General features: G+C 44.5%; 2 protein-coding genes and 1 long non-coding RNA gene across 7 annotated transcripts in view; all 3 read left to right on the top strand.

Moving 5' to 3' along the window:
* LOC123766909 (uncharacterized) overlaps window positions 1-6,615 on the top strand; it is a 61,564-nt gene extending 54,949 nt beyond the window's left edge. For all 4 annotated transcript variants that reach the window (XM_069307426.1, XM_069307427.1, XM_045756391.2 and 1 more), the window contains 3 exons: window positions 489-672; window positions 2,571-2,733; window positions 4,823-6,615. In XM_069307426.1, the coding sequence (XP_069163527.1) occupies window positions 489-672; window positions 2,571-2,733; window positions 4,823-6,232 (1,757 nt within the window). In that variant the 3' untranslated portion in view covers window positions 6,233-6,615. The remainder of the gene's footprint in view (window positions 1-488; window positions 673-2,570; window positions 2,734-4,822) is intronic.
* Window positions 6,616-39,531: 32,916 nt separating this feature from the next.
* LOC138353963 (uncharacterized) lies at window positions 39,532-48,547 on the top strand. The gene is made up of 2 exons (XR_011223321.1): window positions 39,532-39,830; window positions 45,962-48,547. It is a non-coding gene; the product is annotated as an uncharacterized lncRNA (long non-coding RNA).
* A 5,117-nt stretch (window positions 48,548-53,664) lies between these two features.
* Asciz (ASCIZ zinc finger protein) lies at window positions 53,665-66,313 on the top strand. Of its 2 annotated transcripts, none has more exons than XM_045756387.2 (7): window positions 53,665-53,778; window positions 56,605-56,764; window positions 57,576-57,719; window positions 58,426-58,634; window positions 60,314-60,412; window positions 62,482-62,718; window positions 64,086-66,313. In XM_045756387.2, the coding sequence occupies exons 2-7, from the start codon at window positions 56,627-56,629 to the stop codon at window positions 65,170-65,172; spliced, it is 1,914 nt and encodes a 637-aa protein (XP_045612343.1). In that variant the 5' UTR covers window positions 53,665-53,778; window positions 56,605-56,626; the 3' UTR covers window positions 65,173-66,313. The 2 variants fall into 2 exon arrangements, with proteins under 2 accessions (XP_045612343.1, XP_045612342.1); XM_045756386.2 differs by having other exon boundaries at window positions 53,667-53,805.
* Window positions 66,314-71,519: the final 5,206 nt, after the last annotated feature.

The following is a 71,519-nucleotide window of genomic DNA, read 5'->3' as shown; positions in this document are numbered from 1 at the left end:
TTTACTGTTGCGTTAAACAGAGGCTACAGTTAAGGAATTGCGCCCAGTAAATCCTCCCCGGCCAGGAAAGCAGAATTGCTTTCTGCTTATACCTGGTGATGGGTGGAAACAATAACTAGGCTGTCAACTAGCAGTTAACAGTGCACACAGTTTACTAGGTAGATTTCTTAAAATCAAAGTGTGCTTGGAGGTGGTTTTGTGTGTGTGTAGGTGATTGTACCTTTTGAGTTCATTCTGTGTTGAAGGGAGACTACTCCAGAATATCTTTTCCCATCTACAATACAGCTGGAGCATATGAAAATGTCCCTGCTACATTGGGGATGAGGTCATAGTGACCCTGTATGGAGCTCACTATATCCCACTGGGGAGGGGGGGGGGATGAGTTGGGTATTGCCTAAGGGAGTGACAGTATGGCTTGCTCAGTAATGAGCCTTAAATTTATACTCGAAGCTATTTTTAAGTTTTTCTAATTGGAATACTGTCAACAGAACCACTCGGAGGGCAAGAGATTGAAATGGATGAAAATAAAGTTCTTGAAGTGCTTGTTAGAGGATTAAGCATAATAAAAGGTAATTTCTGTCATAGTGTTCCCCGAAGACCACTGTTGGTGGCCCTGTCGAAGTACCTTAATGACCACTTCTGCCTCACAACTCCAGCCTTTCCTCCTCATCAGTAAGTAATGTTCTTTCAGTGTTTGCTAAGACGTATTCAGTTGTTCATTTGTTTATCAAAATATAAAGTAATTCAGGTTATAAATAGGGAAAGTAATATTGGAAGAGATAGAAAGTTTTAAGTACTTTGGAGAAATGCTACATAAAGATTAAGCATTGAATATCAAACACCTTTTTCTGGTAGGCCACTCAGTTGCTCCTTGAGCTATATCACTGGGCCTGTCAAACCTTACAAAATGCTCTCGTATTTCATTGGTTTGAGTTGGAAGTGGTAATGATTCAAAGCTAAAATAGTCCAACTTCTCTCCTCTACATGTTGGGTGTTTTTTAACCTGGAATATTGCCATTTGAATGGCAAGAAGATGGCTAGTTTGTTGTCCCACCAGTGTCTTTATTTGCAGCAGTAGTATGAGATGGCCTGGTACTCATTTCACCACTGTCCCTTCATTGTCTTCGGTTTCGGTTAGGGTCATCCTGTTTCTTTTGTCTTGACCGTTTCTTGGTCGACATCTCGTGTCTAATTCTGTCACCTGTTATCATTTGATATTAGAGGAGCCGTTGTTGATTGCATTCAGCATCAAGACCTCCTCATTGCCATTCAGGTAGTTGTGTTGTGATTTTTTTTCACCACCAGCTGGCTCATGCTGCTCCTGAGCTGTCCTGGTCTTTCTCTCCTTGCCTCGGTTTATGGTTTGCTCTTCAGTTCGTGATGTCTTTCTCAAGGCTTTGTTTTTGTTGGCTCTTGTATGATTGGGAAGCTTCAGGCATGTCTATAAAGGCAGGGGTTCTGTTCTTATTGCCCTGGTGGGCAGTTTGTTAGTATGGAGCCTTCTTTTCTGCCAAATGAGTTGGCTGGTTTCTGGAGGGTTCTTTTGGTGATGATGCTTGGGGGGTTTGGCCATGGATGCATCATTTGTTGTCCAGTCACAGCTCTTTGCCACTATCTGTGGGCCATTGGTTCTTATCTTGTTGAAGAACTTATCATATCTTGTTGGTTGACCCTGTTTGCTTGGTCTCCTGTTCCAATACTCGCCTTTTCCAAGTCATCTGCAGTGTCATTATGTCCTGGGCCAGTGACATTTGCAAATATATGGCTTCGGCAGCGGTCTTCTCTGGCATATCCTGGGCTGATATTCAGACTTGGGGATTTCGGTATTCTAACAGGAATTTGGTGGCCACGTATTTAGTTAATGCTCCCAGTCCAAATTAGTCTTTTGTTGCTTTGTCCATGCCTCTTCTTCCAAGAAGTCCTGTTCTTGTTCTCTATGAATAATTGGTTTCAGGGAGCTACCAGGGGGCTCTCCTATAAACCTAGCATTGAATGTAATGATATGCCTCTTTCTGGTAGAGCCCCAGTGGCTACCCAATTCCCTCACTCCCTTCCAGGTTCGTTTGGTTTTTTGATGAATTGCTCATCAGGTTCAGAACCGAGTAGGGAAGTCTGCTGAGCTCAGGGGCTGGGCCGCCTGGTGGTGGTGGTTGGTGCTTATGAGTTTCGTGCTAGTTTGTGTGAATCCCTTTGGTTCATGTGAATTGTTTACAGAGTTCTTTAGTGGTTTCAAGACTTCGTTTTCTATGAACCCTTCCATTGTCTGTAAGGCTTCTCTGCCTTTCTGGATGCATTCCCGGTGGCGGGACAAATTGTCACTCGGTCTCTCTGCTTCTGGGAGGGGGCCAGTTGGGCCAGATTCTGGCTCTGGTAGGGCATGTTTTTTAAACTGATATGACCCATTAACGTGGAGTGCATGCTAGGTCACCTCAGCAGCTCCATCAGCAAGATAGCTGCAGGGAGCGGCTGGGGCTCTACCAGAAAGAGGCATTTAATTTCATTCAATTCTGTTTTTTGTTTTTTTTATTGGAACTGGAGTTCTTCACTAAGATCTAAAATTAATGTTGCAGGATATGGTATCTGATGGTGAAGCTTCATCATATTCATCAAGATGATGAATATGATAATACAATAGTACCCAACGAAATAAATTTACATGACCAGTGGCAGAACCACAGCCTTCCAATGGTTGCTTATGGACTTCTTGCTGTGCCTCTTCCTGGATGGCAGTCTGTAAGTCTTAGTTATGTAACCTAAGATATTATTCATTTGTAAAGAAATTACAATAATTGAATTATTTTAATCATTTATATGATTTTTTTATAGGTCAAGCATTTCTGAATAAATGGTTAACAAATCAGTTCAGTAATCTTACTATAAAATAAGCTTTTTTTAATCAAGTAAATTATACATATCTTCTTGCACTTATTTGTGTGTTGAGCACATAGTTATTTCTTCAGTTTATTCCTTCAAATAATACATGCACTTGTTCGCCTACATTTTGCATCTGTTTAACAATTATCTTTGCAAACCATCTTTCTTGTGCTTCTACTGTAACCCCCCTTTCCCCCCACATGCCTACAGTCTCATATCCTCCTAAAGAATGTCTTTGGACTCCTTGCAAATTTTGCACCAACCATTTCGGTTATACCCATTTTTCATTAGAAATAGAAAACTACCGAATATTTCCCTTTGAGCATTCTTACATCCCCCACCATTACCCGTGCTTAACATTTTCATGGCTTGGGGGGGATGTTAGTTAGCAGAAAAGGATGTTAATAATTTCTGCTAGCAGTGATTAATTATATAATTATTTGAGGCAGGATTAGTTTGTCCGTGTTCCCAAATCCTGTAACATTTATATTCTATAATATCCTCCGGACAGCATTCATTGCTTTGGGTTTCACTCCTACCCCATGCACACTTTATGCTCTAGTTAAATTCCATCATTAGAAACATGTTACAAAAAGTGCCCGCCAGGTCAAAGGCCGGCATACAAGCAGGTGAGTATATAATCATTTTGGCAGGAAAAGCATGCTTAGGTTCTAGACAGTTGGTTGTCATCTGAAAGGGAGTGGATGATTCTCACAATTTTAGCTTACTGGCCAGCCTGCTGGCTAGTTGCTAGCCAGAGCTAGTTGGTTGGCCAGCCTGACTCACTGGTCAACTACCTAGCTGACTGACTGTCACATGTTTTCATCATGTTTGAATCTCCCTTTCCCCTCTCCCCACATACCCCTCCCTCCCTCTCTTTCCAGCCCTGTTATTGTGCATTAGCATGATGCAACACCAAAGAGTCAGTTGCATTTTTCAACCTCAGTATCCAGGTTTTAATATATGACCTTGTGAGAATGTACTATATACATATCTATATGTATATAGTACTATATACATTAGTCCCAATATACTACAAACATTAAGCACTACATTGTTGTGGTTACCTATATCCATGCCCCATTAATAATTAATGTGATTAACAAAGGCAATTGTTGGGATTAATTTAGAAGAACTTTAGTCATTATCCAACATTGAAATAAATTTTCCACAATAGCCAAGTAAGTGACTGAATTTTTTGCTTAAATTTCACATAGTCAGGGCATGCATTTTAACAATAGTACTAGAAGAAAAAATTAAATTTAATTTCTTGTGTATGCAGGAATTCTCATGTAATGTTTGTGCAGTCCAGAAGTTAAGGCTCCTAGTAAAATGGATCTTACTGCATTTATTATCGATTGGTTAGATCAAATTATTTTGCACTTTGAAGGATTGAGGGCAATTCCAATCTACCTTTTAAAAAGATTTACCAGCTAAAGATTCTCTAGCAGCGACTCTTGTGTACCTGCCGTTGTGCCATCATCCAGGACCCAGATGTTGAGCTTGCTGGTCAACCTGCTTGTGTCAACCTCTTCAGCCATGCAGAAGAGGAGACGAGCAAGAGAATCCCTTTGCTGAACACCTGCAGAATTTACTTTTATGCTTCTCCTAACAACAATGTCGACACCTTGCTGTGTCTGGCTGAAACAAAGGTTGAAGAGAATAAGAAAGCATGGTTTAACTGCTTCTAACACAATCTCTCTTAACAGGTGAAATCATATTATTTCCGACAGTTTTTGAGAAGTCATTAATGTATGCTCGTACTGCATGAGCTGCTGCTTCTCATTCATGAGGAATGCCAAAACTAGCTGGTGTGGTTGAAACATTGTAGCAGCGTCTGGATGCTTCTGACAGCTGCCCTGGTAATGGGGTGACTATTGGTCTGATTCCATCATCATTCTTCTTAATGGCTGTTTATCTATTAACTATTTTATGTATCTTTTCTCAGGTTTGTGACTGGAGTGTAGAAGAAGTGTACTTGTTGACAGAGACGGCCATTAATTGGGAACTTCAGCCTCGGAACTTACAGTCAGTCGGAAAAACCATGGCAATTGTAGCCAGCGAGGTGTTAAGATCTAATGGGTTTGAAAAAACCTCTTTGCGGTGCCAGGACCAGTGGCAGTATCTTGTAGCAACATTCAAGCATGGTGGTTACAAGCAACTTACTGAGCAAATTAATCTTCTCTATTTACTAGCACCTTGTATGCTAGATCCCCAACCATCTTACTTATATCCAACTGTCCGAGTTTCTAAAAACACTGAGCAGCAACAAGATTGTCAGACAAATAAATTCAAGCTGCCAGTTCAGGCAACAAAACCACAAAAAATACAAACCAAAGTACCCCCACAGTTGGTAAATAAGGAGCAAACCCCAAAAGTGTCTTCAAGAAAGTTAGAAATAAATGAAAAGAATGTGGCCGAGTTGGCAGATTGTAAACTGAATTTGCAAGAAACTAAAAGCAAAAGTGCTCCAGGAAATGTGGTCTCATATGTTCAGATTAATGTCTTGCAGCAGTCCGTCCCAAAGAAGCGTCATGTACAAGTCTCAACTGATGAAATAAGAGAGTGGGAGGTAGAGGAAGTTGTTAGTTCAACTATGATCGATATGAAGGAAGAATCAAATTTTGTGGATTCAACAGGAACTTCATTAGATAAAAACTCTCCAAAAAGTACAGAAGTTGAGGAACAAGTCTCTGATAGAGACCAGGACAGATTTACATCCGCCACAGAAATAAAATCTTCAAACAGCAGCCCATCAAACAAAATTACATATATTTTACAGTGTGATAGTGATTCACAAGAAGATAAAGTGAAAGTAGAGATAATAAGTATTAAAGAAGGTAAAAGAACAAAATTGATTGAATGCAGAACTGTAAAAGGAATTGTTCCATCTCGATTGCTTAAACTCTATTATCCCGCTAACTTCGTAATACCATCTGGCCTTAAACACATGTATATTCCCAGGATATTAGTTCATCCAGATATTGTAACTGCTAAAAAAAAGATGAAAGTGTCTCATTCTCGTGATAAACCTGCCTTGCCCAAGTCTAAAACAACTTTTAATCCATCAGTACTACAGGCACCCTACTTAAATATAAAGACAGAATCAGAAGAAATTCAATTTGGGGAAAGTGGTTTTGATGAACCAGATGATTCAAATATCCAATTTGACTCTAATGATGATCAAAGTGAAGAATCCAAAAGAGGTGGAATAATGAAACTATTGGAACAGTATAGCCAGCAGTGTAGAGAGGAAAAGACAAGATTGTTGAACACACTACAGGAAAGTCATCAACAGCAGACATTGGTACTGAAGCAAATCCTAAATGTCTTCCAAAATCTCCAAAACATTTTGTAATTAATCACAAATAATTCTTATTAATGTTATTGATAGAAAAGGTTATATTTCATATAGTAATATACTATAATCTACTGTTCCTGCATTAGCATTATTGCTCTTGTAAGATTTTTTATATATTTTTTTTTATCTGACATCAAAACTTGTGAATGTATAGAGCATATCAAGTGCTTTTTGATTCTGTATGTGCCAGCTTGTTGAAAGCTAAACAAAATTTAACCTTGAATATATGTGGCTTCAATTAAGGAGCTGAATTGTACTGCAAATACTGCATGTTCATTCATACAAGGCACATTCTCTACTTTTATACCTTCCTAGCAGTGTAACAATTATGTAATAGCAATACTGTATTTATTCACATCCTTAAATTCAACTTGTTTTAATTTGTTTAATTATTTTCCTTTATATATATAATTGTAATTTCCATTCTTTTACCCCTCATGGCCCCCTCTCCGCTCAGCTCGTTGTCGCCGTGTGGGGGCTTAGTGGGCAGCTGCCAGAGTGTGATGCTCCTTGGGACAGTCCTCTGTCCTTTTCTAGCCTTGTGCTCCTGCTGCCGTCCTCTCCAATTCTGCTGGGCATCTTTTCCTTTTCCTTCTGTTTCGTCTTTTCTCCCCCCTCTTCTCCTATCTGCTTGCCGTTTCCTGCCGACCTTTTGCTCGTTCTGGTTCTTCCCTTGGACTTCTTCTATTTTGACGCCCGGGTGCTTGAGGAGGCATACTCTTGCACCCGTAGAACTGTAGTACCCGACGTCGAGAGCGAGGGGAACCTTTTATTGTCAATCCCCCTTTCGTCACTGAACCCGATCTCGACAGACTGTCGGTTTCTTAAGGTGGCGTTTGTGGGGCGTATACTCACGACGCACCCCTAGGAGGCCTCGGCAAGATCGGCGATAGCTTCTTGTTGGGTGTCGTGCCTCTAATTGTGGCTCCATGGTGGGTGTGGGGGCACATTCGTGAATGAATTCTTCTTTTTGTAATGATGATAACCCCTGTTTCGGCTGCTTCTGGTTTACCTTCTCAGGCTCGTGGGGTGGGCGACCAAGCCCCCGAGTCGGTCCGTATTGGAAGACCGGGCTCTGTAGCCTCCGCTGCATTGGGCCCCGACCTTGTTCCTCCTTTGGCCTCTCTGACTCCTTCCCCTGGCTCCCCTCCCTCCTCTGTGGTTGGGTCGAGCCCCAAGCCCCCAGTGGTGACTACCTCGTCCCCTAGCGTGGCTCCTTCTCTAGTTGTAACTACTGCGCCTTTTAACCCCTCTCTCTCTGGGGGTTCTCACCGCCGTCTTCGTCACGGCCGCCCTCGCTCGATTCCTTCCAGTTCTGCTACCTATCAAGCCTTGTTTGGTCCCGTTTCGTGGGCCAAATATTTTGATCTCCTCCCTCTTGATTCTGCGCCTCCTGACGATTTCTCCCTTCATCGACATCTCATTGATTCCGTGGATGCCTCCATTACTTTTAACCCCACTCGTCTCGGTACGCGTGTCGTTGCTGCTCCTTCTCAGGATGCTGCTTCCCGCTTGGCTGCCTTATCCTGCCTTGGCGAGACCCCCGTTCGGGTCTCGAAGAACGTTCAGTTGAATGCCAGTGTTGGCACTATTTTGCTCCCGCCCCATGTTGCGACCGGTGTTCGGGACCTACGCGACTGCCACGACGATATTCGACATATCCTCGCTGCCCAGGGCCATTCTATTCCCCAGGTGGACACGTTTACTCGTCCCCCTCGTGGTAGTCGCCGTCAACCCCTCCGGGTTGTGAAGATTACCTTTGATGGTAGGACCCTTCCACCCTCTGTCATTCTTGCTGGTGCCAGGTGCTCTGTCCAGGAGTACGTTCCTTCTCCTCGGCTCTGCAACAAGTGCTGGAGGTTTGGGCATGGTGCCCTCCGCTGCTCCGGGACTGTCTCTCTCTGTCCTTTGTGTGGTGGCGAAGGTCACTCTAAGTCGGAGTGCGCTTCTCCCCAGGCTCGTTGCCTCAACTGCGGTGAGGCCCATCCTACCTTCTCCCGTGCGTGTGTCCATTACAAGCTTGAGGCAGCCGTCCTCAACTTGAAGCACCGGGAGCGTTTATCTTTTCCTGAGGCGAGGCGCCAGGTTCGCCGGCTCCCGCCTTATGCTAATATCTCTTATGCTCGCGTGTTGCGCTCTTCCTCTCCTCGTCCTTCCCGCCTTCCTCAGACTCACAACCGTTTCCAGGCCTTGGACCCTGATGCGCCCACTGCCCCCTCCTCTGTCCCTTTGGGTTCTCTCCCGAAGGATCCTCCTCCTGGTCCTCTGTCTGGGGTTCCCCTTCCTTCTACCCGGTCTGTCGTGTCTTCTGTGTCTCCTTCCTCGTCCCCCTCCGATCCTCCTTCCCATCCTCTTCCTCCATCTATCGGCTCTCCCCGCCGCCTGTCGGTGCGGGCGGATGTCCATCGCTCTCCTAACGGCCGTCGTGTGTGCTCTCGTTCGGCTTCTCCTGTTGAGACACTGGAATCCGTTGCCCGGTACGTAGTTGCTGGGACACCGGTCTCTTTAAGTCAGAAGCGTAAGCCTGGCTCCTCTCCTTCCTCTTCCCCGGCGGGTAAGAAGGCTTCGCTTTCTTCCTCAGCTCCTCCTTCTGGCTCTGTTGCTCCTTCCACTCCCGTTTCAGTGCTTGCGCCCCCTGTTCCCGCTATGGAGGTTTCTTTGGCCCCTGCTTCCCTTTCGGTTGCTGCTCTTGCTGGGGTGCGCTCCTCTCTTTCTACTCCCCCTCTTCCTGCTGCTGTCCTTGACTGCTCCTCTCCGTTGTCTCCTCCTCCTCCTCCTCCTCCTCCTCCTCCTCCTCCTCCTCCTCCTCCTCCGGACCCTGCCCGCCCACCTCTGATCTGTTCTCCCGTTTCCTTCCCTCCGTCTTTGCTCAGTTTACCCATGCCCCCTAACCCTGACTTTGCTGACCCTGATCCCGACCCTGATATTCTTTAACGTGCTCTGTTGGTCTTTCGCCTTTGTTTCTTCCTTGTTCTCTGTTTTTGTCCTTTCTCTTCTCGTCGTTGTCCATTCTTCAATGGAACGTTCGAGGTTATTACGCTAATTTCCTCGAACTCCAACTTCTGATTTTGCGGTTTTCGCCCCTTTGTGTCTGTCTCCAGGAGCCGATGCTTGGTGCTCGTCCTGGTCGTTTTCGTGGCTATTCCTTTCTCTCCCCCCCCCCAGCCATTGCTGGGGCTTCTAATTCTTCTGCTCTCTTGATTCGGGCTGATGTTCCCTTTGTTCCTTTACTTTTTCCTTCGCCTCTCCATTGTTCTGCTGCTCGTATCTTTGTGGGGAAATGGTACACAGTTTGTTCCATTTATCTCCCCCCGAGTGTCCCGCTCTCTCTTCCTGATTTGAAACACCTCCTAGACTCCTTGCCGGAGCCTGTGCTCCTGCTGGGTGACTTCAATTGTCGTCATTCTCTTTGGGGTGACGTTCTGACGAATACCCGGGGTCGCCTCCTTGAGCCGTTTCTCCTCTCTTCTTCCCTGTCTCTTCTGAATTCTGGTGAGCCCACTCATTTGGACTCTCGAACTCGTACCCTTTCTTGTCTTGATCTTTCTCTCTGCTCTTCTTCTCTTTACTTAGATTTCACATGGCAGGTTCTTGATGACCTCCATGGAAGTGATCATTTCCCCATCCTTGTTTCCTTTTTCTCTTTTCGCCCTTCCCTCTCTTTCCCTAGGTGGCAGTTTGCTAAGGCGGACTGGACCCTATTTTCCCTCAGTGCTACTCTCTCTGACCTCTCCCTTCTGCCCCTCTCTCGCGCTCTCCTCCTTTTTCATGACACTGTCTTCGACGCTGCCCTCCGCTCTATTCCTCGCTCTTCCTCTCGGGGTCCACGGAAGTGCGTTCCCTGGTGGAATGCGGACTGTGCTCGGGCTGTCCGCTGTAAGCGTGCAGCCTGGAAGAAGCACCGCCGTAGGCAGCCGACCGATTCTTTTCTTTTCTTTCGGAAAGCGAGTGCGGTGGCCCGTAGGGCCATCCGTACGGCTAAACGTGAATGTTGGGCATCTTATGTCTCGACAATTACGTCCGAAACCCCTCTGGCCCAGATCTGGAAGCGTATCCGCAAGATAGCGGGTAAGTTCGTTCCCGATGTTTCACCGGTCCTTCACCTCCATGATACTCTTGTGGCGGACCCGTTGCAGGTCGCTTCCGAACTGGGTTCCCACTTTTCTTCTGTTAGCTCTGGTCTTCATCTTCCCCAATCTTTCCTTCTTCGTAAACCTGTCCTTGAGTCTCGTCCTTTAGATTTCTGCACTCATCTTCAGCTTCCCTATAATGATCCCTTCTCTCTCTCTGAACTTCGTTCTGCCCTGGCCCTCTGCGGTTCTACGGCGGCGGGCTCCGATGGTATTCATTATGAGATGCTTCGCCATTTCCCTCCGAGCACGTCTCAGTATTTACTGAGTCTGTATAATCGGATCTGGGAGTCGTCGTCAGTCCCTGAGGACTGGCTCGATGCCGTTGTCCTCCCTGTTCGCAAACCGGGGTCTCTGGGTACTTCCCCTAAGGACTTTCGCCCTATTGCTCTCACAAGTTGTGTCTGCAAACTCTTTGAACGTATGGTTAACGTTCGTCTGATGTGGTTCCTGGAACACCATCACCTCCTCTCCCCTTCTCAATTTGGTTTCCGCAAGTGCCGCAGCACGACAGATGTCCTGGTGAACTTGGAGGTCTATATACGTACTGCTTTTGCTGCGAAGACCTCCGTTGTTGCCGTCCTTTTTGACCTAGAAAAGGCTTACGACACCACTTGGCGTTATCATATCCTATCTCAACTTCATTCTTTTGGCCTTCGTGGTCATCTCCCTCTCTTTCTCCGCAGCTTCCTCTCTCGTCGTTCCTTTCGGGTGCGCCTTGGTACCGCTCTCTCTCCCTCTTTTCAGCAATACGAAGGTGTGCCCCAGGGTAGTGTTCTGAGCACTACTCTTTTTCTGGTTGCCCTCAATGGTCTTCTTTCCTCTCTTCCTTCTGGTGTCTTCTCCGCTCTCTATGTCGATGATCTTACCCTTTGTTGTCAGGGTGATGATTCGCCTCTCCTTCAACGCCGGCTTCAACTTGCGATTGATGCCGTGTCGTCTTGGGCCACAGGTCATGGCTTCAAGTTCTCTACTTCTAAGACTTGTGCCATGACTTTTACGTGGAAACGGGTTGTTCTTCGTCCCTCTTTGTCACTTTATGGTCATCCCCTTGAATACAAAGATTCCGCGAAGCTTTTGGGGTTATTCCTTGACACTCGTTTGTCTTGGTCTCCCCATATCTCTTACCTCCGTGTTGAGTGCTCTAAGTCCCTTACCCTCCTTCGGGTCTTGTCCCATACTTCTTGGGGGGCAGATAGGCGCACTCTCCTTGCTTTACATTCCTCTCTCGTCCTGTCTAAGCTCGATTATGGTTGCCCTGCTTACTCGTCTGCTTCTCCTTCTACTCTTCGCCGTCTTGATGCTTTGCACCATGCTGGGTTGCGCCTCAGTTCTGGTGCCTTTCGTTCGACTCCCGTCCTTAGCTTGTATGTTGACACTGGCTTCCTGTCTCTCCAGGACCGCCGTGATCGCTACTGTCTTCGCTATCTTGCGCGGTCCTTGCAACATCCTTCCTCTCGTCTCTGTCGTGCTTTAACTTTTACCCCTCCTGCGGTTCCTGTTCCTCTTCACCACCTCCCTCTTTCTGTCCGGTTATCTCGCCTGCAGGATTCTCTTTCCGTTCGTATTTCTGATGTTTCTCCTCGTGTTGTTCCTTCTTTGCCCCCGTGGAGGGTCCCTCTTCCGCGGTTTTGTACATCCTTGACTCGTATCACTAAAGCTTTTACCCCTCCTACAGTTCTAAAACGCCTTTTCCTCGAGCACTTTTCTTCTCACTCCCGCTCCGTTTCTGTCTTCACCGATGGGTCTAAGTCAGCGGACGGTGTTGGCTACTCTGTTGTTTTTCCTGATCGCACTTATATGTGTCGCTTGCCTCCGGAGACTAGCATCTTTACAGCGGAACTTTATGCTATTCTCTATGCTCTTCGTCTCCTGCTTTCTCGTTGTCAGTCTTCCTTTGTGGTTGTTGTTGACTCTCGTAGTGCCCTCATGGCTCTCGGGTGCTTTAATCCAGTTCATCCGGTAGTTGTCGAGATCCAGCATTGGCTGTTTCTCGTTCACAGTAAATTTAAGTCGGTTGAGTTTTGTTGGGTTCCCAGCCATATTGGCGTGTCTTTAAATGAGCGTGCGGATGCTGCCGCTAAGGAAGCTGTCCGCTCTTGTCCCATCTCTCGTAAAGGCATTCCGTATTCCGACTTTTACCCGGTTATCCATTCCTCAGTCCTTACCCGTTGGCAGGCTTCTTGGTTGTCTGTTACTGGTAACAAGCTACGTACTCTTAAATGTTGTGTTTCCTCGTGGCCGTCCTCCTTCCACCGTAACCGGCGGTGGGAAACAGCTCTAGCGAGGTTGCGTATTGGCCATACTCGCTTAACCCATGGTCACTTGATGGAGCGCCGCCCTGCTCCTTATTGTCCTAGTTGCATTGTCCCTCTTACGGTCGTGCATGTCCTTCTTGAATGTCCTGACTTCCAGGACGAGCGTGTGTCTTGCTTTCCGACCGCCCCTCGCGGTCACCTATCCCTCGATAGAATTCTTGGTGACTCGGATACTTTTGATATCGTTCGCCTTATGCGTTTTTGTTCTCGTATTGGCATCCTTGGTGATATTTAGCGCCCTCTGATTATTTTGCGTATTTGATGGTGCTACATAGCCTTCCCGGTTTGGTGCCTTCTTTTGATAATTACTTACTTACTTACTTAATCTTCATCATCATCAAACATTAACCCACCATTTGGTCACCACTTGGTCCGGGAGACATCTCCCGTCACGCAGGGTGCAGTTGCACCTCCACAGATCTCCAGTATCAGCTCTTGATACTGGCAATGGCTCAAAAGGGCCACCACTTACGGGCTATTCATGCCCGTGCCACCTTTTCGATGGTTTAATCGTCATCTTGGACACATTCATGGGAGACATCTCCCGTCACGCTGAGTGCACTTGCACCTCCACAGATCTCCAGTATCAGCTCTTGATACTGGTGATGGCTCGAAAGGGCCACCACTTACGAGCTATTCATGCCCGTGCCATCTTTTGGGTGGCTTCATCTTCATCTTCTTCATCTGTTTAAAACACGGGAGACATCTCCCGTCACGCTGGGTGCAGTCGCACCTCCACAGATCTCCAGTATCATCTATTGATACTGGTGATGGCTCAAAAGGGCCACCACTTACCAATTCATGCCCGTGCCACCTATTGGGTGGCTTCATCTTCATCTTAACACATTCACAAGGGAGACATCTCCCATCATGCAGGGTGCATTCGCACCTCCACAGATCTCCAGTATCACCACTTGATACTGGTAATGGCTTAAAATGGCCACCACTTACGGGCTATTCATGCCCGTGCCACCTTTTGGGTGGCTTAATCTTCATCATCATCTCCGTCTTTGCTTAGTTTACCCATGCCCCCTAACCCTGACTTTGCTGACCCTGATCCCGACCCTGATATTCTTTAACGTGCTCTGTTGCTCTTTCGCCTTTGTTTCTTCCTTGTTCTCTGTTTTTGTCCTTTCTCTTCTCGTCGTTGTCCATTCTTCAATGGAACGTTCGAGGTTATTACGCTAATTTCCTCGAACTCCAACTTCTGATTTTGCGGTTTTCGCCCCTTTGTGTCTGTCTCCAGGAGCCGATGCTTGGTGCTCGTCCTGGTCGTTTTCGTGGCTATTCCTTTCTCTCCCTCCCCCCCCCCAGCTGTTGCTGGGGCTTCTAATTCTTCTGCTCTTTTGATTCGTGCTGATGTTCCCTTTGTTCCTTTACTTTTTCCTTCACCTCTCCATTGTTCTGCTGCTCGTGTCTTTGTGGGGAAATGGTACACTGTTTGTTCCATTTATCTCCCCCCGAGTGTCCCGCTTTCTCTTCCTGATTTGAAACGCCGCCTAGACTCCCTGCCGGAGCCTGTGCTCCTGCTGGGTGACTTCAATTGTCGTCATTCTCTTTGGGGTGACGTTCTGACGAATACCCGGGGTCGCCTTCTTGAGCCGTTTCTCCTCTCTTCTTCCCTGTCTCTTCTGAATTCTGGTGAGCCCACTCATTTGGACTCTCGGACTCGCACCCTTTCTTGTCTTGATCTTTCTCTCTGCTCTTCTTCTCTTTACTTAGATTTCACGTGGCAGGTTCTTGATGACCTCCATGGAAGTGATCATTTCCCCATCCTTGTTTCCTTTTTCTCTTTTTGCCCTTCCCTCTCTTTCCCTAGGTGGCAGTTTGCTAAGGCAGACTGGACCCTATTTACCCTCAGTGCTGCCCTCTCTGACCTCTCCCTTTTGCCTCTCTCTCGCGCTCTCCTCCTTTTTCATGACACTGTCTTCAACGCTGCCCTCCGCTCTATTCCTCGCTCTTCCTCTCGGGGTCCATGGAAGTGCGTTCCCTGGTGGAATGCGGACTGTGCTCGGGCTGTCCGCTGTAAGCGTGCAGCCTGGAAGAGGCACCGCCGTAGGCAGACGACCGATTCTTTTCTTTTCTTTCGGAAAGCGAGTGCGGTGGCCCGTAGGGCCATCCGTACAGCTAAACGTGAATGTTGGGCATCTTATGTCTCAACAATTACGTCCGAAACCCCCTCTGGCCCAGATCTGGAAGCGTATCCGCAAGATAGCGGGTAAGTTCGTTCCCGATGTTTCACCGGTCCTTCGCCTCCATGATACTCTTGTGGTGGACCTGTTGCAGGTCGCTTCTGAACTGGGTTCCCACTTTTCTTCTGTTAGCTCTGGTCTTCATCTTCCCCAATCTTTCCTTCTTCGTAAACCTGTCCTTGAGTCTCGTCCTTTAGATTTCTGCACTCATCTTCAGCTTCCCTATAATGATCCCTTCTCTCTCTCTGAACTTCGTTCTGCCCTGGCCCTCTGCGGTTCTACGGCGGCGGGCTCCGATGGTATTCATTATGAGATGCTTCGCCATCTCCCTCCGAGCACGTCTCGGTATTTACTGAGTCTGTATAATCGGATCTGGGAGTCGTCGTCAGTCCCTGAGGACTGGCTCGATGCCGTTGTCCTCCCTGTTCCCAAACCGGGGTCTCTGGGTATTTTCCCTAAGGACTTTCGCCCTATTGCTCTCACAAGTTGTGTCTGCAAACTCTTTGAACGTATGGTTAACGTTCGTCTGATGTGGTTCCTGGAACACCATCACCTCCTCTCCCCTTCTCAATTTGGTTTCCGCAAGTGCCGCAGCACGACAGATGTCCTGGTGAACTTGGAGGTCTATATTCGTACTGCTTTTGCTGCGAAGACCTCCGTTGTTGCCGTCCTTTTTGACCTGGAAAAGGCTTACGACACCACTTGGCGTTATCATATCCTATCTCAACTTCATTCTTTTGGCCTTCGTGGTCATCTCCCTCTCTTTCTCCGCAGCTTCCTCTCTCGTCGTTCCTTTCGGGTGCGCCTTGGTACCGCTCTCTCTCCCTCTTTTCAGCAATACGAAGGTGTGCCCCAGGGTAGTGTTCTGAGCACTACTCTTTTTTTTTCTGGTTGCCCTCAATGGTCTTCTTTCCTCTCTTCCTTCTGGTGTCTTCTCCGCTCTCTATGTCGATGATCTTACCCTTTGTTGTCAGGGTGATGATTCGCCTCTCCTTCAACGCCGGCTTCAACTTGCAATTGATGCCATGTCGTCTTGGGCCACAGATCATGGCTTCAAGTTCTCTACTTCTAAGACTTGTGCCATGACTTTTACGCGGAAACGGGTTGTTCTTCGTCCCTCTTTGTCACTTTATGGTCATCCCCTTGAATACAAAGATTCCACGAAGCTTTTGGGGTTATTCCTTGACACTCGTTTGTCTTGGTCTCCCCATATCTCTTACCTCCGTGTTGAGTGCTCTAAGGCCCTTACCCTCCTTCGGGTCTTGTCCCATACTTCTTGGGGGGCAGATAGGCGCACTCTCCTTGCTTTACATTCCTCTCTCGTCCTGTCTAAGCTCGATTATGGTTGCCCTGCTTACTCGTCTGCTTCTCCTTCTTCTCTTCGCTGTCTTGATGCTTTGCACCATACTGGGTTGCGCCTCAGTTCTGGTGCCTTTCGATCGACTCCCATCCTTAGCTTGTATGTTGACACTGGCTTCCTGTCTCTCCAGGACCGCCGTGATCGCTACTGTCTTCGCTATCTTGCGCGGTCCTTGCAACATCCTCTCGCCTCTGTCGTGCTTTAACTTTTACCCCTCCTGCGGTTCCTGTTCATCTTCACCACCTCCCTCTTTCTGTCTGGTTATCTCGCCTACAGGATTCTCTTTCCGTTCGTATTTCTGATGTTTCTCCTCGTGTTGTTCCTTCTTTGCCCCCGTGGAGGGTCCCTCTTCCGCGGTTTTGTACATCCTTGACCCGTATCACTAAAGCTTTTACCCCTCCTACGGTTCTAAAACGCCTTTTCCTCGAGCACTTTTCTTCTCACTCCCGCTCCGTTTCTGTCTTCACCGATGGGTCTAAGTCAGCGGACGGTGTTGGCTACTCTGTTGTTTTTCCTGATCACACTTATATGTGTCGCTTACCTCCGGAGACTAGCATCTTTACAGCGGAACTTTATGCTATTCTCTATGCTCTTCGTCTCCTGCTTTCTCGTTGTCAGTCTTCCTTTGTAGTTGTTGTTGACTCTCGTAGTGCCCTCATGGCTCTCGGGTCCTTTAATCCGGTTCATCCAGTAGTTGTCGAGATCCAGCATTGGCTGTTTCTTGTTCACAGTAAATTTAAGTCGGTTGAGTTTTGTTGGGTTCCCAGCCATATTGGTGTGTCTTGAAATGAGCGTGCGGATGCTGCCGCCAAGGAAGCTGTCCGCTCTTGTCCCATCTCTCGTAAAGGCATTCCGTATTCCAACTTTTACCCGGTTATCCATTCCTCAGTCCTTACCCGTTGGCAGGCTTCTTGGTTGTCTGTTACTGGTAACAAGCTACGTACTCTTAAATGTTGTGTTTCCTCGTGGCCGTCCTCCTTCCACCGTAACCGGCGGTGGGAAACAGCTCTGGCGAGGTTGCGTATTGGCCATACTCGCTTAACCCATAGTCACTTGATGGAGCGCCGCCCTGCTCCTTATTGTCCTATTTGCATTGTCCCTCTTACAGTCGTGCATGTCCTTCTTGAATGTCCTGACTTCCAGGACGAGCGTGTGTCTTGCTTTCCGACCGCCCCTCGCGGTCGCCTGTCCCTCGATAGAATTCTTGGTGACTCGGATACTTTTGATATCGTTCGCCTTATGCGTTTTTGTTCTCGTATTGGCTTCCTTGGTGATATTTAGCGCCCTCTGATTATTTTGCGTACTTGATGGTGCTACATAGCCTTCCCGGTTTGGTGCCTTCTTTTGATAATTACTTACTTGGGCAGCGCCCACTCATCTTGTGAGTGGACATACCGCCATAGCAGCATGTACATCACTACCCAAAAGGAAGAAATCCCACGGGGTTGTTCATCCTGTAAGACATCAAGCAGAAGTTGCCCAGGAAACAGCGGTGAAAGGGAATACGGTACTTATTTCATAACCAGGACCCAGAAACTGGGCAGCTGTAAGTGTCTTTGCCCACAGGTGTTGGAATGCTTCCCTGTACAGGAACCAGCTTGCATCTTGCCTGAAATGCTATGCTTGTTAGTGGTTTTGCAAGAACGTCAAAATATTCAGATGTTTATTCAGATTCAGATGTTTATTCAGGTAAGGTATATACATACAAGTGATGTTACATTAATGGATTGATATATAGATAGAGCTAGTACATACAATGCCTAAAGCCACTATTACGCAATGCGTTTCGGGCAAGAAAAACATTAATATCTAGAACTTAATACTAATTGAGCATAAAGAATAAAAGGTGTTGAGAACAAATACAAATAAAGATAAAAAAAAAGGGGGAACATGACTGAAAAAGCAGCACAAATACAATAAGTTGACAAACAGTGTTGATAAAGAAAAAAAAAAAAGAAAATAACAGACATGGGTTGACAATAGAGGAGTGAGGTAGATTACAGGGAATTTATTAGGTAGTGTTTAGTTTTTATCTTAAACTGGTTGAGAGAGGTACAGTCTTTAACATGGTTGGGAAGGTCATTCCACATTCTGGGCCCCTTGATTTGCAGAGCATTTCTAGTTTGATTAAGACGTACTCTAGGAATATCAAAACTGTATTTATTTCTGGTGTGGTGCTCATGGGTTCTGTTACAACCTTCTATGAAGCTTTTAAGATCAGGATTGGCATTATAGTTTAGCGTTTTATATATGTATAATACACATGAGAGAATGTGCAGTGACTTAATATCTAACATATTCAGAGATTTGAGTAGGGGTACCGAGTGATGTCTGGGGCCAGAGTTGGATATTGTTCTAATAGCAGCTTTGTGTTGGGTAATTAGAGGACGTAAGCGATTTTGGGTAGTAGAACCCCAAGCACAAATACCATAGTTGAGATAAGGATAGATAAGGGAGTAATAGAGAGTCACCAGGGCAGGGCGTGGTACATAATATCTGATCTTAGAAAGAATGCCCACAGTTTTTGAAACTTTTTTTGATATATTTAGAATGTGTCCCTGGAAATTCAGCTTGTGGTCAATGAGAATGCCAAGGAATTTGCCATCTAATTTGTTACAAATTTGGGTATTGTTTATTTTGAGATTTATATGACTAGAGGATTTATTGCCAAACAGAATATAGAAAGTTTTGTCAATGTTAAGGGTGAGTTTGTTGGCAGTTAGCCAAAGATGGACTTTATTTAGCTCAGTATTTACTGTGGCATTTAGAGCAAGAGGGTCAGGACTGGAGTAAATGAAGGTTGTGTCGTCAGCAAATAGAATTGGTTTGAGGTGTTGGGAGGCATTTGGAAGGTCATTAATGTAGATGAGAAAGAGGAGAGGGCCAAGTATGCTGCCCTGAGGAACACCAATGTTGATGGGTAGGGTGGGAGAAATTGTATTATTCACAGAAACATATTGGAGCCTGTCAGTAAGGTAGGACTCGAGGTATTGTAGGGAGTGTCCTCTGACTCCATAATGATGTAATTTAAGAAGAAGGTTATGGTGGTTGACAGTATCAAAAGCTTTACGCAGGTCCACAAATAACCCAACAGGGAACTCCTTTTTATCAAGAGCTGTATGAATCGAGTTAAGCATACTAATAAGTGCATCGTTAGTGCTTTTTTTGGGTCTGAAGCCATATTGGCAAGGGCTAAGTATATTGAGTTTGGCTAGATATGAGTAAAGCTGCTTATATATAAGTTTTTCAAAAAATTTTGACAAGTTTGGCAGGATTGATATAGGTCTGTAGTTGTTAACATCTGTGGGGTCACCACATTTGTGGACAGGCGTTACTCTCGCTTTTTTTAGAATATCTGGAAAGGTTTGGAGTTCAAGTGACTTGTTGAAGAGCAAAGCAATAGCAGGGGCTAAAGATCTGGAGGCTTTTTTGTAAATTAAAGTTGGTATCTCCTCAAGGGCACCAGACTTGGTTGTAAGGGAAAGGATTATCTCATTGACGTCAGTGGAGTTAATAGGCTTTAGGTACAGAGACTGTGGATAGTTACCTGTAAGATAGTCCTTAATGTCAGTACTGGAAGATGGAATATCATTTGCAAGGGATGAACCAATGGAAGAGAAGAACCTATTGAACTCAATAGCAGAATCAGAGGCTGAAAGCTGACCATCGTTATTAGACAGGAGAGTCGGTTTGTTATTTAAAGATTTCTTTGATCCCAATATTTGTGAAATTGTGCTCCAAGTTTGTTTAATGTTGCTCTTTATTTGAGTAAATTTATCTTCGTAGTATTTAGTTTTGGCTCGTCTAATTATCTTAGATAGCAATAATGAGTAATTCTTTGAGAATTCTTTGGAGACAATTCCTAACCTATACTTCTTCTCAAGGTCGTGTTTTTTGTTAATGGATTTCAGTATTCCCTTTGTAAGCCAAGGATTGTTAATGGGTAAAAAGAATAAGATGTGTTGAGTACAAATAAAAATAGAGGTAAAAGAGGGGGGGAACATTGTTGAAAAAGCAGCACAAATACAATTACAAATTATTACAGAAAATTACATTCAAACAGCGTTGATTTGAAAAACAAAAAAAAAAAAAAAAACATACATGGGTTGACAACAGAGGGGTAAGGTAGGTTACAGGGAATTTATTAGGTATAGCTTCGTTTTTAACTTAAACTGGTTGAGAGAGGTACAGTCTTTAACATGGTTGGGAAGGTCATTCCACATTCTGGGCCCCTTGATTTGTAGAGCATTTCTGGTTTGATTAAGTCGTACTCTAGGAATATCAAAACTGTATTTATTTCTGGTGTGGTGCTCATGGGTTCTGTTACAACCTTCTATGAAGCTTTTGAGATCAGGATTGGCATTATAGTTTAGCGTTTTATATATGTATAATACACATGAGAGAATGTGAAGTGACTTAATGTCTAACATATTCAGAGATTTAATAGATAGAGCTAGTACATACAATGCCTAGAGCCACTATTACGCAAAGCGTTTCGGGCAGGAAAAACATTAATGACTAAAGCTTAAAACTAATGGGTAAAAAGAATAAAATGTGTTGAGAACAAATAAAAACAGAGGTAAAAGAGGGGGGAACATGGTTGAAAAAGCAGCACAAATACAATTACAAATTATTACAGAAAATTACATTCAAACAGCGTTGTTTTGAAAAAAAAAAAAAAAACATGGGTTGACAACAGAGGGGTAAGGTAGGTTACAGGGAATTTATTAGGTAGTGCTTCGTTTTTATCTTAAACTGGTTGAGAGAGGTACAGTCTTTAACATGGTTGGGAAGATCATTCCACATTCTGGGTCCCTTGATTTGAAGAGCATTTCTAGTATGATTAAGTCGTACTCTAGGAATATCAAAACTGTATTTATTTCTGGTGTGGTGCTCATGGGTTCTGTTACAACCTTCAATGAATCTTTTGAGGTCAGGATTGGCATTACAGTTCAGCGTTTTATATATGTATAATACACATGAGAGAATGTGCAATGACTCAATATCTAACATATTCAGAGATTTGAGTAGGGGTACCGAGTGATGTCTGGGGCTAGAGTTGGATATTGTCCTAATAGCAGCTTTGTGTTGAGTAATTAGAGGACGTAAATGATTTTGGGTAGTAGAACCCCAAGCACAAATGCCATAGTTGAGATATGGATAGATGAGGGAGTAATAGAGAGTCACCAGGGCAGGGCGGGGTACATAATATCTGATCTTAGAAAGAATGCCAACAGTTTTTGAAACTTTTTTTGATATATTTAGAATGTGTCCCTGGAAATTCAGCTTGTGGTCGATGAGAACGCCAAGGAATTTGCCATCTAATTTGTTACAAATTTGGGTACTGTTTATTTTGAGATTTAAATGATTAGAGGATTTATTGCCAAACAGAATATAAAACGTTTTGTCAATGTTAAGGGTGAGTTTGTTGGCAGTTAGCCAAAGATGGACTTTCTCTAGCTCAGTATTTACTGTGGCATTTAGAGCAAGGGGGTCTGGACTGGAGTAAATGAAGGTTGTGTCGTCAGCAAATAGAATTGGTTTGAGGTGTTGGGAGGCATTTGGGAGGTCATTAATGTAGATGAGAAAGAGGAGAGGGCCAAGTATGCTGCCCTGAGGAACACCAATGTTGATGGGTAGGGTGGGAGAAATTGTATTATTCACAGAAACATACTGGAGCCTGTCAGTAAGATAAGATTTGAGGTATTGCAGGGAGTGTCCTCTGACTCCATAATGATGTAATTTAAGAAGAAGGTTCTGGTGGTTGACAGTATCAAAAGCCTTACGCAGGTCCACAAATAACACAACAGGGAACTCCTTTTTATCAAGAGCTGTGTGAATCAAGTTAATCATACTAATAAGTGCATCGTTAGTGCTTTTTTTGGGTCTGAAGCCATATTGACAAGAGCTAAGTATATTGTGTTTGGCTAGAAAAGAGTAAAGCTGCTTGTAGATTAGTTTTTCGAATATTTTTGACAAGTTAGGCAGGATTGGTATAGGTCTGTAGTTGTTAACATCTGTGTGATCACCACATTTGTGGACAGGGGTTACTCTTGTTTTTTTTAGAATGTCTGGAAAGGTTTGGAGTTCAAGTGACTTGTTGAAGAGCAATGCAATAGCGAATCCATGGCAACATTACGAATCCATGGTTCAACCAGGAATGTAAGGTAGCATTGATCTAGAATTACCACAGTTATCCAAGTAAGTGGGTTTACAGATCCAATGAAACATAGCTGAAATACGGGGGCACAAAGGGGCTCTGCCCTCACTCCGCCTGCCCCCGCCGCTGCCCTCGCTGCTCTCCCCCCCCCCCCTGGTTCCCTGTTTACTCGGTCTCGCCCGCTTACTTCCGCATTCTTCCATCCCATTCTACGTTATCGCCTCTCGCTCTTCGGCCTATGTCCTTTCTCAGACCGGGTTGTGTGCCGTCCAGCGCGCCTCGGCGACGTTATCTTCTCTTCGGCCCTCTGTCATTTCCGCCCCCCCCCCCAGCCGTGCGGGCTCGCCTGTGGGAAACGTCCCCTTGGTTCCTCCTACGTCTGCTTATCTGTTAAATTTGTTATTGTTGGACTTGCAATTTGTTTTGTATTTATTACGGCAAAATTTTTCCCGCAATTTACACTTTAAGTTTCACGTTCAATTTGTTATATTAAGGGACTATCAATTAGGATTTGTATTAATCTATTGCTTTGCCTCTGTGCCTTTAAGTTATTTTCAGCTAGGGTACGCTAGTTGCAGTGCATTCGGGTGGGGCCCCCCCCCATTTTTTCCTCCGGTTATTTCGTCCTATTACACTCGTTTCCCTCATTATATATTCTAATATTGTGCATTATATTTGACCACCCATTCTTCATCGTATCGACAGTACATTAAGTTACATTTGGATGCTATCGAGAAGTTTAGCATGGCCTCGCGCACGGTGTCATGCAAAAACTGGCCATTCGGCCTTCCTTTCGGCAAGCTCAAGCCAGTCAGTTAGCATGATGTCGGCCAGCATGTTGTTGGCCAGCAGCAGCCAGCATGCTGTTGGCCACACGGTCGCTAACAATAATAATAATAATAATAATAATAATAATTTTTATTTAGGCAAAGGTACATACATAAAGAGATTTTACAAAGTTTGTTGGCTTTATAGATAGAGCTAGTACATACAATGCCTAAAGCCACTATTACGCAAAGCGTTTCGGGCAGGAAAAAACACTACTGACTAAAGCTTAAAACTAATGGGTAAAAAGAAAAAAATGCGTTGAGTACAAATAAAAATAGAGGTAAAAGAGGGGGGGAACATTGTTGAAAAAACAGCACAAATACAATTATAAATTATTACAGAAAATTACATTAAAACAGCGTTGATTTGTAAAACAAAAAAAAAAACAAAAAACGTTCTTTGGCCATCCGGCCTTCTGGGCTAAGTAAGTAAGTAATTATCAAAAGAAGGCACCAAACCGGGAAGGCTATGTAGCACCATCAAATACGCAAAATAATCAGAGGGCGCTAAATATCACCAAGGATGCCAATACGAGAACAAAAACGCATAAGGCGAACGATATCAAAAGTATCCGAGTCACCAAGAATTCTATCGAGGGACAGGTGACCGCGAGGGGCGGTCGGAAAGCAAGACACACGCTCGTCCTGGAAGTCAGGACATTCAAGAAGGACATGCACGACCGTAAGAGGGACAATGCAACTAGGACAATAAGGAGCAGGGCGGCGCTCCATCAAGTGACCATGGGTTAAGCGAGTATGGCCAATACGCCACCTCGCCAGAGCTGTTTCCCACCGCCGGTTACGGTGGAAGGAGGACGGCCACGAGGAAACACAACATTTAAGAGTACGTAGCTTGTTACCAGTAAGAGACAACCAAGAAGCCTGCCAACGGGTAAGGACTGAGGAATGGATAACCGGGTAAAAGTCGGAATACGGAATGCATTTACGAGAGATGGGACAAGAGCGGACAGCTTCCTTAGCGGCAGCATCCGCACGCTCAATTAAAGACACGCCAATATGGCTGGGAACCCAACAAAACTCAACCGACTTAAATTTACTGTGAACGAGAAACAGCCAATGCTGGATCTCGACAACTACTGGATGAACTGGATTAAAGCACCCGAGAGCCATGAGGGCACTACGAGAGTCAACAACAACCACAAAGGAAGACTGACAACGAGAAAGCAGGAGACGAAGAGCATAGAGAATAGCATAAAGTTCCGCTGTAAAGATGCTAGTCTCCGGAGGCAAGCGACACATATAAGTGCGATCAGGAAAAACAACAGAGTAGCCAACACCGTCCGCTGACTTAGACCCATCGGTGAAGACAGAAACTGAGCGGGAGTGAGAAGAAAAGTGCTCGAGGAAAAGGCGTTTTAGAACCGTAGGAGGGGTAAAAGCTTTAGTGATACGAGTCAAGGATGTACAAAACCGCGGAAGAGGGACCCTCCACGGGGGCAAAGAAGGAACAACACGAGGAGAAACATCAGAAATACGAACGGAAAGAGAATCCTGTAGGCGAGATAACCGGACAGAAAGAGGGAGGTGGTGAAGAGGAACAGGAACCGCAGGAGGGGTAAAAGTTAAAGCACGACAGAGGCGAGAGGAAGGATGTTGCAAGGACCGCGCAAGATAGCGAAGACAGTAGCGATCACGGCGGTCCTGGAGAGACAGGAAGCCAGTGTCAACATACAAGCTAAGGACGGGAGTCGAACGAAAGGCACCAGAACTGAGGCGCAACCCAGTGTGGTGCAAAGCATCAAGACGGCGAAGAGTAGAAGGAGAAGCAGACGAGTAAGCAGGGCAACCATAATCGAGCTTAGACAGGACGAGAGAGGAATGTAAAGCAAGGAGAGTGCGCCTATCTGCCCCCCAAGAAGTATGGGACAAGACCCGAAGGAGGGTAAGGGCCTTAGAGCACTCAACACGGAGGTAAGAGATATGGGGAGACCAAGACAAACGAGTGTCAAGGAATAACCCCAAAAGCTTCGCGGAATCTTTGTATTCAAGGGGATGACCATAAAGTGACAAAGAGGGACGAAGAACAACCCGTTTCCGCGTAAAAGTCATGGCACAAGTCTTAGAAGTAGAGAACTTGAAGCCATGACCTGTGGCCCAAGACGACACGGCATCAATTGCAAGTTGAAGCCGGCGTTGAAGGAGAGGCGAATCATCACCCTGACAACAAAGGGTAAGATCATCGACATAGAGAGCGGAGAAGACACCAGAAGGAAGAGAGGAAAGAAGACCATTGAGGGCAACCAGAAAAAGAGTAGTGCTCAGAACACTACCCTGGGGCACACCTTCGTATTGCTGAAAAGAGGGAGACAGAGCGGTACCAAGGCGCACCCGAAAGGAACGACGAGAGAGGAAGCTGCGGAGAAAGAGAGGGAGATGACCACGAAGGCCAAAAGAATGAAGTTGAGATAGGATATGATAACGCCAAGTGGTGTCGTAAGCCTTTTCTAGGTCAAAAAGGACGGCAACAACGGAGGTCTTCGCAGCAAAAGCAGTACGAATATAGACCTCCAAGTTCACCAGGACATCTGTCGTGCTGCGGCACTTGCGGAAACCAAATTGAGAAGGGGAGAGGAGGTGATGGTGTTCCAGGAACCACATCAGACGAACGTTAACCATACGTTCAAAGAGTTTGCAGACACAACTTGTGAGAGCAATAGGGCGAAAGTCCTTAGGGGAAGTACCCAGAGACCCCGGTTTGCGAACAGGGAGGACAACGGCATCGAGCCAGTCCTCAGGGACTGACGACGACTCCCAGATCCGATTATACAGACTCAGTAAATACTGAGACGTGCTCGGAGGGAGATGGCGAAGCATCTCATAATGAATACCATCGGAGCCCGCCGCCGTAGAACCGCAGAGGGCCAGGGCAGAACGAAGTTCAGAGAGAGAGAAGGGATCATTATAGGGAAGCTGAAGATGAGTGCAGAAATCTAAAGGACGAGACTCAAGGACAGGTTTACGAAGAAGGAAAGATTGGGGAAGATGAAGACCAGAGCTAACAGAAGAAAAGTGGGAACCCAGTTCGGAAGCGACCCGCAACGGGTCCGCCACAAGAGTATCATGGAGGTGAAGGACCGGTGAAACATCGGGAACGAACTTACCCGCTATCTTGCGGATACGCTTCCAGATCTAGGCCAGAGGGGTTTCGGACGTAATTGTCGAGACATAAGATGCCCAACATTCACGTTTAGCCGTACGGATGGCCCTACGGGCCACCGCACTCGCTTTCCGAAAGAAAAGAAAAGAATCGGTCGTCTGCCTACGGCGGTGCTTCTTCCAGGCTGCACGCTTACAGCGGACAGCCCGAGCACAGTCCGCATTCCACCAGGGAACGCACTTCCGTGGACCCCGAGAGGAAGAGCGAGGAATAGAGCGGAGGGCAGCGTCGAAGACAGTGTCATGAAAAAGGAGGAGAGCGCGAGAGAGGGGCAGAAGGGAGAGGTCAGAGAGAGTAGCACTGAAGGAAAATAGGGTCCAGTCCGCCTTAGCAAACTGCCACCTAGGGAAAGAGAGGGAAGGGCGAAAAGAGAAAAAGGAAACAAGGATGGGGAAATGATCACTTCCATGGAGGTCATCAAGAACCTGCCACGTGAAATCTAAGTAAAGAGAAGAAGAGCAGAGAGAAAGATCAAGACAAGAAAGGGTGCGAGTTCGAGAGTCCAAATGAGTGGGCTCACCAGAATTCAGAAGAGACAGGGAAGAAGAGAGGAGAAACGGCTCAAGGAGGCGACCCCGGGTATTCGTCAGAACGTCACCCCAAAGAGAATGACGACAATTGAAGTCACCCAGCAGGAGCACAGGCTCCGGCAAGGAGTCTAGGAGGTGATTCAAATCAGGAAGAGAGAGCGGGACACTCGGGGGAGATAAATGGAACAAACTGTACCATTTCCCCACAAAGATACGAGCAGCAGAACAATGGAGAGGCGAAGGAAAAAGTAAAGGAACAAAGGGAACATCAGCCCGAATCAAGAGAGCAGAAGAATTAGAAGCCCCAGCAATGGCTGGGGGGGGGGGGGAGAGAAAGGAATAGCCACGAAAACGACCAGGACGAGCACCAAGCATTGGCTCCTGGAGACAGACACAAAGGGGCGAAAACCGCGAAACCAGAAGTTGGAGTTCGAGGAAATTGGCGTAATAACCTCGAACGTTCCATTGAAGAATGGACAACGACGAGAAGAGAAAGGACAAAAACAGAGAACAAGGAAGAAACAAAGGCGAAAGAGCAACAGAGCACGTTAAAGAATATCAGGGTCGGGATCAGGGTCAGCAAAGTCAGGGTTAGGGGGCATGGGTAAACTGAGCAAAGACGGAGGGAAGGAAACGGGAGAACAGATCAGAGGTGGGCGGGCAGGGTCCGGAGGAGGAGGAGGAGACAACGGAGAGGAGCAGTCAAGGACAGCAGCAGGAAGAGGGGGAGTAGAAAGAGAGGAGCGCACCCCAGCAAGAGCAGCAACCGAAAGGGAAGCAGGGGCCAAAGAAACCTCCATAGCAGGAACAGGGGGCGCAAGCACTGAAACGGGAGGGGAAGGAGCAACAGAGCCAGGAGGAGGGGCTGAGGAAGAAAGCGAAGCCTTCTTACCCGCCGGGGAAGAGGAAGGAGAGGAGCCAGGCTTACGCTTCTGACTTAAAGAGACCGGTGTCCCAGCAACTACGTACCGGGCAACGGATTCCAGTGTCTCAACAGGAGAAGCCGAACGAGAGCACACACGACGGCCGTTAGGAGAGCGATGGACATCCGCCCGCACCGACAGGCGGTGGGGAGAGCCGATAGATGGAGGAAGAGGATGGGAAGGAGGATCGGAGGGGGACGAGGAAGAAGACACAGAAGACACGACAGACCGGGTAGAAGGAAGGGGAACCCCAGACAGAGGACCAGGAGGAGGATCCTTCGGGAGAGAACCCAAAGGGACAGAGGAGGGGGCAGTGGGCGCATCAGGGTCCAAGGCCCGGAAACGGTTGTGAGTCTGAGGAAGGCGGGAAGGACGAGGAGAGGAAGAGCGCAACACGCGAGCATAAGAGATATTAGCATAAGGCGGGAGCCGGCGAACCTGGCGCCTCGCCTCAGGAAAAGATAAACGCTCCCGGTGCTTCAAGTTGAGGACGGCTGCCTCAAGCTTGTAATGGACACACGCACGGGAGAAGGTAGGATGGGCCTCACCGCAGTTGAGGCAACGAGCCTGGGGAGAAGCGCACTCCGACTTAGAGTGACCTTCGCCACCACACAAAGGACAGAGAGAGACAGTCCCGGAGCAGCGGAGGGCACCATGCCCAAACCTCCAGCACTTGTTGCAGAGCCGAGGAGAAGGAATGTACTCCTGGACAGAGCACCTGGCACCAGCAAGAATGACAGAGGGTGGAAGGGTCCTACCATCAAAGGTAATCTTCACAACCCGGAGGGGTTGACGGCGACTACCACGAGGGGGACGAGTAAACGTGTCCACCTGGAGAATAGAGTGGCCCTGGGCAGCGAGGATATGTCGAATATCGTCGTGGCAGTCGCGCAGGTCCCGAACACCAGTCGCAACATGGGGCGGGAGCAAAATAGTGCCAACACTGGCATTCAACTGAACGTTCTTCGAGACCCGAACGGGGGTCTCGCCAAGGCAGGATAAGGCAGCCAAGCGGGAAGCAGCATCCTGAGAAGGAGCAGCAACGACACGTGTACCGAGACGAGTGGGGTTGAAAGTAATGGAGGCATCCACGGAATCAATGAGATGTCGATGGAGGGAGAAATCGTCAGGAGGCGCAGAATCAAGAGGGAGGAGATCAAAATATTTGGCCCACGAAGCGGGACCAAACAAGGCTTGATAGGTAGCAGAACTGGAAGGAAACGAGCGAGGGCGGCCGTGACGAGGACGGCGGTGAGAACCCCCAGAGAGAGAGGGGTTAAAAGGCGCAGCTAGAACTAGAGAAGGAGCCGCGCCAGGGGACGAGGTAGTCACCACTGGGGGCTTGGGGCTCGACCCAACCACAGAGGAGGGAGGGGAGCCAGAGGAAGGAGTCAGAGAGGCCAAAGGAGGAGCAAGGTCGGGGCCCAATGCAGCGGAGGCTACAGAGCCCGGTCTTCCAATACGGACCGACTCGGGGGCTTGGTCGCCCACCCCACGAGCCTGAGAAGGTAAACCAGAAGAAGCCGAAGCAGGGGTAATCATCTTGACGAAAGAAAGAATTCACTCACGAATGTGCCCCCACACCCACCATGGAGCCACAATTAGAGGCAGGACACCCAACAAGAAGCTATCGCCGATCTTGCCGGGGCCTCCTAGGGGTGCGTCGCGAGTATACGCCCCACAAACGCCACCTTAAGAAACCGACAGTCCGTCGAGATCGGGTTCAGTGACGAAGTGGGGATTGACAATAAAAGGTTCCCCTCGCTCTCGACGTCGGGTACTGCAGTTCTACGGGTGCATGAGTATGCCTCCCCAAGCACCCGGGCGTCAAAAAAGAAGAAGTCCAAGGGAAGAACCAGAACGAGCAAAAGGTCGGTAGGAAACGGCAAGCAGATAGGAGAAGAGGGGGGAGAAAAACGAAACAGAAGGAAAAGGAAAAGATGCCCAGCAGAATTGGAGAGGACGGCAGCAGGAGCACAAGGCTAGAAAAAAAAAGGACAGAGGACTGTCCCAAGGAGCATCACACTCCGGCAGCCGCCCACTAAGCCCCCACACGGCGACAACGAGCTGAGCGGGGAGGGGGCCTTCTGGGCTATTTTACTCTTCTTGTTCCTTCGCCATTGTTGTTTCCTACTACGTAATAGTATTCTATTTAATTTTACCTCATCTATCATTAGGTTAGGGGCCCTTACCTCCAACCGCTACTCCTTCCCCTGCGCTCTGCCCGCTTGGCGCACAACGCCGGCTTCTTCTGTTCCCTTTTTTCGCAGCCACGACAAGCCGGAACCCCCCCTCCTCACCCAACTGCGGCGAGGAAGAGAACGCGAGCCGGATATTCCTCTTATCACCATTACAACGCACGCAGCGGTGCCGGGATGCAGCCGCCCAGGGCCTACGTTAATACTATTATCTTCCCTTATTTGCTGGGCTATATGGTAGTATTAATATTATTCCGTATCGTTACTGTCATTCCAGTATTATTTTATTAAAAATATAAATTGTTATTATGGTTTGGCGTTGCTTTCTTAATTTCTTCCATTCTGCGGCACTTGCCGTCATCGGTTATTTACGATATTACATTGTATTCTTCATTGTACGATTATTTACGACATTGTATTCTTATTATTATCCTTATTACAGTTACTGGATGACGGTTCCCTGCCGTCGATTTCACTTTGCTCCTGTTCTAAAAGATGTAGCCGAAGTTCACGGCGTACTAGCTGCGGCTCGCAGCCGCTCATTGACAACACAAGACTACACTCAGCGGCCACTTAAGGCAGACTCCTTGGCTTCTATCCAGCCCTATCACCCGTCTGGAGGCAGAGATGGGATGGAGACCAAGGGTAATGTTCCCCGCTCACATTCTACATCCGCTTAGGACACAAGCATGTTATAGATTTGGCTTTAAGAATTGGTTCTTATTCCATTTTATTGTTTATGTATATATTGCTTAGTTGTATATACCCGTTCTTGGTATATGTATTGTTTATATTCAAGATTTATAGTGTTTCGTATTACCCTGTTATAGTTGCTTTGTGCTTCCTTGCTGTTCTCCTACTGGCTTTCTCCCACCTTTGCTCTTAGCAAAGGTACTTCTCCCTTCCGTTTGCCGGAAGATTCTTAGAATTGTTAGCCCCCTTCATTGCTACAGTATAATTATTCGGAAAACTCTTTATTCATCCAGGATTGTTAATTAAGGAATCTCTTAATTCCTGCTGCCGGGCTCCCTCCCCCCGTTTTTCGTCTCCGTATTGATTCAGCTAGGGTTTCCCTCTCGTCTGTGCTCTTGCCTGTCACGATAACACTGCATGCCGCTTCTGCCCACCCTTACTGCCTTATATCTTTCAGCCCGGGGGAGGTGATCTACGCGACAAAAAATCGACGCACGCTCCGACTGGACCAGTGTTACGGCCCTCTCGGGACGCAACGGGGTCCTTACTCTGATGTTGTTAGAGGAAGATATATATATCCGTTCCCAAGCCAGTAGTGGCTATCAAGGGATGAGATCCGTGACGCAAGTAACTTAAAGGGAGTAGGGAAAGAAAGCTAAGAACTTAATATTATACTTATCACCATCACCAATTAAATATATAAAATCAAAAAGTGCACAGGGGGAGGGGTATTAACACTATACAAGGGGATTATGCACAACATAGTCTTCTGCTGAAGACTCTGGATCCAGAAGCTAGGTGCTGAGTTCGCGGTGCTTTCTTCGTGGCCTCACAACGTGTCCTCTGAGAATGCCGAGCCTACCCGGGCCACAGGTCAGCCAAAACACAGGTCCACTGGGGGCACCGCCGTGGAGGCCGTCAACCACACGTCCAGCTGGTCTGCTGGCAGGTTCTGAGCCAACAAGGCTGGTACGGCCACTCCACGAACGATAAAAGGGGAACGCCCTAGACAGGAGCCTCGTGTGACACCACAAATCACTCTCCTGTCTTCAGTACCCCAGTGGATGATCGTCTCCAACAGTCGGTCCCGGGTAAATCCTCTTACTGCCACTCCACTGGCAGGCTAACACACCACAGTGTTCTTCCGGGGGACGACTTCACAACAGCTGCAGCAACGTTCAAGGTATGGAGACTGGCTGCCTCGGGTAGACTGACTCAACCTTCAACACAGAGGTCCCAGGTCGACTCTGTAAACAGACACGTCATCAATAACTGGGACACTAAAACACCTCACTTACGGGCTCGGGCACAAACACCTGACGTATCCAGTCCATAGATGGCGCTGTCGTCGGAGCACCACCTCACCAGAGGTCAGTGGCGGCGGTGTAGAGTGCTCAACGGGACTGGAAACTGGTTCTCGTAGCTGGTACCCTGCGTCCTCACCAGGTGTCGTCGTCCTCTTGGAGGGGGGTTTCGGGAGCTGACCCACAGATGACGCGGTTGTCACTGCTCCGAGCTCGGACACTGGATCCGGGTTCGTAACAACCAGGTATCGCTTACATGGTCAGGAATCAACACTCTTCGGATCCTACAAGCACAGATCCTACAAGCGCTCCTGTCACCAGGCGAGATTTCTCCAGGATCCTATGCGCTGCCCTCTCGGCGCTAGGCTTGCCTCCAGATGACTACACCCCGCACCCAGCTGTCTCGGGACGGGCTCGCCACATCAGGAATAATGGCAGTCGGCAGGTGGAAGAGTAGTGCTCTCACATCCTACGTCAGCCGGGACGTTGTTGCTCTTCCACTTTGAGTGCCTCACGCGGCCAGCTGGCACTCTCCCTTCGGGGGGGGGGGGTCCGGCCGCTGGCCTGCGGTGGGGGTGCAGCGCCGGTCCCCAAGTGTCCCGCTGTCCGCAGCTAATACTTTGCCCAGTCTAGGTGCTAGTAAGCCCTACTTGTAGTCACACCCCCTTCTCCTTATTCATTAGGTCTTTTACGGCCTCTTGGCCGGGTACATTACGTGTTATGTGGTCTCTCACTTATTAGTTATTCTTTGTGTTCTGCCTGTTATATCCTAGTGTTATATAATTACTACACATTTGCACTCGGCCTTAATTCTAGTACCAGTTAACCTTTAGGTTTCTGCAGAATTAGTTTCCATGTCACTATAGGCTAAGGTCTCATACTTACTACGGGTGTACCTTTTAAGTTAAATCTAGTCCTCGGACTTGGAATTGTTACTGTTAATTCTTACTTTATATATTTACTTTATATATTTTAATATAAACTTTATATATTTACTTACTTTATATATTCGAAACTTTATATATTTACTTGTTCAATATTAAGTTTAATATAATATAAACTTTGTTTATATGTCTATAATATAAACCGTGTTTAATATAAACTTTATATATTTACTTACTTTATATATTTGAAACTTTATATATTTACATGTTCTGCAGAATTTAATCTTCAATAAATTTAAAGCCCCATACTGCCAGTATCTTTCTCCCCCTGATCAGAAAAAACATTAATGACTAAAGCTTAATACTAATGGGTATAAAGAATAAAATGTGTTGAGAACAAATAAAAATAGAGGTAAAAGAGGGGGGAACATGGCTGAAAAAGCAGCACAAATACAATTACAAATTATTACAGACAATTACATTCAAACAGCGTTATATGAATAAATCTCCCGCCACACTCTGCACACTCGAAACGGCGTTCAACTGAATGCCTTAACATGTGTCTCATCGTAAGGACAGGACGACCGAATCTCTCACCACACTCTGGACACTCGTGAGGATTTGTCATCTGAATGCACGAAAATGGTCACTGCTTCACAAGCGGGGATTTTTCTGGCGGGGGAGAAAGAAACAATTGCACAGCGCGTCCCGCGGCGTTGCGCGGGCAGTTTGGGGCCGTATAAATACGGGCGCACAATGGGGCTCTGCCTCACTCCGCCCGCCCTCGCCGCTGCCCTCGCCGCTGCCCTCGCAACCACTCCCCGGCCGCCCGACTTCGCACGAGATGGACAACACGCCAGCCGCCTCGGTACCTGACCTCTCTCTCACGGACATCCTGGGGCCCTCGACACCCCAGACTGTTCCGGCAGGGCCCTCCTGCCCTACACTTTTAAACCCAAGGTGAGGTTTTCTGTTCAATCCTAGTCAGGTCTTCCCCAGTGCGGCGTGTGCCATGCGCCATCCCCTCGCGGTACGTGTGTGCCGCCTTAGTTAGTCCTTTGGGCTCTCTGCTGTTAGTTCCCGGAGAGCTGGGGCGCCCTCCTTGGGCCTGTGCCGGGCGCCCCCGTGCCGTGCTGGTCGCGTGGCTGGCTTAGGGTCGGCGTGCCCCGGGCCGCGTCCCTAGTGGCCTGCGTTCGGTCTCCTCTCTTCTGGGGCCCCGTCCAGCCGTGCCCGTCCGTGTCCAAGGGGCCCCGCAGCGCGGCGTGCCCAGGCGCGCGCCCTGCCCGGGGCCCCGTCGGCGGCCAGGCGTGCCCTTGCCGGCGTCGCCATGTGGCCAGGCGTGGTGGGCCCTACGCACTTTGTGCTCTGCCTTGGGGCCCTTCCCTCGCCGCCATCGACCACGTGTCTGGTCGTCTGGGCGGGCTTCGGCGTCCTTCCCGCCTTTCCTTCGGGGCTCCCTGTCGCCGGCCCGCCGGGTTTCCCTGGGTGTCTCAGGGGGCCAGGCTTCGCCTTGTCCGAGGACATGTGTCGCCGTCGGCGACGGATTGTGGCCAGGTTCGGTCCTACGCCCGGGGCGAATGTTCTCGGCGGCGGCGACACGTGGCCAGGCGTGGGCGGCCCTATGGCGGGCCCCGCCTCGGGGCCCATGCATGCCTTGCCGGGTCGTCACGTGCCTGGCCGGCAGGGTGTGCTTCTGCGTCTTTCCTGTTTTTCCCTCGGGTGTTCCCTGTTGCCGGTCTGCCGGCTTCCCTGGGATGTCCCCAGGGGTCGGGTCTCCCTGAGCGGACAAGCGTCGCCCCTGGCGACGACTCGTGGCCAGGTCCAGCCCTCCGCCCGGGCCTGCTACGGGGCACGCGCCTGGTCATGCTGCCACGTGACACGGCGTTCCGTGGCGCGCACGGTTGGGCTGTGTCCCGCCCTTCCTGTTCCCTTTTGGGTGCTAATCCACGTGGCTTTGCGCCACAGCTTCCCACGTCGGGGCTCGGGCTGCCTCGCGCCCGTACGGCCGCGCCTGTGTACGGCCCCCCCCCTCCCCCTTTTCGTCTAGGCCCTGAGCATGCCGTGTGGCAGCGCGTGGTTGGTAGGCCACGGGGTCCTTGCCGTGTGTGGTGTGTTCTCTGCTAGGCACGTCGCCCTCGGACGTCTCGCCCGGCCGTGTTGCCCGGGGTGTTAGCCCCAGGCCCTTCGGTGTCCCGGAGTCCCCAGGTACGTCTTCCCCAGAGTGGCGCCGATCAAGATGTCCCCAGACGTCCGTCGGCCGGTGTAGTCCGGCATGTAGTCCCCAGACGTACGTCTGGCCGGTGTTGCCCGGTGTGTTATTTCAAGCTTTCCGCCGTCCAGGCCCTCAGGCACGTGCCCTGCTTGCCTGGGGGGTAGCCAGGAACGTTACTCCATGTCCTCCGTCTGGCCGGTGTTGCCGGCAGGTTGGTTCCCAGGCGCTCCCGCCCGGCCAGTGTAGCCTGGTGTGTTTGTCTTAAGCGCCCTGCACGTCGTTGTAGCAGGGATTCCTTCTACGTCGTAAGTTCAGCGTTCGTCCGCCTGTGTCGTCTGTTGTTCTTCTTCGTCGGAGGGAGACGCCGGCGTTGGAGCAAGGACCCGAGATCAGTTCGACGACGACGGCAGGTTTACGTCTAACGGTACGCACCACAGGCCCTGGGTTCGGCGTTGCCGCCGGCAATCCAGGATGACTTCGTTATGTCCGTTAAGTCCTCGGCGTCCAGTTCCAGGGGCCGTGCCCTGGACAGGGGGGTGGCCCCCATGTTGCCTGGGGCACGGTATCCTCCAGCAGATGGCGGCGTCGAAGCGTCGTCGGGAACGTCGTTTATTTAATGTTTCTCATTCGTTGCCTTCCTAATTAAGACACTGTAAATTAAGACTTTCTCACACTTGGTGTGAGAAAATACGGAAGGTTTCTTATTTTGTACTAGCAGACATCTCGCGGCATGCCTTGCCCTTATTCATATTTATGTTCTACATTTCAGCACTGACATGCCTCTGCTTTCAGATCACCTCGGATTCACTTTGCCACCAGCCTAACTTTTTACTCAGGCATTCGTAGCCTTGTGCATGTCGCACGTTCAAATCTTCGCGTTCGCTGTGTTACAGTATGCTTGTTTCACCTTTCCTTGTCTTACGTCATTAAGTAAAGTCAGCCAGGATGTCCTATTTGCAGAGTTATAAGTAATTTATTAAGTAAAGTCAGCCAGGAGGTGCTATTTGCAGTATTTGCGGGCCCTTATTTTGCTTTACGTTCCCTGGCCCTGCATTTTGCCTAGTTTCCTCAGTAGTTACAGTACTTTCACTTGGCTCTTGCAGTTTATTCACGTCGCTTATTTGGTTATATTTATGTTATGCATCTCCTCCGTCCTCTTAATGTAAAATGGCTATATATCCACGCCGATTGTATACCCTTTTGTACTTGCAGATACCACGTGCCATGCCTTGCCCTATTCATAATTATGTTCTACATCTCAGCGCTAACATGCCTCCTGTTTCAGGTTACCTCGGACTCTCTTTCCCAAACAGCCTCCTTAATTTACTCCGACAGTTGATGCGTTGCTCATGTCGCATGTTTAATTTTGCGTTGCTGTGTTCAGTGTGCTTGCCCACTTTTACCCTGCCTTACGTCATTAAGTAAAGACAGCCAGGATGTGCTATTTGTAGAGTTACCAAGTAATTTATTAAGTAAAGTCAGACAGGCAGTGCTAGTTGCAGAGTTACTAAGTAAATTATTAAGTAAAGTCAGCCAGGATGTGCTATTTGCAGAGTTCCTAAGAATTATTAAGTAAAGTCAGACAGGATGTGCTAGTTGCAGTATTCGCGGGCCCTTATTTTAGCTTCTCGTCTCCTGGCCCTGCATATTTGCCTAGTTTCATCGGTAGTTACAGTAGTTTATGCTTAGCTTTGCAGTTTAGTTTCCTCAGTGGTTACAGTACTTACACTTGGCTCTTGCAGTTTATTCACGTTACTTATTTGGTTATAATTATGTTATGCTTCACCTCCGTTCTCTTAATGTAAAAATGGTTATATATGCACGCCGATTGTATACCCTTATTTTGTACTGGCAGACATCTCGCGACCTGCCTTGCCCTTCCTCTTAATTACGTTCTACATTTCAGCACTAACATGCCTCCTGCTTTCAGATTACCACGGATTCCTTTTCCCAAACAGCCTACCTTAATTTACTCCGACAGTTGATGCTTAATTTGCTCATGTCGCATGTTTAATTTTGCGTTGCTGTGTTCAGTATGTTTGTTCATTTTTCCTTGCCTACGTCATTAAGTAAAGTCAGCCAGGATGTGCTATTTGCAGAGTTACTAATTAAATTATTAAGTAAAGTCAGCCAGGATGTGCTATTTGCGGAGTTACTATGTAATTATTAAGTAGAGTCAGCCAGGATGTGCTGTTTGCAGAGTTCCTAAGTAAATTATTAAGTAAAGTCAGCCAGGATGTGCTATTTGCAGAGTTACTAAGTAAATTATTAAGTAAAGTCAGCCAGGATGTGCTATTTGCAGAGTTCCTAAGTAAATTATTAAGTAAAGTCAGCCAGGATGTGCTATTTGCAGAGTTACTAAGTAAATTAAGTAAAGTCAGCCAGGATGTGCTATTTGCAGAGTTACTAATTAAATTATTAAGTAAAGTCAGCCAGGATGTGCTATTTGCAGAGTTACTATGTAATTATTAAGTAGAGTCAGCCAGGATGTGCTATTTGCAGAGTTACTAAGTAAATTATTAAGTAAAGTCAGCCAGGATGTGCTATTTGCAGAGTTACTAAGTAAATTATTAAGTAAAGTCAGCCAGGATGTGCTATTTGCAGAGTTACTAATTACTAGTCTTTTGCTGGGTTACCTTTATGCTTCTCCCCCTCCTGTCTAGGCATGTCTAGGTATGGCTAGCGGTGCGCGAGCCGCGGCTTATCGGTTGCCCCCACCCCCGGGTCCCTGTTTACTCGGTCTCGCCCGCTTACTTCCGCATTCTTCCACCCCATTCTACGTTATCGCCTCTCGCTTTTGGGCCTATGTCCTTTCTCAGACCGGGTTGTGTGCCGTCCAGCGCGCCTCGGCGACGTTATCTTCTCTTCGGCCCTCTGTCATTTCCGCCCCCCCCCTTCCCCCAGCCGTGCGGGCTCGCCTGTGCGAAACGTCCCCTTGGTTCCTCCTACGTCTGCGTGTCTGTTAATTTTGTTATTGTTGGACTCGCAATTTGATTTGTATTTATTCGAACAAATTTTTCTCCCGCAATTTACTCTTTAAGTTTCACGTTCAATTTGTTATTAAGGGACTATCAATTAGGATTTGTATTAATCTATTGCTTTGCCTCTGTGCCTTTAAGTTATTTTCAGCTAGGGTACGCTAGTTGCAGTGCATTCGGGTGGCCCCCCCCCAAAAAAAAAAAAAATTTCCACCGGTTATTTCGTCCTATTACACTCGTTTCCCTCTTTATATTCTAAATATCGCGCATTATATTTGACCACCCTTTCTTCATCGTATCGACAGTACATTGAGATACATTTGGAATGCTACCGAGTTTAGCATGGCCGCGCGCACGGTGTCATGCAAAAACTGGCCATTCGGCCTTCCTTCGGCAAGCTCATGCCAGTCAGTTAGCATGATGACGGCCAGCATGTTGTTGGCCAGCAGCAGACAGCATGTTGTTGGCCAGCAGCAGCCAGCATGCTGTTGGCCATACGGTCGCTAACGTTCTTTGGCCATCCGGCCTTCTGGGCTATTTTACTCTTCTTGTTCCTTCGCCATTGCTGTTTCCTACTACGTAATAGTATTCTATTAAACTTTACCTCATCTATCATTAGGTTAGGGGCCCTTACCTCCAACCGCTATTCCTTCCACCGCGCTCTACCCGCTTGGCGCTCAACGCCGGCTTCTTCTGATCCCTTTATTTGCAGCCACGACAAGCCGGAAACCCCCCCCCCTCCTCACCCTACTGCGGCGAGGAAGAGAACGCGAGCCGGATATTCCTCTGATCACCATTACAACGCACGCAGCGGTGCCGAGATGCAGCCGCCCAGGGCCTACGTTAATACTATTATCTTCCCTTTATTTGCTGGGCTATATGGCAGTATTAATATTATTCCGTATCGTTACTGTTATTCCAGCATTATTTTATTAAAATATAAATTGTTATTATGGTTTGGCGTTGCTTTCTTAATTTCTTCCATTCTGCGGCACTTGCCGTCAACGGTTATTTAAGATATTACATTGTTTTCTTCATTGTACGATTATTTACGACATTGTATTCTTATTATTATCCTTATTACAGTTACTGAATGGCAGCTCCCTGCCGTCGATTTCACTTTGCTCCTGTTCTAAAGATGTTGCCGAAGTTCACGGCGTACTAGCTGCGGCTCGCAGACGCTCATTGACAACACAAGACTACACTCAGCGGCCACTTAGGCAGACTCCTTGGCTTCTATCCAGCCCAATCACCCGTCTGGAGGCAGAGATGGGATAGAGACCAAGGGTAATGTTCCCCGCTCACATTCTACATCCGCTTAGGACACAAGCATGTTATAGATTTGGCTTTAAGAATTGGTTCTTATTCCATTTTATTGTTTATGTATATGTTGCTTAGTTGTTATGGTCACTGCTTGCATCACAAGCGGGGATGTTTCTGGCGGGGGAGAAAGAAACAATTGCGCAGCGCGTCCCGCGGCGTTGCGCGGGCAGTTTGGGGCCGTATAAATACGGGCGCACAACGGGGCTCCGCCTCACTCCGCCTGCCCTCGCCGCTGCCCTCGCAAAACTCACTGCTGCTCAGCGAGTCGTAAACACATAAGTTTAGCCCGCTCAACTGTTCTCACAGCATGGACCCTACAACAGTTCCTCGCGACAACGACTCGGAGCGACCCGTTAGGGGCGTCCTGCCCTTCTCAACATTTAAGGTAGTTTTGTGTTTTGTTGGCGCGCGGGACCAGTGTTTGTGTTGGCGCGTCAGACCAGTGTTTGTCTCTTTGTTGGCGCGCGCGCCCTGAAGCACGCCTGTTGGTTCAGCGTTGGTGACCAAATGCAGGTGCAGTGGTCCTAGAGGGGAAGGTGACCCTCGGTGTTATGGGGCACTGGGTTTTCTCCAGTAGGTGGCTGTTATTTGAACCACACTCGGGAGGAGGCCTGTCCACCCCTACCCTCTCCTTCCCCATCTGCTCAGCCCTGTCCTTAAGCTCCCCACCCAGTCGACGTGAGGTATGCTGTTGGGCGACTTCTGTTATGCCGTTATTTATTATTTACGTTCTTTATATGTCCTTCCTTACAGTCTGACTGTTAGTCAGGGTGTGTTTCCTCACGCTACAATATTTACTGTAATTTTACCTTTGCTTTCGCCCCTAGCTATAATTTTCATGGATTTGTATTTTCATAAGTTCCTTAATTTATTAATGAATTTAATGGTGGCAAGCTGCATGTTTCTTTTGCAGGCTTTTCATTCAGGTCTGTTTTAACTTTTGCTTATTGCCTATAAGTTATTAGGTAAAGTCAGCTAGGTTAGGCTAGCTGCCGAGTCACAGGCCTCTGGCCACCAGCTTTAAGTTTAATGGACTAGTTTTTCCATAAGTTTCCTTAACTTATTAACGAATTTATTGCAGTGTCAAGCTCCCTGTTTCTTTTGCAGGTTGTACATTTAGTTTTATTTAACTTTAGCTTATTGCCTTTAAGTTATTAGGGAAAGTCAGCTAGGTTAGGCTAGCTGCTGTGTCACAGGCCTCTGGCCCCTAGCTTTGTTTTCATGGACCTGTTTTCCCACAAGTTTCCTTAATTTACTACTGAAATTTATGCAGTGTTAAGCTGCATGTTTCTTTAGCTGGATTTAAATTTAGGTTTGTTTTAACTTCTGGTCATTGCCTTTAAGTTAGTAGGTAAAGTTAGCTAGGTTAGGCAAGCTGCTGTGTCACAGGCCTCTGGCCCCTAGCTTTGTTTTCGTGGACTTGTTTTCCCACAAGTTTCCTTAATTTACTACTGAAATTTATGCAGTGTTAAGCTGCATGTTTCTTTAGCTGGATTTAAATTTAGGTTTGTTTTAACTTCTGGTCATTGCCTTTAAGTTAGTAGGTAAAGTTAGCTAGGTTAGGCTAGCTGCAGTGTCTCAGGCCTCTGGCCCCTAGCTTCGTTTTCTGGATTTGTTTCCATAAGTTTCCTCATTTTATTATTGAATTTTATGCAGTGTCAAGCTGCGTGTTTCTTTAGCTGGTTTTAATTTAGGTTGTTTTAACTTTTGGTCATTGCCTATAAGTTATTAGGTAAAGTTAGCTAGGTTATGCTAGCTGCTGTGTCTCAGGCCTCCGGCCTCTAGCTTTAAATTTTCTTGGACTTGTGTTTTCCATAAGTTTCCTTAATTTATTATTGAATTTAATGCAGTGTCAAGCTGCATGTTTTCTTTTGCAGGTTTTACACTTAGGTTTGTGTAACTTTGCTTGCCTATAAGTTATTAGGTAAAGTCGGCTAGGTTAGGCTAGCTGCAGTGTCTCAGGCCTCTGGCTCCTAGCTTTGTTTCATGGACTTGTTTTTCCATAACTTTCCTTTATTAATGAATTTTATGCAGTGTCAAGCTGCATGTTTTCTTTAGCTGGTTTTACATTTGTTTGTTTAACTTTTGCTATTGCCTTTAAGTTATTATGTAAAGTCAGCTAGGTTATGCTAGCTGCTGTGTCACAGGCCTCCGGCCTCTAGCTTTAAGTTTTTATGGACTTGTTTTCCATAAGTTCCTTAATTTATTACTGAATTTTATGCAGTGTCAAGCTGCTAGTTTCTTTGCTGGTTTTACATTCGTTTGTTTAACCTCTGCTTTGCCTTTAAGTTATTATGTAAAGTCAGCTAGGATGTGATAGTTGTCGGGATCGGGCCCTTGCCTCTTGCTTTAAGTTTCTTCTGGCCCTGCATTTATGTGTAGTTTCCTCAGCAAATGTCCTGCATTTTACATTGCCCTTGCTGCATGTTTTTACTTTACTGGTTTACAATTGTTTAACTTATGCTTCACCTTTAAGTAAAGTCAGCTAGGATGTCCTAGATGCTGTCTTCGGGCCTCATGCCTCTCCCTTTAAGTTTATCTCGGACTCGTATTGATTAGTTCCATCAGCAATTTATTACTAATTATGCATTGCCTAAGTGCATGTCATTTTACTTACTGTTTTACCTTTATACTTGTTTCCTTGACTTTGTCAAAGTTATTAAGTACTGACGCTAGACAGTACCAGTTTCGTTTACCAGTACCAGTAAACGTTTTTACAGTCGTTTTGTCTGCCCGGTGTAGCCCAGAAGAATCTGCAGCCTCCCGGCTGCTGGCTTATCCAGACATGTGTGGCCTCTCAGGACGCTGGTTATCAGACGTATTGTCTGCTCGGTGTAGTCCGGAATATACTGCGGCCTCCCAGGCCGCTGGTTATCAGACGTTTTGTCTGCTCAGTGTAGCCCGGAAGATACTGCTGCTTCCCAGGCCGCTGGTTTATTCAGACGTTTAGTCTGCCCAACGTAGCCAGGAAGGTTGACAGCCGCTGCCGTCTTAGCTGACTGCGTTCAGGGGCTGCTCCCCAGCCGACGTCCTTCCTGCGATGAGTTAAGCCGACGTCCTTCCTGCGATGAGTTAAGCCGACGTCCTTCCTGCGATGAGTTAAGCCGACGTCCTTCCTGCGATGAGTTAAGCCGACGTCCTTCCTGCGATGAGTTAAGCCGACGATGTTCTACAGGTATTATATTTATATTGGTCATATAAATACACGGCCTTTCTGGCCGCGGGTTTATCCAGACGTGTTGTCTGCCGGTGTAGCCCGGAATCTACTGCGGCCCCCCAGGCCGCTGGTTTCTCCAGACGTTTTGTCTGCCCAATGTAGCCACGAAGGTTGTCATAGCCGCTGCCGTCTTCTCTGTCTGCGCTCGGGGGTTCATGTCCAGCCGACGTTCTTCCTGTGGTGAGTTAAGCTGGCGATGTTATTCAGGTATCTTATTTACATTGGCCATATAAATATGTGGTCTTTCAGGCCGCTGGTTTATCCAGACGTGTTGTCTGCCTGGTAGCCCGGAAGTCACAGTGGGCCCCCCCCCCCCCCCCAGGCCGCTGGTTTATCCAGACGTTTCATCTGCCGGTGTAGCCCGGAACGTTTCCACAGCCACCGACTGTGGAAACTTACAAGTGTTAATCCCGTTTCTCTAACGAATTATAGTCCAGCTTTATTTTGAGCATACTTTGTTTTGCAATTTATAATTATTTATGTTATAATTGTATTAATTGTAATTATGTTATAATAGCACAGTTTGCCTAGTTTCCTCAGTAGTTACAGTACTTTCGTTTGGCTCTTGCAGTTATTCACGTCGCTTATTTGGTTATATTTATGTTATGCATCTCCTCCGTTCCCTTAATGTAATATGGCTATATATCCACGCCGATTGTATACCCTTATTTTGTACTTGCAGATACCACGTGCCATGCCTTGCCCTATTCATAATTATGTTCTACATCTCGGCGCTAACATGCCTCCTGTTTCAGGTTACCTCGGACTTTCTTTCCCAATCAGCCTCCTTAATTTACTCCGACAGTTGATGCGTTGCTCATGTCGCATGTTTATTTTTGCGTTGCTGTGTCCAGTATGCTTGCCCACTTTTACCCTGCCTTACGTCATCAAGTAAAGACAGCCAGGATGTGCTATTTGCAGAGTTACCAAGTAATTTATTAAGTAAAGTCAGACAGGCAGTGCAAGTTGCAGAGTTACTAAGTAAATTATTAAGTAAAGTCAGCCAGGATGTGCTATTTGCAGAGTTCCTAAGAATTATTAAGTAAAGTCAGACAGGATGTGCTATTTGCAGTATTCGCGGGCCCTTATTTTAGCTTCACGTCTCCTGGCCCTGCATTTTTGCCTAGTTTCATCGGTAGTTACAGTAGTTTATGCTTAGCTTTGCAGTTTAGTTTCCTCAGTGGTTACAGTATTTACGCTTGGCTCTTGCAGTTTATTCACGTTACTTATCAGGTTATATTTGTTATGCTTTCCCTCCGTTCTCTTAATGTAAAAATGGTTATATATGCACGCCGATTGTATACCCTTATTTTGTACCTGCAGATATCACGTGCCATGCCTTGCCCTATTCAGGTGACCTGGACAGGGGGGTGGCCCCCACGTTGCCTGGGGCACGGTACACTCCAGCAGATGGCGGCGTCGAAGCGTCGTCGGGAACGTCGTATATTTAATGATATCCCGTTCTTTGCCTTCCTAAGACAATGTAAATTAAGATTTTATACGCTTATATGGAAGGTTTCTTATTTTGTACTGGCAGACATCTCGCGACATGCCTTGCCCTTCCTCTTAATTACGTTCTACATTTCAGCACTAACATGCCTCCTGCTTTCAGATTACCACGGATTCCTTTTCCCAAACAGCCTACCTTAATTTACTCCGACAGTTGATGCTTTGCTCATGTCGCATGTTTAATTTTGCGTTGCTGTGTTCAGTATGTTTGTTCATTTTCCTTGCCTTACGTCATTACGTAAAGTCAGCCAGGATGTGCTATTTGCAGAGTTACTAATTAAATTATTAAGTAAAGTCAGCCAGGATGTGCTATTTGCAGAGTTACTAATTAAATTATTAAGTAAAGTCAGCCAGGATGTGCTATTCGCAGAGTTCCTAAGTAAATTATTAAGTAAAGTCAGCCAGGATGTGCTATTTGCAGAGTTACTAAGTAAATTATTAAGTAAAGTCAGCCAGGATGTGCTATTTGCAGAGTTACTAAGTAAATTATTAAGAAGTCAGCCAGGATGTGCTATTTGCAGAGTTACTAAGTAAATTATTAAGTCAGCCAGGATGTGCTATTTGCAGAGTTACTAATTACTAGTCTTTTGCTGGGCTACCTTTATGCTTCTCCCCTTCCTGTCTAGGTATGTTTAGGTATGGCTAGCGGTGCGCGAGCCGCGGCTTATCGGTTCCTCCTACGTCTGCGTGTCTGTTAATTTTGTTATTGTTGGACTCGCAATTTGATTTGTATTTATTACGGAAAAATTTTTCTCCCGCAATTTACTCTTTGTTTAAGTTTCACGTTCAATTTGTTATTAAGGGACTATCAATTAGGATTTGTATTAATCTATTGCTTTGCCTCTGTGCCTTTAAGTTATTTTCAGCTAAGGTACGCTAGTTGCAGTGCATTCGGGTGGCCCCCCCCCCCCCCACAATTTTTTTTTTTTTCTCCTCCGGTTATTTCGTCCTATTACACTCGTTTCCCTCATTATATATTCTATTCTGAATTTTGTGCATTATATCTGACCTCCCATTCTTCATCGTATCGACAGTACATTAAGTTACATTTGGATGCTACCGAGAAGTTTAGCATGGCCTCGCGCACGGTGTCATGCAAAAAACTGGCCATTCGGCCTTCCTTTCGGCAAGCTCAAGCCAGTCAGTTAGCATGACGTCGGCCAGCTTGTGGTTGGCCAGCGCAGCCAGCATGCTGTTGGCCATACGGTCGCTAACGTTCTTTGGCCATCCGGCCTTCTGGGCTATTTTACTCTTCTTGTTCCTTCGCCATTGTTGTTTCCTACTACGTAATAGTATTCTATTTAATTTTACCTCGTCTATCATTAGGTTAGGGGCCCCTTACCTCCAACCGCTATTCCTTCCACTGCGCTCTGCCCGCTTGGTGCTCAATGCCGGTTTCTTCTGTTCCCTTTATTCGCAGCCACGACAAGCCGGAACCCCCCCCCTTCACACCCTACTGCGGCGAGGAAGAGAACGCGAGCCGGATATTCCTCTGATCACCATCAACGCACGCAGCGGTGCCGGGATGCAGCCGCCCAGGGCCTACATTAATACTATTATCTTCTCTTTATTTGCTGGGCTATATGGCAGTATTAATATTACTCCGTACCGTTACTGTCATTCCAGTATTATTTTATTAAAATATAAATTGTTATTATGGTTTGGCGTTGCTTTCTTAATTTCTTCCATTCTGCGGCACTTGCCGTCATCTGTTATTTACGATATTACATTGTATTCTTCATTGTACGATTATTTACGACATTGTATTCTTATTATTATCCTTATTACAGTTACTGAATGGCAGCTCCCTGCCGTCGATTTCACTTTGCTCCTGTTCTAAAGATGTTGCCGAAGTTCACGGCGTACTAGCTGCGGCTCGCAGACGCTCATTGACAACACAAGACTACACTCAGCGGCCACTCAAGGCAGACTCCTTGGCTTCTATCCAGCCCAATCACCCGTCTGGAGGCAGAGATGGGATAGAGACCAAGGGTAATGTTCCCCGCTCACATTCTACATCCGATTAGGACACAAGCAGGTTATAGATTTGGCTTTAAGAATTGGTTCTTATTCCATTTTATTGTTTATGTATATGTTGCTTAGTTGTTATACCCTTTCTTGGTATATGTATTGTTTATATTCAAGATTTATAGTGTTTCGTCTTACCCTGTTATAGTTGCTTTGTGCCTCCTTGCTGTTCTACCGGTTTTCTCCCACCTTTGCTCTTAGCAAAGGTACTTCCCCCTTCCGTTTGCTGGAAGATTCTTAGATTTGTTAGCCCCCTTCATTGCTACAGTATAATTATTCGGATGCTCTTTATTCATCCAGGATTGTTAATTAAGGTTTCTCTTAATTCCTGCTGCCGGGCTCCCTCCCCCGTTTTTCGTCTCTGTATTGATTCAGCTAGGGTTTCCCTCTCGTCTGTGCTCTTGCCTGTCACGATAACACTGCACGCCGCTTCTGCCCACCCTTACTGCCTTATATCTTTCAGCCCGGGGGAGGTGAGCTACGCGACAAAAAATCGACGCACGCTCCGACTGGACCAGGTATCGCTTACATGGTCAGGAATCAACACTCTTCGGATCCTACAAGCGCTCCTGTCACCAGGCGAGATTTCTCCAGGATCCTACGCGCTGCCCTCTCGGCGCTAGGCTTGACTTCAGATGACTACGCTCCGCACCCAGCTGTCTCGGGACGGGCTCGCCACATCAGAAATAATGGCAAACGGCAGGCGGAAGAGTAGTGCTCACATCCTACGTCAGACGGGACGTTGTTGCTCTGCTACATTGAGTGCCTCACGCGGCCAGCTGGCACTCGCCCTTCGGGGGGGGTCCGGCCGCTGGCCTGCGGTGGGGGTGCAGCGCCGGTCCCCAAGTGTCCCGCTGTCCGCAGCTAATACTTTGCCCAGTCTAGGTGCTAGTAAGCCCTACTTGTAGTCACACCCCCTTCTCCTTATCCATTAGGTCTTTTACGGCCTCTTGGCCGGGTACATTACGTGTTATGTGGTCTCTCACTTATTAGTTATTCTTTGTGTCCTGCCTGTTATATCCTAGTGTTATATAATTACTACACATTTGCACTCGGCCTTAATTCTAGTACCAGTTAACCTTTAGGTTTCTGCAGAATTAGTTTCCATGTCACTATAGGCTAAGGTCTCATACTTACTACGGGTGTACCTTTTAAGTTAAATCTAGTCCTTGGAATTGTTACTGTTAATTCTTACTTTATATATTTACTTTATATATTTACTTTATATATTTTAATATAAACGTTATATATTCCTTAAATTATATTTGAAACTTTGTATATTTACATGTTCAATATTAAGTTTTATATAATATCAACTTTGTTAAGTCTATAATATAAACCGTGTTTAATATAAACTTTATATAATTACTTACTTTATGTGAACTTTATATATTTACATGTTCTGCAGAATTTAATCTTCAATAAACTGTAACGCCCCATACTGCCAGTATCTTTCTCCCCCTGGTCAGAAAATGGTCACTGCTTGCATCACAAGCGGGGATGTTTCTGGCGGGGGAGAAAGAAACAATTGTGCAGCGCGTCCCGCGGCGTTGCGCGGGCAGTTTGGGGCCGTATAAATACGGGCGCACAACGGGGCTCCGCCTCACTCCGCCTGCCCTCGCCGCTGCCCTCGCAAAACCCCACCCTCCCCCCCTTTTGCAAGCGGCTGCTTTTGTACCCCCGTCATGCTTTGCACAGTTGTCCCGATTGTCTCCCCACTGCATGTGGGAAGGGGGGTGCAGCGCCGGTCCCCAAGTGTCCCGCTGTCCGCAGCTAATACTTTGCCCAGTCTAGGTGCTAGTAAGCCCTACTTGTAGTCACACCCCCTTCTCCTTATCCATTAGGTCTTTTACGGCCTCTTGGCCGGGTACATTACGTGTTATGTGGTCTCTCACTTATTAGTTATTCTTTGTGTCCTGCCTGTTATATCCTAGTGTTATATAATTACTACACATTTGCACTCGGCCTTAATTCTAGTACCAGTTAACCTTTAGGTTTCTGCAGAATTAGTTTCCATGTCACTATAGGCTAAGGTCTCATACTTACTACGGGTGTACCTTTTAAGTTAAATCTAGTCCTTGGAATTGTTACTGTTAATTCTTACTTTATATATTTACTTTATATATTTACTTTATATATTTTAATATAAACGTTATATATTCCTTAAATTATATTTGAAACTTTGTATATTTACATGTTCAATATTAAGTTTTATATAATATCAACTTTGTTAAGTCTATAATATAAACCGTGTTTAATATAAACTTTATATAATTACTTACTTTATGTGAACTTTATATATTTACATGTTCTGCAGAATTTAATCTTCAATAAACTGTAACGCCCCATACTGCCAGTATCTTTCTCCCCCTGGTCAGAAAATACCCGTTCTTGGTATATGTATTGTTTATATTCAAGATTTATAGTGTTTCGTATTACCCTGTTATAGTTGCTTTGTGCTTCCTTGCTGTTCTCCTACTGGTTTTCTCCCACCTTTGCTCTTAGCAAAGGTACTTCCCCCTTCCGTTTGCTGGAAGATTCTTAGAATCGTTAGCCCCCTTCATTGCTACAGTATAATTACTCGGATGCTCTTTATTCATCCAGGATTGTTAATTAAGGTTTCTCTTAATTCCTGCTGCCGGGCTCCCTCCCCCGTTTTTCGTCTCTGTATTGATTCAGCTAGGGTTTCCCCCTCGTCTGTGCTCTTGCCTGTCACGATAACACTGCACGCCGCTTCTGCCCACCCTTACTGCCTTATATCTTTCAGCCCGGGGGAGGTGAGCTACGCGACAAAAAATCGTCGCACGCTCCGACTGGACCAGGTATTGCTACATGGTCAGGAATCAACACTCTTCGGATCCTACAAGCACAGATCCTACAAGCGCTCCTGTCACCAGGCGGGATTTCTCCAGGATCCTATGCGCTGCCCTCTCGGCGCTAGGCTTAACTTCAGATGACTACGCCCCGCACCCAGCTGTCTCGGGACGGGCTCGCCACATCAGAAATAATGGCAGACGGCAGGCGGAAGAGTAGTGCTCACATCCTACGTCAGACGGGACGTTTGTTGCTCTGCTACTTTGAGTGCCTCACGCGGCCAGCTGGCACTCGCCCTTCGGGGGGGGGGGGTGGGGGGGGGGGTCCGGCCGCTGGCCTGCGGTGGGGGTGCAGCGCCGGTCCCCAAGTGTCCCGCTGTCCGCAGCTAATACTTTGCCCAGTCTAGGTGCTAGTAAGCCCTACTTGTAGTCACACCCCCTTCTCCTTATCCATTAGGTCTTTTACGGCCTCTTGGCCGGGTACATTACGTGTTATGTGGTCTCTCACTTATTAGTTATTCTTTGTGTCCTGCCTGTTATATCCTAGTGTTATATAATTACTACACATTTGCACTCGGCCTTAATTCTAGTACCAGTTAACCTTTAGGTTTCTGCAGAATTAGTTTCCATGTCACTATAGGCTAAGGTCTCATACTTACTACGGGTGTACCTTAAGTTAAATCTAGTCCTCGGACTTGGAATTGTTACTGTTAATTCTTACTTTATATATTTACTTTATATATTTTGATATAAACGTTATATATTTACTTTATATATTTACATGTTCAATATTAAGTTTAATATAATATCAACTTTGTTATAAGTCTATAATATAAACCGTGTTTAATATAGACTTTATATAATTACTTACTTTATATTTGAACTTTATATATTTACATGTTCTGCAGAATTTAATCCTCAATAAACTTTAACGCCCCATACTGCCAGTATCTTTCTCCCCCTGGTCAGAAAATGTGTCTTCATATGACGAAGCAGACTGAACCTCTTCCCACACTGTGGGACACTCGTGAGGTTTGACATCTACACTTGTGGGGTTTGTCAGCCGAATGTAATAAAACATGAGTGGTCATACTTCGAAAATGCCTGAACCTCTTCCCACACTCTAGGCACTTATAAGGATTCTTCCCCGAATGCACTAACATGTGAGTCTTTATATTTTCCGCTGTCTTTTCTATCTGTCTGTCTGTCTTTTTCTATTTTCTGCCCGAAACGCTTTGCGTAATAGTGGCTTTAGGCATTGTATGTACTAGCTCCTATCTATAAAGCCAACAAACTTTGTAAAATCTCTTTATGTATGTACCTTTGCCTAAATAAAAATTATTATTATTATTATTATTTTCACGCTGACTGAATCTCCTCCCACACTCAGGACACTCGTGAGGTTTGTCACCCGAATGCACCATGTGAGTCTTCATACCTCCAAGCTGACTGAAGCTCTTCCCACACTCTGGAGACTTATGAGCTTTCACCTTCATCGCGACAAGTGCAGAATATGTGAAGAATTTCGTGATGGTGATGCTCCATTAAGATAGGCGCAGTGTGTGTGAAGGTTATACCTTAATGCTGATGTGTGGAAAACACAACACCAGCGTTTTGTAGTGTAACTGGTGAGGCAGAGGCGAGTAGATCATGGCTCTAATCGTTGCTGCCTAATGTTTACCCACCCGGCAGTGCTGGGTGCAGGAGAGCCTGATCTAGAGGGTTGCACTTTCCTTAAGAGGTCTCCCGTCTCTTACCGGTTTAATGCACCGGATCAGGGTGGGGTCTGACCTCTTAAAGCAAAGTACTGATGATATATGGAGGGTGCTGTGTCCGCGGCTTGCATTTAAGTACCCCACTCGGTGCGCGCTATATAGTCGGTTAGTCTCCAACTCATGGTAATGCATTTTTTTCTTCGCAGAATTTCACCGCTTTTCTGAGAAAATCAGTGATTATTTATTTCTGGTGTGGTGCTCATAGGTTCTGTTACAACCTTCAATGAATCTTTTGAGGTCAGGATTGGCATTAAAGTTCAGCGTTTTATATATGTATAATACACATGCGAGAATGTGCAGTGACTTAATATCTAACATATTAAGAGATTTGAGTAGGGGTACCGAGTGATGTCTGGGGCCAGAGTTGGATATTGTCCTAATAGCAGCTTTGTGTTGAGTAATTAGAGGACATAAATGATTTTGGGTAGTAGAAATGCTTACAAAACAAGTCACAACCAAAAGGCTTAACAATCCCTGGCTTACAAAGGGAATACTTAAATCTATTAATAAAAAACATGACCTTGAGAAGAAGTATAGGTTAGGAATTGTCTCCAAAGAATTCTCAAAGAATTACTCATTATTGCTGTCTAAGATAATTAGACGAGCCAAAACTAAATACTACGAAGATAAATTTACCCAAATAAAGAGCAACATTAAACAAACTTGGAGAACAATTTCTCAAATATTGGGATCAAAGAAGTCTTTAAATAACAAACCGACTCTCCTGTCTAATAACGATGGTCAGCTTTCAGCCTCTGATTCTGCTACTGAGTTCAATAGGTTCTTCTCTTCCATTGGTTCATCCCTTGCAAATGATATTCCATCTTCCAGTACAGACATTAATGACTATCTCTCAGGCAACTATCCACAGTCTCTGTACCTAAAGCCTATTAATTCCACTGACGTCAATGAGATAATCCTTTCCCTTAAAACCAAGTCTGGTGCCCTTGAGGAGATACCAACTTTAATTTACAAAAAAGCCTCCAGATCTTTAGCCCCTGCTATTGCTTTGCTCTTCAACAAGTCACTTGAACTCCAAACCTTCCCAGATATTCTAAAAAAAGCGAGAGTGACGCCTGTCCACAAATGTGGTAATCTCACAGATGTTAACAACTACAGACCTATATCTATCCTGCCAAACTTGTCAAAAATTTTTGAAAAACTAATCTATAAGCAGCTTTACTCATATCTAGCCAAACTCAATATACTTAGCCCTTGCCAATATGGCTTCAGACCCAAAAAAAGCACTAACGATGCACTTATTAGTATGCTTAACTCGATTCATACAGCTCTTGATAAAAATGAGTTCTCTGTTGGGTTGTTTGTGGACCTGCGTAAAGCTTTTGACACTGTCAACCACCAAAACCTTCTTCTTAAATTACATCATTATGGAGTCAGAGGACACTCCCTACAATACCTCAAATCCTACCTTACTGACAGGCTCCAATATGTTTCTGTGAATAATACAATTTCTCCCACCCTACCCATCAACATTGGTGTTCCCCAGGGCAGCATACTTGGCCCTCTCCTCTTTCTCATCTACATTAATGACCTTCCAAATGCCTCCCAACACCTCAAACCAATTCTATTTGCTGACGACACAACCTTCATTTACTCCAGTCCTGATCCCCTTGCTCTAAATGCCACAGTAAATACTGAGCTAAATAAAGTCCATCTGTGGCTAACTGCCAACAAACTCACCCTTAACATTGACAAAACCTTTTATATTCTGTTTGGCAATAAATCCTCTAATCAAATAAATCTCAAAATAAACAATACCCAAATTTGTAACAAATTAGATGGCAAATTCCTTGGCATTCTCATTGACCACAAGCTTAATGTCCAGGGACACATTCTAAACATATCAAAAAAAGTTTCAAAAACTGTGGGCATTCTTTCTAAGATCAGATATTATGTACCACGCTCTGCCCTGGTGACTCTCTATTACTCCCTTATCTATCCATATCTCAACTATGGTATTTGTGCTTGGGGCTCTACTACCCAAAATCACTTACGTCCTCTAATTACTCAACACAAAGCTGCTATTAGGACAATATCCAATTCTGGCCCCAGACATCACTCGGTACCCCTACTTAAATCTCTGAATATGTTAGACATTAAGTCACTGCACATTCTCTCATGTGTATTATACATATATAAAACGTTAAACTATAATGCCAATCCTGATCTCAAAAGCTTCATAGAAGGTTGTATCAGAACCCATGAGCATCACACCAGAAATAAATACAGTTTTGATATTCCTAGAGTACGACTTAATCAAACTAGAAATGCTCTACAAATCAAGGGGCCCAGAATGTGGAATGACCTTCCCAACCATGTTAAAGACTGTACCTCTCTCAACCAGTTTAAGTTAAAAGCGAAGCTATACCTAATAAATTCCCTGTAACCTACCTTACCCTTCTATTGTCAACCAATGTCTGTTTTTTTTCTTTAAAGAGCGCTGTTTGTCGACATAATTGTATTTGTGCTGCTTTTTCATCTATGTTTTCATTTCTTGTTTTCATTCTACTCATTATGCTCAATTAGTATTAAGCTTGTCATTGAAGTTTATCATGCCCGAAACGCTTTGCGTAATAGTGGCTTTAGGCATTGTATGTACTAGCTATACCTATAAGTTAAACAATCCTTGTAAATATTTATTGTATGTATGTACCTTACCTAAATAAAATTGTATTGTATTGTATTGTAGAACCCCAAGCACAAATACCATAGTTGAGATATGGATATTTTCTTCTCCGAGGCTATGGGTCCCTACACTTGCACCAGAGGTGGTAACTAAACAAAAAATTGGGCTACTCTTATTACAAATTCGCTACTTTTAGACCGTCAGCTCGCTACTTCCAGCAATTTGGAGCTAGCAACCCTGTGTGTCTCAGTCTTGTCGTTGACGGCGAAGGGGACGGACGCTCTCTGCCGCCACCGGGAGCAGCACCTGTTCACTGGAGGATGAACCTTGGCTCCTTAGGAAATGTAGATGTTTATCTCTCAGAATGTTTGGTAATATGTTTATTGTTTGTGATGTGTTTATATGTATGTATTAACACGATGTACTGAACGGGGTGAGCATGGCTTGAGTTACCTCATCCCTTTGTGTGTATTTTACCTCATTAAACTTATTTCAATTTCAATTTGGCTCCTTTACTGCGTCTCACTCTTGCTGTGAGTTGGTCATTAAAGCATGGTTGACAGCCTTACGGGTATAATATTAACATTAAATGTAAGAACAACAGTTTTTTGCGGTCCGTAGAATTACCCAAAGGCTACCAGCATTACGTAAGTAATGAAGATATATATGGTGTATTTACTCGCTATAATGTTGGTGCTGAATGCAGAACATGACTAAAAGTTATTTTTACTCAGAAATAATCTTATTTCATAACAAAATTAGAAGTAAATGTGTAGCAGGTGCCGCCATAGGAAGTATAGGGTGCAAGTGACAATGTTGTGGAGCGACTTGACCAAGATATATTAATAATAATATTTTATTTACGAAAAGTACATACATAGATGCAGAGTTACAAACTTTCTGATTATTTATAGGCAGAACTAGTACATACAAATACCTAAAGCCTATATGCAGAGTGTTTCAGACACAGTCTCAATGGTGTAGTGGTAAGACACTCGCCTGGCGTTCCGCGAGCGCTATGTCATGGGTTCGTATCCTGGCCGGGGAGGATTTACTGGGCGCAAATCCTTAACTGTAGCCTCTGTTTAACGCAACAGTAAAATGTGTACTTGGTTGTAACAACAATTCTTCGCGGCGGGGGTCGTATTCCGGGGACCTGCCCAAAACACTACGCGTACTAGTGGCTGTACAAGAATGTAACAACTCTTGTATATATCTTAAAAAAAAAAAAAAAAAAAAAAAAAATAAATTGTCAGCCTCCTGTACACAGTGATCCAGTCGTCACTTCTCTGCTCAAATTGTCACAAAATTTAATTGGTGATATTAACAGGTAGAATCCACATTTATAATATCTAGCATAAATAGCCACAAAAGATTTAATATTTATTTAAAAATGTGTGGAAGTTAAATCAACTCCATAGGACAAGAGTTTTATGATACAGTATAAATACCATCTTATTCGTTGGTATGCTTTCGCTACTTAAACTACCCATGTCTTCGCTTATAATAATAATAATAATAATAATAATAATAATAATAATAATAATATATTTTATTTACTAGCAGGTACAATGGGAAGGTGAGATTACATTAGTGATATTTTTACATGCAAAGCCACTAACATGCAAAGCGGCAGGTTCTTAATCTAACATATCGAGCAAGATGAAGTAGTACATCGTAGCAAGGTTTTATATCAACAATATAAATTGACAGAGGTGATTACACTGCTAAAGATTAAGTACTTAATTAGTCTTCAGTACTTATATTGGGGAAGTGGGTAGTTCAAGATAGTGTGAGTTTGAAGCACAAAGGAAACTATGAGGATGAAATCAGGTACTTTTTGGTTTTACTTTTGAACAGGGCATGGGTTGGACAATTTTTTAATTCATCAGGGAGTGAGTTCCATAGACTGGGCCCTTTTATTTGCATGGAGGGGTGAACAATCCAATGCTTAGTGAATTATGCTTCACAATGATAGGAAGAGCCGACATCAAAGGATCAAAAAGCGACATCGCTATGAACACTTGGCCTCCAGAAGCCAGTTATCACTGGGGTAAATTTTCTGACACTTCTTGTTTAAAATTCCTAAAGTAAAAATGATCAATAGGCCTTGCTTTCGAAGTCCATATTCGTACTGAAATAAGGATCACGCCAGCATTTGCCCTTTTGCTGTATACGAGGTTTCTATCCATGCTGAGCTAGCCTTAGGACACCTGCATTATCATTTGAAAGATGTACCACCCCAGTCAAACTCCCCACATGATCATGTCCTCAGAGCGGACATTATTAGAACAACATATATGTCCAATCACCATGAATTCTGCTCCAAAATAATGTCCAGGAGTCATATTTCCGATATTGTGAAAACTGTAAGTCAATTTAGACAAAATCTAACCCATCGTCCTTTTCACTAATTTGCATATTTTTGGTATAAAAAGTCGTAATTTAAAACTCCAAATATGTGTAATCACCGTGAATTCTGCTCCTAAATAATGTCCAGGAGTCATATTTTATATATTTCCGATATTCTGAAAATTGTAGGTTAATGTGGGCAAAATCTCACTCATCGCCCTTTTCACTTACCATACCAATGAATAACGAGTTTTGCTATCCAATGATATATCCTATGATAGTTTTGAAAACTATTTTGCCTGAAATGCTCTGCATACTATTAGCTTTAGGCATAGTATAAACCAGCTCTATCAAGAAATCTAACATTCTGTTAGTAAATCATTTTGTATGTACAGTACTGTATGTACTTTTACCTGATTAAACATTATTAATATTAATATTATTATTATGATTATTATTATTATTATATTTTAATACATAGAATACACTCCAGTTAAGCTTCTGACCACCAGAGGTGCTAAAGTTTCTCAATTATTATGCGGTTCATATGGTGATTGCTATCATTATTATTGCAACGATTACGTAGATTCATATTGTATAGTGTGTATATGGATAATTTCAGGAATTTAATGAGGTAATTAGGTAATCATGATTTCGATGAGCCTAAGTATGATACTGGCTTTGTCTCTCTGACACTGGGAATATCATCCTTATTTTTTCTAATTTTACATTAGCTTTGCCCATCTATCTTTTAAAATACAATACTCCCTCCACCTTCTTCATATTTTGTCTTTGGTAGTAAACATGTCTATTTCCAGATGTGAATCCCTGACCAAAGTAATGGCAGCCAGTGAAGTAGTACAACATGTGACCCCAGACGAAGAGAGCTTATCATCCATCTCTGTTAACATTCGTTGTCCACAAGGATGCCCTCGCACATTTGCCAACTCTTCTGCCCTTAGGTTACACTTGAATCAGGTAAAGTTGACTTGCTCTGTCTAACTGGTATCACTGTTTAAAAGTTGAACTAGGAATGTCCCCGCGGAGCAGTGGTAAAACACTCGCCCCACATTTCGCTAGCGATTTGGTCTGGGTCACTCTTACCACTATGAGGATCTGCAAAATTTACATCTCATTTCCTTCTGAACAACGCTAATCGAGCCTGACCTCAGGCCAGGAAAATTTATTCCCTGTCCTAGCAGTCATATCTCCCAAGACAAGAACTTTATTAACATCTTGTGGCTTCTTTTCACAATAATTGAATTGATTCCAGAACACCTTCGTCTCGTTCTTTCCTAAAAAGTTCTCGCAGCACACTGGAAAATAATCACCTTTAAATGCGTATCTCACTCTTTATATCTCTCCTACACTCCAACACATTCATAAATTAATTCATTCATGCCCTCTATTTTTGTTGTTATATATACAAAGCAATTTTTCATTTTTCTTTTGAACATTAAACATTGTGCTCATTGCCCCTCTGCCTATGCTCAATACCCCAGCCTGAGCTCAATGCATCAGTCTGAGCTCAGTGCCCCAGCCCACATAACTTACCCTGGACAGTGTTCCATATGATTCCTGAACTTATTATAGCAATGAGAAAAATAATGCACAAAGTGTGTTATGATAGCACTTGTGCTTGCTATAGAACTGTTAACATTGCCCACTCTGTTTTCATTACCTCACTATTTATGTTCCTTAGTATACCAGCCTCTGGATACTTTTCTCAGGTGTGTGCTCATGTTCTTAAAACATTTCTAGGCAATTTTTATATGTTTTGTATTTGTAGGTCCACCGTCAAGAAAGTGTAAGCAGTGTTGCATCAAAACCAGGAGTGTCAGTGTGGTATCACTGTCCTGTAGAGTCCTGCATTTATCACAACAACTTTGGTGCCAAGGGAAGACATTTTCCAAATTTGAAGTACCTTAAACAGGTAATTTATATCATGTATTAAAATCTTTATAGTTGCTGTAACATGTAAAACTAATAAGGAAGTATTCTAATTGTCTGTACAGTACAGTGGAACCTCAATTTTATGAACTATATGTGTTCTGTTAAAGAATAGTTTCTGTTAAATTGAGGTTCTTTTCCATCTTCTGGAAGGGGCCTCTTGTAAACCCCCTGAGCTACCGACTGGTATACTTGTCAAACCCTTAATACCGCACCAGGCTTTATCGATTTATTAAAACCTACCGGAGACCATTGCCAGAATCTGGTCCATTCAGTGGAGGGAGGGAAGGAAGGAAGAGCCCTCTCATTACAATTAATGCTCAGTATACCGTATTTAAGGGTCCCAGTAGTACTGTCGGGTTCATTCTCAACACTGAATCGAGAATTCCGGGTTCGAGTCCCAGGCAGGACAGAAATGGTTGGGCACATTTCCTTTCAACTAATACCTCTGTTCACCAAGCAGTGAGTAGGTACTCAGGAGTTGGTCAGCTTGTTGTGGGGTTGCATCCTGGGCGGGGTCAGAAACACGGCAGTGGGGGGAAGGACCTCGATAAAAGCCAAAACGTGTATGAATACACTCTGGCTTCCTGTCCTGACACAATGAATTAATACTGCAACATCATAATGTTATATATGCATGCATCCAAATTATCATAAAGTTTTACTTCTTATACATTATTTTTCCACAGCACTTCCTCAAAGTCCATGCAGCTCGCTTACATACATGTGACTGTGGGCAAGCATTCAGTACCGTAGCACTACTTGCCCGCCATCAACGTGCTTGTGGAGTCAAGCTCTTGTGTAGCTGTGGTAACAGCTTTTCATCTGTCGAGACACTGCAGACTCATGTTCGCCGCTCTGGCCATACTTTTCACCACTCCACTGTTCAAGCATTAAGGTATATAGTATCAAGTTTTAATGGTTTAACATTTATCTTCTCAAGTTTGAATTAATAAATGATGCAGTTTGAATATTCCAGGTCCAAGCTTCTGGACTTGCATACCAAGCCTGGACCTGCATAAACCTACCAAACACCAGGACTAATCAGTCATGCTTATAGAGAGCAACACGAGTATCTAATAACAACTTTATAACCAAATAAAACTGCCCAGGAAGTTAGTGAAGCAAAACTGTGTATCTTAATAAAAGAAAAATGGAAAGAAGGGAAGTAGAAGTTTTCCCAATGTCAACAATCAAGCTTCAGTATCCCAGTGAGCCACCAGATAACAGCTTAAGTCATCCAAGGGCTACACAGGCGTTCCCTATCACTTGCATGTCACTCATAATGGTCCCAAACTCCAAGGGAAACATGTTAAAAGGGCCAGGTATGAAAGCTACCGAGGCTTTCGAGAAAAAGGCATTTCATTACATTTAGAACTTGAATTCTTGGCTAGCCTCCAGTAGTTTTTTGTTTTGTAGGCCTCTGGTACATATTTTCAACAGTACTTGGGAGAAAAACTTGCTTTGGTAAAATAAACAAATAGATGACAACGGCAGTAATAAGAGCATTAAGTGCAGCAGATCAACCAAAAGAAACTATTTCAAAACACTGAAAAAATTCCAAATCCCTTAATGCTTATATAAGAAGTAAAACCAGGACAGAGACTCAGTAGGACCCTTGATAGACGAAAACAACCAAATTTTAACTGATGATACAAAAGGCAGCTGACAGTTTGAATGAATACTTTACTGCAGTGATTACACTGTGATGATTAGACATTATGCCAACACCCAAACAGTTTGAAGCAGGAAAAAGAATGAGTTATGCAATATCTCCATTACATGCTCCTGCTTTGTAGTGTCTTAATGGTTTACACTGTGGAGAGTTGCTTCGGAGATCAACCTCAGACATAGAGCATTGTGTGGAACCAGATGCTTCTCTCAGTGATTCCTTGATTGCTGTTGTTTCCACCCTTGTGGTCTTGACTTCCTCAATGTGCTTGGATGGGCTGGGCTTTAAATGGGGGTTGGTGGCCTCCCCGATCCTGTTGTGGTAGGTAGTGCTGAAACCCTGTGATGGTGGTTGTAGCTGGTAGTTGAATTAGTAGTTATTGTAACAGGGTGATAATTGCTGTCCTTATGAGTCCCAATGATTGCTTGCAGGGGATATAGTGGTTTGTTCTTATTTTGTCTTAGAGCAAGCATGTTGCTTGGTGGTTGATTAAGGTGATAGACAATCCACTCTTTCCCTAACTACATGCCTTGACCATATGTAGTTATTTTACTTGGCGAGTCAAAAAGGAGTGTTTCATTTCACTTAATGCCCTACTTTGTAACAAATTATTTCTAGTTTTATAGTGAGCTTTGTATTACATTCTAAATAATGTCTTTGGTAATTGAATAAAATTGATGTGTAATTAAAAAAAAAAAGTTCATAAAGAGAATCAATATTTGAATTTGGTGAGAAGTCAATTTAAGTTTTGCACAAAAAATTTAGCAATTTTAAATTTTTATATCATTTGACTTCCATAGAGTGTATATGACTCAGTAAGTTTTAAACAGATTCAGTGACAGCCTTAAAATATTTTGAAATCCCTGTGTATAAATTCACCGCATTTTCTCTCTCTCCAACTTCAGAGCAAGAAAAACCTTACAAACGGAGCCAGCTTTAACAATACAGTCACCTTTACAGGGTGGTTCTTCTCAAGAAGTCTGGACTCACCACATCCCACTCAAGTAATGTCTTGCTGTAAAAACTGTTAAAAATGTTAATTTTGCATTTCTTATTCTCATGCATCCTAGTAAATACATTAGTTTTATGCAAGATGCTGAACAGGTTTTGAAGATTTTGTCTTAAGTCTTTGCATGTATTTTTTCTTTGCTTTAAGGCCCCTCCCAGTGGTCCTGTAAGGAAAGAATTGCAATAGTGTGAATTAGTGTTTATCTAAGTTTATCTATCACTTTCATTGTGTAAATTAATATAAATTCCTCTTAATACTTTGCTGACTTTTAGCATATTTTTAAAAATAGGATGAATAGAGTGAGAGAATACAGATAATGGGACTATAGGAGTGTTAGGACATACTTTCAGGATGATCAACAGCAAAATTAAATTAAAGAGAAGTCAGTTATTGTAATTTGTAATGCATAAATCTTCAGAAGCAACAGACCAGCAGATTGGGGTCACCATGGTGCAGTGGTAACACACTCAACAAGTGCTTCATGAGCAATTTGGCCTGGGTTCATATCCTGGCAGGTGAGGATTGACTAGGTGCCAATCCTTAACTGCACGTCTCTGTTCACTTGGCAGTGAATGGGTACCTGGTTGTTAAACGATTTGGTGGATCATATTCCAGGGAAAATTAAGATTAAGGATCAGTCCGAAATGCTATGCATGCTCGCATCTTTACAAAGATGTAAGAAAACTTGTATATATAAATGAAATAAAAATATACAGTAACAAAAAGTTCATCCCTCACAGGAGGTTAAATGGATGAGAAGAAAAAAAACAAGCCCTGGTTTTATAGACAATAGAAAAATAAAAGTAAACAAAAAAAATAAATAAAAAAAAACTTGAAAAAGTATAGGGAACTGAGTGCATACACAAATAGGGAGATACCAGAGAGAGCCAGGAATGAGTACATCAGATTCCTGAAGGCAGCAGAGCAGCAGTTTGAAAATTACTTTATCACAAAGGCAAAGGACAAGCCAAAGCTGTTCTATAACCATTTGATCATATGTTCATTCTGCTGGGACAGGAAGAAACAAAATGACAAGAAGTGTGTGAGGAATTTCAACAAGACATTTGGTCCAGGAGGTTTACAGACATGAAGAAGATTGAAATTTAAGGAGAATGGACAGCAAGTAGGCAGTAGCAACAGAATACACATCACCTTATAAGAGATGAAGAGACAACTGGAGGAATCAGATATGATAAAAGCAGCATGACCAGATCAGTTATGACTACTGGAAATTGCTGCAGTGATTGTTACTGACCAACTAGAAGTTTAACCATTGGGCATCGCAATTTGTGTCAAGTCCAGAGGTACAGAAATGCTGTTGTCATCAATTGACGATTTAAACAATTATTGTCTGGGTTTTACACGTGTGAAAAGAAAGGATATACAGTAATAGGTTTATGTGGATGTAATGGAGTTTACCTTGACCCATGGAAAAAAATCCTACCATTTGATGGTAGCAGGGGAATCAAGAGGCCATTCAGGACAGTATGTCCTCTGTCCTGAATGGCCTCTGCCTTGCAGGTATCCATTGTGCTTACATGGCTGCTGCTTTTGTAGCACAACTATGCCAGATGAGTTCGACGGGCTCACCATTGCCCTTGCTGCTTGGAACTTTTTGTTCCGAGAAGGTGAATCTAAAACAACAAAACAACATACCAGCTAAGCTGTCACATCAACCTAACTGTTCAGTTAAGTTGCTGTGAGTTTTATTCATGCTTTTTCAAGCTTTTCATGCTTCCTGCCCCCTAGAGGGGACAAGACATTGTTTAGAATGGTACTTGCTTGTGGTGGGCAGAGACTTGTCACAGGAGTGTGGCGTAGCAGTAATGACCCTTCTGCACATTGCTATTAGCTCAGGAAAGCTATCGAATAACCAGCCAGAAAGTGGTGTTTCGTGAATTTCGGTACTCTATAACAACAGTGTCACAATATTTTACTCGAGATGTGATGGGTTGAATATTTTCTCCATCTTTTTTTCCATCTCGGAATATGTTGCTGAATATTCTGACCATGCTGAACACTTTAAGATTGCAAGGGTAATTATTAAGGATTACTTTTTTGTAGGTATCACACTATTGATGAGAGAGGAAGAGAAGAAGGTGGTGTAGTTGGGATAATCAACACATCTTCCTCTGTGCAATCCATGTTTAGTTCTGTGCTGCCAACTATATGTGCAGCTCCTTCCACCATCTGCTCAGCCTCTTCCACATTCAGTCAAGTTACACCGCTGCACCTCCAGCAACCAACTCATTTGTTAGCGGCTATTGCCCTTAGTGAACTGGCTGCGACAGCTATGAAAAGGTATAGTGGTTTGTCATATGTCCAGCAGCCTGGCCAAAACGTCAGTAGTTTCCAAGCGTTATATGACAGTGCTGGGAAGACGGGACACCACGAGCGTAGCTCTCTGTAACTACACTGGGGTAAATACACATAGGTAATTACACACACACACACACACACACACACACACATAGGCACACTCCATACACAGTTTCAAATGTAGATTTTATAGAGCCCAATAGGCTCAAGAATCTGTAAACTAGTTGATTGATAGTTGTGAAGAAAGCTGAACCCCTGCAAGCACAGCTAGGTGAGTACATACATTCCTCCTACCAGACTCTAACGACATGATCACCCACCATCACCAGTAACCCCCTCAAATAGTCTGCTCATGTACAGGGGCAAGAAAAACTCTCACCACTCTTAACCTGAGCCAAAGCCAAGAGACTTGCTCACTATTATGGTATGCAAATGAATGAATATAAGATTTCACAAACCCCCCTCCCCCTCCAAGTGAAAAATATTAAATCGAATAAAAAAATTTTGCTTTGCTAACTACTGGATGGTCAATCAGCCTCTATCCTGACCACCATTAAATGGCAGCAGCACCTCCACAGTATTGTTGTGGGAGCCAAAAAAACATCCTTGATGCCTGGCAATTGACAGTGCCCGCCTCCGGGTTGCATCACATGAGAGAAGAAATATATCGGTGGGAAAGAATTGTGGGTGGCATGATATTTAAAGCTGTCAAATGAAAAAATGAAGCTTTATTTTAACAGAGTATACACTATACAGTCTGTACATACAGTTCTAACAATCAATAATAGTCTATAATATTTTATATAATTTTTTTTATTTCATGTTAATAATACATTATTTTTAATGTAATGCATGTTATAAATAAAGGCTGCAACATGTCATTCAGCAACTCAAAGGCACAGCCTAGGATTCAAATTATTATCTGCATCAGGTGATACTAAAACTGCATTAATTTTGGCTGAATTGCATTGTTAAGTTTTATGCTCCAAAGAAAGTGAAGATTTAAACCAGTGTACTGTAGATGATTTGAGGTTGTCTAAGGTCTTTTAGGTACATTGATAGAAGGATTGTAAACATAAAATGAGGTTAAGAGTTTAAATACTTGATATTTTGGTTAGTGGTTAATGGATGGCATGACAATGTTGTAACACTGTGATCCAAAAGGTGAGGCTGTAGAGTGCAAGTGGTGGCTGACAGGTCATGGCTAGTGGTAAATCATTAAATCTATAAATAACAGAGTATTGAATACTGCTTTATAATTTTATTATTTTTTGAATTACCAGTAATTACTTTTATATAAACTTTAACCTGCTTATTTAAATGAAATCTAAATTTCTCATTTCACCTAGGAGTCCTTGTGTGGATGTTGGTGTCCAGACAGAAACAGAAGTCCCGAGACGTTCAAGGAGAAAATCTAGTCCAGGAAAGTGTTGGGCATCAGCTGGAAACTGTACATTGCCTTGGAATCTTAGCAAGCGCAAACGTACAGCAGAAACACAAACAAGACTCAGTCACAGAGATAGCAAACGATTACAGGGAGGTACACTACTCCATCTGTCTGAAGCTCCAGCAGAAACTGGCATTACTACTGGAACACACAATACTAATGGTGAAAATGAAGCGACATTTATTGATATTGGTGCCGAAGATTGTAATGATGATGAAGGATCTTTTGAAAGCCTAGCATTGCAAGTCAATTTACCAGAGTTTATTACTGCCCAGCAAAGTACTTCTGGCACACAGACGAGTCCCCGTGTAGCTGGCCTCTCACACCCACAACTCCATAATCTTGCTATATCTTTGTTCGACCGTGCATGTGGTGATGATGAACCAGGAATTGCTCCACCATCAATGTCTATTACATCAACACAAACACCAGAGCATCTTGATCCCTTTGGATCTACACAGTTGTTTATTGATGATGATGATGATTTGCTGGAGGTAGTAAGTAATACAACAGTGGGTGGAAGAAGAAGACCACCTTCTCTGGGCCACATACGCTCATCGAGCATTGAAACCCAGACAGATCATGACGTCCTCCTCAGCAAAAATGCTGATACTCCTGATGACAGTGATGAGATTATTCTAACTACTACAGAAACACAGACTGATCCTAACAGCCTTCTCATCTTGACTGGGAACAGTGTATATCAAAGTCACGGGTCATGTCAAGCATCATATGAGGTACACGAGAGTGACAGTTTATGGTGCACTAGTGAAACACAGACATACGAAGATTTCTCGGATATAGAGCAGTTTATGCGGTCGACGATTCATACACAGACGCCAGATCATAGCCATAATGAACTGTTCCCTGAACTTTCTTTCTCTCACACTCAGACTCAAACTAGCTTGGATGATCCTCCATCCCTTGTTACAACACACACACAGACACCTACAAATAAACAACTACCCTCAAGTGTTTCTGAAATGTAACTATTATCTACAGCTAGTAACTGTATTTGGAAATGCAATTAAGGCCATTTTGCTGCATATAACTTTAAACTCTGAGAATACAGGCTTTCATAAAAAATACTAAATATTTAGAGCACATCTTGCTGGATTGCTGCTCCTTCTCTTGGAGTAAACCCTAGCAATTGTCCAGTGATATATAACAATTGTTTATTACCTTATGATTTCACTTGGAAAGAAAATTTTCATGCAAGTTTGTGAAAGTTCGCAGAGAGAAGGGGGAATGAATCAAGGTTAGTTTGAAAAAGTGATGGCAAATATACACCACAAAGAGATGTTTTACCCACACAGTGATGGATAAATGTTCTGAAGCACTTGGCCTCCCTCTCTTCCCCTTCCTTACTGTGTTCATCCCATGGAGCTATTTATGGCAAAACTAAACACTATACACAAACACAAGATCTTGTCTTAAGATCTTGCATGTCACACACACACGCACTCTCTCACGCTTCTCTTTACATTCCTCTTGTGCTGTCTAAACTCTAATACAGTATGGCTGTCCCGCTTACTTGTTTGCCTCTCCTTCCACTCTTCATCGTCTTGATGCTCTGCACCATACTAGGTTACGCCTCGGTTCTGGTGCCTTTTGTTCATCCCCTACCCTGAGCCTGTGTTGAAATCGGCATCCTGTCCCTACAGGATTGTCGTGATCGTTATTGTCTTTGCTACCTTGCGTGGTCCTTACAACAGTCTCACTCGCACTGATGATGTGCTTTACCCATTGCTCCTTCTGTGGGCCCTGTTCCCTTTCACCATCTTGCTTTTTCTATACGGTTGTCTCGCTTGCAAGACAACTGCAAGCACACAACTGTGTGTTTGTCAACTGTCCTACAGTTGGTGTAGGACAGTGTACCGGATAACCACCTCATCCAGGTCATCATCCGGTACACTGGTCGTCGTGCCTCGCTCATTGCTGCTTGTCCACATGAACTGGATCCCACTTAACAAAACAAATATTACGTAGTTTTAGAAAAATTCTTGGCCATTTTGTAAATCTTAGTCCAGCAGGATTACCATATTTAAAGTTTAATGCACATGTATTACCATCGTTTATAACCATGTTAAACACTAATAACGAGTAAACTCGCTTCTGGCAATAACGCTCTTTATGAAGTCGTCCTTATCCTTGTCTTAAATAGTAACTAGCTGGAAGCCTCTGCCAAGACTAGCAGTAAGAGTTGGCTTGATCCCAGCTGTAGGTATGTTATTCACGCACCATGAGAAATAGTAGTTCTTACCAGCCCTCGATATTTAGCACCCTCTGATTATTCCACACATTTGGTGCTACATAGCCTTCCCGGTTTGGTGCCTTCTTTTGATAATTACTTACTTGGTGCCTTCTTTCATAATTACTTACCAGCCCTTATTTCACATGTCTGAAACAGTTTAAAATTAAATTAATCTAAATTTACTAAAAGGAGACAAAATAAGAGCCATGTTGAGGAATCTAACGTGCAACTTTAGTACTCCAAGCACATTATTAGTTTGATCTATGGGATTTAGAGTTTAACCAAATCAAACTAGAACATTTTACGTACTACATTACCAGGTATTCCACAGGATGGTGTCGAGTTTGCTGTAGCCTTGAAGGCTGAAAGATTTAAACTGTGGCTGAGGGGCGAATGGAAGCTGGGATACCTTAAATGCAGGAAGGGGGTTGGAAAGACAAGGGTGCCACTTGAAGAGTGAACTGTTGGACATAATATGGAACTGGAAAGAAACTAGTTTGAAGCCTGTTGGCGTTTTGGGGGGAATTATAGAGACGCTTTCCCTGAAGGACTTTTTCAATGGGAAAGGCGAGACGAAAACTGGCGCAGACAACTGGTTTTGCTCAAGAGTTGGGAAGAACATCACCAGGGAGCCGTCTGGGGCTATGTAGTGGTCTCCGGAGACTCCACACATCCACACCACTATTTTAAGCAGAAGCATTCAGAACCTGAAAAGTAATACCAATTTAAGAGTAAAAGAGTACATTTAGACTTAACTTTACTGCAAGAATATGGTTAATAAAGGCAAGCCAAGGAAAAAATTATTTTGAAGAATTTTACCATCTTTGTAATAATTAAACAAAAAAGTAAAGCAGAGTATTCATTTAAAAGTTAAATTAGTAGTACTGTTAAGTTACCATTATCTAAGATACTCTAAAATCATTTGTTAAGCCTCTAGGCTAGGGTTGTAGATAACCTACATGGTTGTAAAAGACTTTCAAAATCAGAGGCTAAATCTAGATAATTTTTATTTTGTTTTATTTGGGGGGGGGGGGGGGGCATTTGCCCAGCAAAAATACCTATACAAGAAGCATTAATGCTACACCTTTGTAGTAACAGCATGACTGCTAAGAGCAGAGTCATTTAGCTTACTTTTTACACTAGAGTAAAAGCTTATCAACTGTCTGCATTTAACAAAATAAGTGTTAACATTGTCCTCCTAAGTAACTGGAATAAATAGTCAACGGGCATGGCTATACTGTATATTACCAAGCTACAACTTTTTTGAACTGCTAGAGCAATCCACTGTGGAGAAGTGTCCGGAGACTAGCATCAGAATTTTACTCAAGGCGCGTTTGCCAATTATTATATACGACAGGAAGTATATAATTAGTGTTAATAGTAAAAAAAAGGATATAGATTAACACCATGGATACACATCCTAAAAATTAACATATCCTGTTTTGTAGAAAATGTCACTAGTTTCCCATTACTAGAATTACATCTCTAGCCCGCTGAATTTAGGTAGTCATGTTATTAAAACTTTTAAATTTAGTTTTGAATTTGTAGTTTCAATGTCTTAAAAACTACTAATCCCAATGGTAATATATAGTTAACCGAATTTTTAAGGTTGAAGGCCAGACGTTAAGGGCTAGCCTCTTGCATGATGCAGGTGGGGTAGAGGAGCGTCACAGACCAGTTTGGGTCTGCTTTAGTGCCACAAGCAGCATTATGTGTGTGGCACTATACCCAGCCTTCGATTCATCAGGGCAAATCTGAAATGGTAGTTCCCCATACACTTCACTAGTTCCAGTACAGGGAACCAGGGAGATGCAATAAGGGAAAAGAGGGAAGGAGCCGCAACAAGGGGAAAGGGAGGGGGACGCAACAAGGGGAAAGGGAGAAGGACGCAACAAGGGGCAGGGGAGGGAATGCAACAAGGGGAAGGGGGCAGGGGAATATATAATGCCGGCAGGGAATATTTTACCTGAATTTACCTGAGGCCCACAATTTCTCTAGTGACCTCGACGGGGACAGGAATCCTGTGGCTTTTCAAAGGTCCCTCATCCTCACATTCCTGATTATTTTATCCAGCTGGATTTACGGCTTCGCCGGGTAGGTAGTTCCCTGAGTTTAAACCTGATGGGTGAAAATGATTTTTCTCCAGGTTTCTGTCCCATATGAGTTTTATTCCTGGGGAACTTCCTATCTCTTGGACCAACAGTATAATTCTAGTTCTCAATGCTTTTCGCCCAATTTCCATTATTAGTTACTTTTGCAAATCATTCGAGTGAATGGCCCTAAACCGTCTCCTCCATAGAATAAGAACCATGCTCTCCTCCCCAGATTCATGCATGGAAGGAGTGAGCATCATTGCATCACCACCTTTCTTACCCTGCACACTGACAAGACATATACCACCTTGCTAGATCTTAAGTCTGCCTTTGATATTGCAAACCCACAAAGTCATCTTGAGGTAGTTTGCGAGAATGAATATTGGTGATTGCCTTCTTAGTTGGATCAGAGGTTACTTATCCATCAGGAAGTCATCTGTATTGTCTCAGAGGTACAGGAGTGTAACAAGAGACTTTGAACTAGGTACCCTTTAAGAGAATTAAGAGAGACCTGATTACCACAAAATATTCTCAGAGGAATCGATAGAGTAGAGTATTTAGCACGGGTAGAACTCTCACAAAAGATCACAGGTGGAAACTAAGAACCCAAATGAAATACAGAGTCATTAGACATTTTTTTTCAGTGTCTGAGCAGTTAACAAATGAGATGCATTATGAAGTAACGTGGTGGAGGCAGACTCCATACAGTTTCAAATATAGATATGATAATAATACTATAATAATATTTTATTTATAGAATTAAGGTACAATAAGTTGATGAGATTACATTAGTAATATTTTTACATTCTTGCAAAGCCACTAAGACGCAAAACGTTTTGGGCAACTAGATAGAACCCAATGGAATCAGGAACAGTTGAGAAGCTGGACCAAAGAGCCAAAGCTCAACCCCCGCAAGCACAACTAGGAAAGTCCATTGGAGACTACCATGTGGCCTTACGCCATCTATGTATTGACAGCAGAACTACAAGTTTACCAACGTTGCTGGATTATCATCATACGAGTGATGTGGTCAGTTGCCATTCTTGTTGTTTCTGGCCCACAGAGGTGACTTATAGGAGGTTGTGGCCGCGGTCCATTAGTAGTGTTGTGAAAAGTGTGGGGCGATGATGTGATACGGGAGGTCACAGCGGAATTGTATGCCTTGTATCAAGCTCTCCAAATCATCACAACATTACCAGTTGGGATAAAGAACACTGTTTCCCAAAAACGGTGGGTTTTCTGAGTGGAAGAAAACGCGTATGTCTGGAAGCCGACTTTAACCGCCCCAAGCTGCGCGCGCATTGACCCGAGGTTATATAAACCGGGACGGAGACGGCGTGGCTGAATGCCCAGTTATTAGACCTTTCAGACCAGTTGGCATGAGGTACCTGGAGCTTTGCAATTACTTTATTCACTCTCGTATTCTTGAAGATATCCTCACAGTATACCCAAAATTTGCCAGTGCAGGCTATTAAACACATGGCCCTGTATGACTAACCATCCTGCGAGATGGGGACTTGTATTACCACTGCTACCTTATTCAATCTTGTGTTGTTGATATCCTCAAAATGCATCCGGAGTCTGCCAGTGCAGACCGCTTATCACATGTCTCTGTATGACTAACCATCCTGTGTGATGGGGATCTTATAGCATCACCTAGTTAGCTTTTTTGACACACTGTACTCCACTTCATATAGTCTAGGGTAGCTGCACTAATGCAGATGTACCTCATAACTTAATAAAAAAAAAAAAAAAGGCGTGGGCCCCTTTCCCCAAGCCAGCAGCTGCTCTTACATAACGCCCACCCTCCTCCCGGTTTTAACTTTTAACTTCTGGTCATTGCCTATAAGTTAGTAGGTAAAGTTAGCTAGGTTAGGCTAGCTGCAGTGTCACAGGCCTCTGGCCCCTAGCTTCGTTTTCATGGATTTGTTTCCATAAGTTTCCTCATTTTATTATTGAATTTTATGCAGTGTCAAGCTGCGTGTTTCTTTAGCTGGTTTTACATTTAGGTTTGTTTTAACTTTTGGTCATTGCCTATAAGTTATTAGGTAAAGTCAGCTAGGTTATGCTAGCTGCTGTGTCACAGGCCTCCGGCCTCTAGCTTTAAATTTTCTTGGACTTGTGTTTTCCATAAGTTTCCTTAATTTATTATTGAATTTAATGCAGTGTCAAGCTGCATGTTTTCTTTTGCAGGTTTTACTTAGGTTTGTGTAACTTTGCTTGCCTATAAGTTATTAGGTAAAGTCGGCTAGGTTAGGCTAGCTGCAGTGTCTCAGGCCTCTGGCTCGTAGCTTTGTTTCATGGACTTGTTTTTCCATAACTTTCCTTAATTTATTAATGAATTTTATGCAGTGTCAAGCTGCTAGTTTCTTTGCTGGTTTTACATTCGTTGTTTAACCTCTGCTTTGCCTTTAAGTTATTATGTAAAGTCGGCTAGGATGTGATAGTTGTCGGGATCGGGCCCTTGCCTCTTGCTTTAAGTTTCTTCTGGCCCTGCATTTATGATTAGTTTCCTCAGCAAATGTCCTGCATTTTACATCGCCCTTGCTGCATGTTTTTACTTTACTGGTTTACAATTGTTTGTTTAACTTATGCTTCACCTTCACCCACCCTACCCATCAACATTGGTGTTCCCCAGGGCAGCATACTTGGCCCTCTCCTCTTTCTCATCTACATTAATGACCTTCCAAATGCCTCCCAACACCTCAAACCAATTCTATTTGCTGACGACACAACCTTCATTTACTCCAGTCCTGATCCCCTTGCTCTAAATGCCACAGTAAATACTGAGCTAAATAAAGTCCATCTGTGGCTAACTGCCAACAAACTCACCCTTAACATTGACAAAACCTTTTATATTCTGTTTGGCAATAAATCCTCTAATCAAATAAATCTCAAAATAAACAATACCCAAATTTGTAACAAATTAGATGGCAAATTCCTTGGCATTCTCATTGACCACAAGCTTAATTTCCAGGGACACATTCTA

This window comes from Procambarus clarkii, chromosome 60 (genome assembly GCF_040958095.1).
Source record: "Procambarus clarkii isolate CNS0578487 chromosome 60, FALCON_Pclarkii_2.0, whole genome shotgun sequence".
In the NCBI taxonomy this organism is placed as follows: Eukaryota; Metazoa; Arthropoda; class Malacostraca; order Decapoda; family Cambaridae; genus Procambarus; species Procambarus clarkii.
Note: the sequence above shows the minus strand (reverse complement) of the source record. Positions and strands in the feature narration are given on the sequence as shown.

What these genes read in the sequence shown, in the direction of transcription:
- Asciz (XM_045756387.2), top strand. Translation starts at nt 56,627, where the DNA reads ATGGCAGCCAGTGAAGTAGTACAACATGTGACCCCAGACGAAGAGAGC. An exon ending in ATTTGAAGTACCTTAAACAG is followed by an intron (nt 57,720 to 58,425) that starts GTAATTTATATC and finishes ATTTTTCCACAG; the next exon opens with CACTTCCTCAAAGTCCATGC. An exon ending in TCCACTGTTCAAGCATTAAG is followed by an intron (nt 58,635 to 60,313) that starts GTATATAGTATC and finishes CTCCAACTTCAG; the next exon opens with AGCAAGAAAAACCTTACAAA.